Consider the following 72,089-nt stretch of genomic DNA (forward strand, 5'->3'; position numbering starts at 1 on the left):
CGACATGTAACGTCAAATGAGCAAGCGGGCTTACCACAGCTGCGGTCTTCTGCCAGTCTGAAAGCTTTGCGCACAAGCCGGATGCTAAGCGCCTTCCTTTGCCTTTTGGCAGTGCTCGTGCATTGCCAGCACTAGGCGGGAATGCTCACTATCCCACACACACGTTTCGTTGTCCCCGTTGCTAAGCACTCTGGAGCACTGTTTATGACGTAAGCGGAACACCACTTGCCGTTCCATTCTCAGAGCTCCTGAGTTAAGCAATCTGCAACTCTTGGTGCAAATGATAGAGGAAAACATTTCAAATGCGTCTGGCAGATAGAAACTGAACCTGGAGAACACCTTTGCCAGGAGCTTGCACCTGCACCTTAGACACACACAGATTTGCATCACATCTAAATGGCCAAGCTCTTTCTTAGGCAAGTTGAAAGCTGCTGTCAGAAGGCTGTGCTCCTTATCAGATGGAAGCAGCAGCACGCACATAGGAGTTTGGCAAGCACTAAAGAGCCACAGAAAAGCGTGGCCTAGGAAAATGAGGCAGGAAAAAGCATATCGCTACATGTGCCCTTGTTGTGGCCTAAGAACAGGTAGCAGCATAAACCAGATGCGGGTGAAGTTCTTGCAGGCGACATCTAACGTCAAATGAGCAAGCGGGCTTACCACTGCTGCGGTCCTCTGGCAGACTGAAAGCTTTGCACACAAGCCGGATGCTTGAGCACCTTCCTTTGCCTTTTGGCAGTGCTCGTGCATTGCCAGCACTAGGCGGGAATGGTCACTATCCCGCACACACGTTTCGTTGTGCCCGTTGCTAAGCGCTCTGGAGCACTGTTTATGACGTAAGCGGAACACCTCTTGCCGTTCCAATCTCAGAGCTCCTGAGTTAATCAATCTGCAATTCTTGGTGCGAATGATGGAGGAAAACATTTCAAATGCGTCTGGCAGATAGAAACTGAACCTGGAGAACACCTTTGTCAGGAGCTTGCACCTGCACCTTACACACACACAGATTTGCATCACATCTAAATGGCCAAGCTCTTTCTTAGACAAGTTGAAAGCTGCTGTCAGAAGGCTGTGCTCCTTGTCAGATGGAAGCAGCAGCACGCACATAGGAGTATGGCAAGCACTAAAGAGCCACAGAAGAGCGTGGTCTAGCAAAATGAGGCAGAAAAAAGCATATCGCTACATGTGCCCTTGTTGTCGCCTAACAACAGGTAGCAGCATAAACCAGATGCAGGTGAAGTTCTTGCAGGCGACATGTAACGTCAAATGAGCAAGCGGGCTTACCACAGCTGCGGTCTTCTGCCAGTCTGAAAGCTTTGCGCACAAGCCGGATGCTAAGCGCCTTCCTTTGCCTTTTGGCAGTGCTCGTGCATTGCCAGCACTAGGCGGGAATGCTCACTATCCCACACACACGTTTCGTTGTCCCCGTTGCTAAGCACTCTGGAGCACTGTTTATGACGTAAGCGGAACACCACTTGCCGTTCCATTCTCAGAGCTCCTGAGTTAAGCAATCTGCAACTCTTGGTGCAAATGATAGAGGAAAACATTTCAAATGCGTCTGGCAGATAGAAACTGAACCTGGAGAACACCTTTGCCAGGAGCTTGCACCTGCACCTTAGACACACACAGATTTGCATCACATCTAAATGGCCAAGCTCTTTCTTAGGCAAGTTGAAAGCTGCTGTCAGAAGGCTGTGCTCCTTATCAGATGGAAGCAGCAGCACGCACATAGGAGTTTGGCAAGCACTAAAGAGCCACAGAAAAGCGTGGCCTAGGAAAATGAGGCAGGAAAAAGCATATCGCTACATGTGCCCTTGTTGTCGCCTAACAACAGGTAGCAGCATAAACCAGATGCGGGTGAAGTTCTTGCAGGCGACATGTAACGTCAAATGAGCAAGCGGGCTTACCACAGCTGCGGTCCTCTGGCAGTCTGAATGCTTTGCACAGAAGCCGGATGCTAAGCGCCTTCCTTTGCCTTTTGGCAGTGCTCGCGCATTGCCAGCACTAGGCAGGAATGGTCACTATCCCACAGACACGTTTCGTTGTGCCCGTTGCTAAGCGCTCTGGAGCACTGTTTATGACGTAAGCGGAACACCTCTTGCCGTTCCATTCTCAGAGCTCCTGAGTTAATCAAACTGAGACTTTTGGTGCGAATGCCAGACGAAAACATTTCCAATGTGTCTGGCAAGGAGAAACTGAACCTGGAGAACACCTTTGTCAGGAGCTTGCACCTGCACCTTACACACACACAGATTTGCATCACATCTAAATGGCCAAGCTCTTTCTTCGGCAAGTTGAAAGCTGCTGTCAGAAGGCTGTGCTCCTTGTCAGGTGGAAGCAGCAGCACGCACATAGGAGATTAGCAAGCACTAAAGAGCCACAGAAGAGCGTGGCCTAGGAAAATGAGGCAGGAAAAAGCATATCGCTACATGTGCCCTTGTTGTCGCCTAACAACAGGTAGCAGCATAAACCAGATGCGGGTGAAGTTCTTGCAGGCGACATCTAACATCAAATGAGCAAGCGGGCTTACCACAGCTGCGGTCCTCTGGCAGACTGAAAGCTTTGCGCACAAGCCGGATGCTAAGCGCCTGTCATAAAGTTCCTTTACCTTTAAGAAAATTAAAGTTGCTGGGGTCTCCTGGGAGTCTTTTCTCTTGACCAATTATCGGTCATTGCTGAGAATTGACAGCAGTTTTAGCCATTGAAAAGTAGAATCAACTTGTGAACCCCACCTTAAAGTGTACACCCAGAAGTCTGTAGTTGTTCTTTGTTTCTTGGCTGTAAATGGTGGCGGAGCTCCAGGCCTCCTGTTCTCTGCCCAGGCCATGCGGCCTGGGTGGGGAGCCGGGCTGAGCCTGCCGTTCTCCCGGCCGGGAGATGGGGGCCGGCGGGGGCTTGCCCCGGGCTGAGCCGGGCCAGGCCGGTTCCTGGCTTAGCTGCAGGTTTTGCTGTAATAGAATTTACTAGGAAACTGCCGAGTAAAGAAGAAAAGCTCTGGACCTGCGGCAGGCTGAGACAGCAACTACACTGCAGAGCAGCCATGAAGAATCTTCTATCGAAGACAGCTTCAGCTGCTGCTCCGGCAGAGATCACAGAACCATCTACAAAAGCCTGGGCAAGATTTTAACTCTTTCTTATCCAGATGAAACTTGCAGATTAATCTTTTCATCCAGAGAGAGAAAAGGAAAGTAATCAACATGAAAAGAGACTTTATAAACTACTAGTGGCAAGAAAGAAAAGAGACTTCAAGAAAGGTAGAGAATTAAGGAGATGCTTTAATTAAGCTGAAATATCTTTCTGTTAAAACTATGGAAATAGACAATGAAGTCTTGAGAAAAACCCCTTTAATTCATAATAGAGTATGGAGAGGAATAAGGTGTTCAAAGTGTAAATTTGAGTAATAAGTGAAGTAATTGTGGTATAGTGAAGTGCTGAGAAATTTGAAGCCTTGAGAGGCAATGAGAAAAACTGTTTCTTAGTGAAGCTCACAGAAGCAGATGAAGAATACTTTTTTACCTTTGACTAACTTATCCTTAAAAATGCTATCTTCAAACTCATGACCCATAACACATTTTCAGAGTGATGTGGAATGGGAGGGGTGGGCTTTAATAACAGTAGCTCTGAGCAGCTGATATCAGAGAAACGAGAAACTATAACAAAAATAGTTTTCTTGTGACAAACTCCATAAATTAACAGAAAGGAACTTCTGTTTCTCTACAGAAACTGAGGAAAAGACTATAGAAAGAATTGGGACTGTTTAAACCATCAAAATTATACAGTTTTTGTCTCTGTTGTCATGTAAACAAAGGAATAGTGAGCAGTGAGAAATGAAAAGGTTTTTCTAAAAGTTTATTCTGGTGTTCTTATTCTTGTAGTTTGTCAATAAACTCTTCTTTATTCTTTTTAAGTTTTATGCCTGGTTTGCTCTTATTTTAATCCATATCTCACAGCAAGAAATAAATAATTCCTTTTTTTCCCCTTTCTGTTAATTACTGGTTTAAACCACGACAGCGCCTTCCTTTGCCTTTTGGCAGTGCTCATGCATTGCCAGCACTAGGCGGGAATGGTTACTATCCCACACACACGTTTCGTTGTGGCCGTTGCTAAGCGCTCTGGAGCACTGTTTATGACGTAAGCGGAACACCGCTTGCCGTTCCATTCTCAGAGCTCCTGAGTTAAGCAATCTGCAACTCTTGGTGCGAATGATAGAGGAAAACATTTCAAATGCGTCTGGCAGATAGAAACTGAACCTGGAGAACACCTTTGTCAGGAGCTTGCACCTGCACCTTAGAAACACACAGATTTGCATCACATCTAAATGGCCAAGCTCTTTCTTCGGCAAGTTGAAAGCTGCTGTCAGAAGGCTGTGCTCCTTGTCAGGTGGAAGCAGCAGCACGCACATAGGAGATTGGCAAGCACTAAAGAGCCACAGAAGAGCATGGCCTAGGAAAATGAGGCAGGAAAAAGCATATCGCTACATGTGCCCTTGTTGTCGCCTAAGAACAGGTAGCAGCATAAACCAGATGTGGGTGAAGTTCTTGCAGGCGACATCTAACGTCAAATGAGCAAGCGGGCTTACCACAGCTGCGGTCCTCTGGCAGTCTGAAAGCTTTGCACAGAAGCCGGATGCTAAGCGCCTTCCTTTGCCTTTTGGCAGTGCTCGTGCATTGCCAGCACTAGGCGGGAATGGTCACTATCCCACACACACGTTTCGTTGTGCCCGTTGCTAAGCGCGCTGGAGCACTGTTTATGACGTAAGTGGAACACCTCTTGCCGTTCCATTCTCAGAGCTCCTGAGTTAAGCAATCTGCAACTCTTGGTGCGAATGATAGAGGAAAACATTTCAAATGCGTCTGGCAGATAGAAACTGAACCTGGAGAACACCTTTGTCAGGAGCTTGCACCTGCACCTTAGACACACAGAGATTTGCATCACATCTAAATGGCCAAGCTCTTTCTTCGGCAAGTTGAAAGCTGCTGTCAGAAGGCTGTGCTCCTTGTCAGGTGGAAGCAGCAGCACGCACATAGGAGATTGGCAAGCACTAAAGAGCCACAGAAGAGCGTGGCCTAGGAAAATGAGGCAGGAAAAAGCATATCGCTACATGTGCCCTTGTTGTGGCCTAAGAACAGGTAGCAGCATAAACCAGATGCGGGTGAAGTTCTTGCAGGCGACATCTAACGTCAAATGAGCAAGCGGGCTTACCACAGCTGCGGTCCTCTGGCAGTCTGAAAGCTTTGCACAGAAGCCGGATGCTAAGCGCCTTCCTTTGCCTTTTGGCAGTGCTCGTGCATTGCCAGCACTAGGCGGGAATGGTCACTATCTCACAGACACGTTTCGTTGTGCCCGTTGCTAAGCGCGCTGGAGCACTGTTTATGACGTAAGTGGAACACCTCTTGCCATTCCATTCTCAGAGCTCCTGAGTTAAGCAATCTGCAACTCTTGGTGCGAATGATAGAGGAAAACATTTCAAATGCGTCTGGCAGATAGAAACTGAACCTGGAGAACACCTTTGTCAGGAGCTTGCACCTGCACCTTACACACACACAGATTTGCATCACATCTAAATGGCCAAGCTCTTTCTTAGACAAGTTGAAAGCTGCTGTCAGAAGGCTGTGCTCCTTGTCAGATGGAAGCAGCAGCACACACATAGGTGTTTGGCAAGACTAAAGAGCCACAGAAGAGCGTGGTCTAGCAAAATGAAACAGGAAAAAGCATTTGCTACATGTGCCCTTGTTGTCGCCTAACAACAGGTAGCAGCATAAACCAGACGCGGGTGAAGTTCTTGCAGGCGACATGTAACGTCAAATGAGCAAGCGGGCTTACCACAGCTGCGGTCCTCTGGCAGTCTGAAAGCTTTGCGCACAAGCCGGATGCTAAGCGCCTTCCTTTGCCTTTTGGCAGTGCTCGCGCATTGCCAGCACTAGGCGGGAAAGGTCACTATCCCACACACACGTTTCGTTGTCCCCGTTGCTAAGCACTCTGGAGCACTGTTTATGACGTAAGCGGAACACCACTTGCCGTTCCATTCTCAGAGCTCCTGAGTTAATCAATCTGCAACTCTTGGTGCGAATGATAGAGGAAAACATTTCAAATGCGTCTGGCAGATAGAAACTGAACCTGGAGAACACCTTTGTCAGGAGCTTGCACCTGCACCTTAGACACACACAGATTTGCATCACATCTAAATGGCCAAGCTCTTTCTTCGGCAAGTTGAAAGCTGCTGTCAGAAGGCTGTGCTCCTTGTCAGGTGGAAGCAGCAGCACGCACATAGGAGATTGGCAAGCACTAAAGAGCCACAGAAGAGCGTGGCCTAGGAAAATGAGGCAGGAAAAAGCATATCGCTACATGTGCCCTTGTTGTGGCCTAACAACAGGTAGCAGCATAAACCAGATGCGGGTGAAGTTCTTGCAGGTGACATCTAACGTCAAATGAGCAAGCGGGCTTACCACAGCTGCGGTCCTCTGCCAGTCTGAAAGCTTTGCACAGAAGCCGGATGCTAAGCGCCTTCCTTTGCCTTTTGGCAGTGCTCGCGCATTGCCAGCACTAGGCGGGAAAGGTCACTATCCCACACACACGTTTCGTTGTCCCCGTTGCTAAGCACTCTGGAGCACTGTTTATGACGTAAGCGGAACACCACTTGCCGTTCCATTCTCAGAGCTCCTGAGTTAAGCAATCTGCAACTCTTGGTGCGAATGATAGAGGAAAACATTTCAAATGCGTCTGGCAGATAGAAACTGAACCTGGAGAACACCTTTGTCAGGAGCTTGCACCTGCACCTTAGACACACACAGATTTGCATCACATCTAAATGGCCAAGCTCTTTCTTCGGCAAGTTGAAAGCTGCTGTCAGAAGGCTGTGCTCCTTGTCAGGTGGAAGCAGCAGCACGCACATAGGAGATTGGCAAGCACTAAAGAGCCACAGAAGAGCGTGGCCTAGGAAAATGAGGCAGGAAAAAGCATATCGCTACATGTGCCCTTGTTGTGGCCTAACAACAGGTAGCAGCATAAACCAGATGCGGGTGAAGTTCTTGCAGGTGACATCTAACGTCAAATGAGCAAGCGGGCTTACCACAGCTGCGGTCCTCTGGCAGTCTGAAAGCTTTGCACACAAGCCAGATGCTAAGCGCCTTCCTTTGCCTTTTGGCAGTGCTCGTGCATTGCCAGCACTAGGCGGGAATGGTCACTATCCCACAGACACGTTTCGTTGTGCCCGTTGCTAAGCGCTCTGGAGCACTGTTTATGACGTAAGCGGAACACCTCTTGCCGTTCCATTCTCAGAGCTCCTGAGTTAATCAAACTGAGACTTTTGGTGCGAATGCCAGACGAAAACATTTCCAATGTGTCTGGCAAGGAGAAACTGAACCTGGAGAACACCTTTGTCAGGAGCTTGCACCTGCACCTTACACACACACAGATTTGCATCACATCTAAATGGCCAAGCTCTTTCTTAGACAAGTTGAAAGCTGCTGTCAGAAGGCTGTGCTCCTTGTCAGATGGAAGCAGCAGCACACACATAGGTGTTTGGCAAGACTAAAGAGCCACAGAAGAGCGTGGTCTAGCAAAATGAAACAGGAAAAAGCATTTGCTACATGTGCCCTTGTTGTCGCCTAAGAACAGGTAGCAGCATAAACCAGATGCGGGTGAAGTTCTTGCAGGTGACATGTAACGTCAAATGAGCAAGCGGGCTTACCACAGCTGCGGTCCTCTGGCAGTCTGAAAGCTTTGCACAGAAGCCGGATGCTAAGCGCCTTCCTTTGCCTTTTGGCAGTGCTCGCGCATTGCCAGCACTAGGCGGGAAAGGTCACTATCCCACACACACGTTTCGTTGTGCCCGTTGCTAAGCGCTCTGGAGCACTATTTATGACGTAAGCGGAACACCACTTGCCGTTCCATTCTCAGAGCTCCTGAGTTAAGCAATCTGCAACTCTTGGTGCGAATGATAGAGGAAAACATTTCCAATGCGTCTGGCAGATAGAAACTGTACCTGGGGAACACCTTTGTCAGGAGCTTGCACGTGCACCTTACACACACACAGATTTGCATCACATCTAAATGGCCAAGCTCTTTCTTAGACAAGTTGAAAGCTGCTGTCAGAAGGCTGTGCTCCTTGTCAGATGGAAGCAGCAGCACACACATAGGTGTTTGGCAAGACTAAAGAGCCACAGAAGAGCGTGGTCTAGCAAAATGAAACAGGAAAAAGCATTTGCTACACGTGTCCTTGTTGTGGCCTAAGAACAGGTAGCAGCATAAACCAGATGCGGGTGAAGTTCTTGCAGGCGACATCTAACGTCAAATGAGCAAGCGGGCTTACCACAGCTGCGGTCCTCTGGCAGTCTGAAAGCTTTGCGCACAAGCCAGATGCTAAGCGCCTTCCTTTGCCTTTTGGCAGTGCTCGTGCATTGCCAGCACTAGGCGGGAATGCTCACTATCCCACACACACGTTTCGTTGTCCCCGTTGCTAAGCACTCTGGAGCACTGTTTATGACGTAAGCGGAACACCACTTGCCGTTCCATTCTCAGAGCTCCTGAGTTAAGCAATCTGCAACTCTTGGTGCGAATGATAGAGGAAAACATTTCCAATGCGTCTGGCAGATAGAAACTGAACCTGGAGAACACCTTTGTCAGGAGCTTGCACGTGCACCTTAGACACACACAGATTTGCATCACATCTAAATGGCCAAGCTCTTTCTTAGACAAGTTGAAAGCTGCTGTCAGAAGGCTGTGCTCCTTGTCAGATGGAAGCAGCAGCACACACATAGGTGTTTGGCAAGACTAAAGAGCCACAGAAGAGCGTGGTCTAGCAAAATGAAACAGGAAAAAGCATTTGCTACACGTGTCCCTGTTGTGGCCTAAGAACAGGTAGCAGCATAAACCAGATGCGGGTGAAGTTCTTGCAGGCGACATGTAACGTCAAATGAGCAAGCGGGCTTACCACAGCTGCGGTCCTCTGGCAGTCTGAAAGCTTTGCGCACAAGCCAGATGCTAAGCGCCTTCCTTTGCCTTTTGGCAGTGCTCGCGCATTGCCAGCACTAGGCGGGAATGGTCACTATCCCACACACACGTTTCGTTGTCCCCGTTGCTAAGCGCTCTGGAGCACTGTTTATGACGTAAGCGGAACACCACTTGCCGTTCCATTCTCAGAGCTCCTGAGTTAATCAATCTGCAACTCTTGGTGCGAATGATAGAGGAAAACATTTCCAATGCGTCTGGCAGATAGAAACTGAACCTGGAGAACACCTTTGTCAGGAGCTTGCACGTGCACCTTACACACACACAGATTTGCATCACATCTAAATGGCCATGCTCTTTCTTAGACAAGTTGAAAGCTGCTGTCAGAAGGCTGTGCTCCTTGTCAGGTGGAAGCAGCGTCACGCACATAGGAGTTTGGCAAGCACTAAAGAGCCACAGAAAAGCGTGGCCTAGGAAAATGAGGCAGGAAAAAGCATATCGCTACATGTGCCCTTGTTGTGGCCTAAGAACAGGTAGCAGCATAAACCAGATGCGGGTGAAGTTCTTGCAGGCGACATCTAACGTCAAATGAGCAAGCGGGCTTACCACTGCTGCGGTCCTCTGGCAGACTGAAAGCTTTGCACACAAGCCGGATGCTTGAGCACCTTCCTTTGCCTTTTGGCAGTGCTCGTGCATTGCCAGCACTAGGCGGGAATGGTCACTATCCCGCACACACGTTTCGTTGTGCCCGTTGCTAAGCGCTCTGGAGCACTGTTTATGACGTAAGCGGAACACCTCTTGCCGTTCCAATCTCAGAGCTCCTGAGTTAATCAATCTGCAATTCTTGGTGCGAATGATGGAGGAAAACATTTCAAATGCGTCTGGCAGATAGAAACTGAACCTGGAGAACACCTTTGTCAGGAGCTTGCACCTGCATCTTAGACACACACAGATTTGCATCACATCTAAATGGCCAAGCTCTTTCTTCGGCAAGTTGAAAGCTGCTGTCAGAAGGCTGTGCTCCTTGTCAGGTGGAAGCAGCAGCACGCACATAGGAGATTGGCAAGCACTAAAGAGCCACAGAAGAGCGTGGCCTAGGAAAATGAGGCAGGAAAAAGCATTTGCTACATGTGTCTTTGTTGTGGAAAAGAACAGGTAGCAGCATAAACCAGATGCGGGTGAAGTTCTTGCAGGCGACATCTAACGTCAAATGAGCAAGCGGGCTTACCACAGCTGCGGTCCTCTGGCAGTCTGAAAGCTTTGCGCACAAGCCGGATGCTAAGCGCCTTCCTTTGCCTTTTGGCAGTGCTCGCGCATTGCCAGCACTAGGCGGGAAAGGTCACTATCCCACACACACGTTTCGTTGTCCCCGTTGCTAAGCACTCTGGAGCACTGTTTATGACGTAAGCGGAACACCACTTGCCGTTCCATTCTCAGAGCTCCTGAGTTAAGCAATCTGCAACTCTTGGTGCGAATGATAGAGGAAAACATTTCCAATGCGTCTGGCAGATAGAAACTGAACCTGGAGAACACCTTTGTCAGGAGCTTGCACCTGCACCTTCGACACACAACGATTTGCATCACATCTAAATGGCCAAGCTCTTTCTTCGGCAAGTTGAAAGCTGCTGTCAGAAGGCTGTGCTCCTTGTCAGGTGGAAGCAGCAGCACGCACATAGGAGTTTGGCAAGCACTGAAGAGCCACAGAAGAGCGTGGCCTAGGAAAATGAGGCAGGAAAAAGCATATTGCTACATGTGCCCTTGTTGTGGCCTAACAACAGGTAGCAGCATAAACCAGATGCGGGTGAAGTTCTTGCAGGCGACATCTAACGTCCAATGAGCAAGCGGGCTTACCACAGCGGCGGTCCTCTGGCAGACTGAAAGCTTTGCGCACAAGTCGGATGCTAAGCACCTTCCTTTGCCTTTTGGCAGTGCTCGTGCATTGCCAGCACTAGGCGGGAATGGTCACTATCCCACACACACGTTTCGTTGTGCCCGTTGCTAAGCACTCTGGAGCACTATTTATGACGTAAGCGGAACACCTCTTGCCGTTCCATTCTCAGAGCTCCTGAGTTAATCAAACTGAGACTTTTGGTGCGAATGCCAGACGAAAACATTTCCAATGTGTCTGGCAAGGAGAAACTGAACCTGGAGAACACTTTTGTCAGGAGCTTGCACCTGCACCTTACACACACACAGATTTGCATCACATCTAAATGGCCAAGCTTTCTTAGACAAGTTGAAAGCTGCTGTCAGAAGGCTGTGCTCCTTGTCAGATGGAAGCAGCAGCACGCACATAGGTGTTTGGCAAGGCTAAAGAGCCACAGAAGAGCGTGGTCTAGCAAAATGAAACAGGAAAAAGCATTTGCTACATGTGCCCTTGTTGTCGCCTAACAACAGGTAGCAGCATAAACCAGATGCGGGTGAAGTTCTTGCAGGCGACATGTAACGTCAAATGAGCAAGCGGGCTTACCACAGCTGCGGTCCTCTGCCAGTCTGAAAGCTTTGCACAGAAGCCGGATGCTAAGCGCCTTCCTTTGCCTTTTGGCAGTGCTCGCGCATTGCCAGCACTAGGCGGGAATGGTCACTATCCCGCACACACGTTTCGTTGTGCCCGTTGCTAAGCGCTCTGGAGCACTGTTTATGACGTAAGCGGAACACCTCTTGCCGTTCCATTCTCAGAGCTCCTGAGTTAATAAAACTGAGACTTTTGGTGCGAATGCCAGACGAAAACATTTCCAATGTGTCTGGCAAGGAGAAACTGAACCTGGAGAACACCTTTGTCAGGAGCTTGCACGTGCACCTTACACACACACAGATTTGCATCACATCTAAATGGCCAAGCTCTTTCTTAGACAAGTTGAAAGCTGCTGTCAGAAGGCTGTGCTCCTTGTCAGATGGAAGCAGCAGCACGCACATAGGAGTTTGGCAAGACTAAAGAGCCACAGAAGAGCGTGGTCTAGCAAAATGAAACAGGAAAAAGCATTTGCTACATGTGCCCTTGATGTCGCCTAAGGACAGGTAGCAGCATAAACCAGATGCAGGTGAAGTTCTTGCAGGCGACATCTAACGTCAAATGAGCAAGCGGGCTTACCACAGCTGCGGTCCTCTGGCAGTCTGAAAGCTTTGCACACAAGCCGGATGCTAAGCGCCTTCCTTTGCCTTTTGGCAGTGCTCGTGCATTGCCAGCACTAGGCGGGAATGGTCACTATCCCACACACACGTTTCGTTGTCCCCGTTGCTAAGCACTCTGGAGCACTGTTTATGACGTAAGCGGAACACCACTTGCCGTTCCATTCTCAGAGCTCCTGAGTTAAGCAATCTGCAACTCTTGGTGCAAATGATAGAGGAAAACATTTCCAATGCGTCTGGCAGATAGAAAGTGAACCTGGAGAACACTTTTATCAGGAGCTTGCACGTGCACCTTAGACACACACAGATTTGCATCACATCTAAATGGCCAAGCTCTTTCTTAGACAAGTTGAAAGCTGCTGTCAGAAGGCTGTGCTCCTTCTCAGGTGGAAGCAGCAGCACGCACATAGGAGATTGGCAAGCACTAAAGAGCCACAGAAGAGCGTGGCCTAGGAAAATGAGGCAGGAAAAAGCATATCGCTACATGTGCCCTTGTTGTCGCCTAACAACAGGTAGCAGCATAAACCAGATGCGGGTGAAGTTCTTGCAGGCGACATGTAACGTCAAATGAGCAAGCGGGCTTACCACAGCTGCGGTCCTCTGCCAGTCTGAAAGCTTTGCGCACAAGCCAGATGCAAAGCGCCTTCCTTTGCCTTTTGGCAGTGCTCGTGCATTGCCAGCACTAGGCGGGAATGGTCACTATCCCACACACACGTTTCGTTGTGCCCGTTGCTAAGCACTCTGGAGCACTGTTTATGACGTAAGCGGAACACCTCTTGCCGTTCCATTTTCAGAGCTCCTGAGTTAATCAATCTGCAACTCTTGGTGCGAATGATAGAGGAAAACATTTCAAATGCGTCTGGCAGATAGAAACTGAACCTGGAGAACACCTTTGTCAGGAGCTTGCACCTGCACCTTACACACACACAGATTTGCATCACATCTAAATGGCCAAGCTCTTTCTTCGGCAAGTTGAAAGCTGCTGTCAGAAGGCTGTGCTGCTTGTCAGGTGGAAGCAGCAGCACACACATAAGAGATTGGCAAGCACTAAAGAGCCACAGAAGAGCATGGTCTAGCAAAATGAGGCAGGAAAAAGCATATCGCTACATGTGCCCTTGTTGTCGCCTAACAACAGGTAGCAGCATAAACCAGATGCGGGTGAAGTTCTTGCAGGCGACATGTAACGTCAAATGAGCAAGCGGGCTTACCACAGCTGCGGTCCTCTGGCAGTCTGAAAGCTTTGCGCACAAGCCAGATGCTAAGCGCCTTCCTTTGCCTTTTGGCAGTGCTCGTGCATTGCCAGCACTAGGCGGGAATGCTCACTATCCCACACACACGTTTCGTTGTCCCCGTTGCTAAGCACTCTGGAGCACTGTTTATGACGTAAGCGGAACACCACTTGCCGTTCCATTCTCAGAGCTCCTGAGTTAAGCAATCTGCAACTCTTGGTGCGAATGATAGAGGAAAACATTTCCAATGCGTCTGGCAGATAGAAACTGAACCTGGAGAACACCTTTGTCAGGAGCTTGCACGTGCACCTTACACACACACAGATTTGCATCACATCTAAATGGCCAAGCTCTTTCTTAGACAAGTTGAAAGCTGCTGTCAGAAGGCTGTGCTCCTTGTCAGATGGAAGCAGCAGCACACACATAGGAGTTTGGCAAGACTAAAGAGCCACAGAAGAGCGTGGTCTAGCAAAATGAAACAGGAAAAAGCATTTGCTACATGTGTCCTTGTTGTCGCCTAAGAACAGGTAGCAGCATAAACCAGATGCGGGTGAAGTTCTTGCAGGTGACATCTAACGTCAAATGAGCAAGCGGGCTTACCACAGCGGCGGTCCTCTGGCAGACTGAAAGCTTTGCGCACTAGCCGGATGCTAAGCGCCTTCCTTTGCCTTTTGGCAGTGCTCGTGCATTGCCAGCACTAGGCGGGAATGCTCACTATCCCACACACACGTTTCGTTGTGCCCGTTGCTAAGCGCTCTGGAGCACTGTTTATGACGTAAGCGGAACACCATTTGCCGTTCCATTCTCAGAGCTCCTGAGTTAAGCAATCTGCAACTCTTGGTGCGAATGATAGAGGAAAACATTTCCAATGCGTCTGGCAGATAGAAACTGAACCTGGAGAACACCTTTGTCAGGAGCTTGCACCTGCATCTTAGACACACACAGATTTGCATCACATCTAAATGGCCAAGCTCTTTCTTAGACAAGTTGAAAGCTGCTGTCAGAAGGCTGTGCTCCTTGTCAGATGGAAGCAGCAGCACGCACATAGGAGTATGGCAAGCACTAAAGAGCCACAGAAGAGCGTGGTCTAGCAAAATGAGGCAGAAAAAAGCATATCGCTACATGTGCCCTTGTTGTCGCCTAACAACAGGTAGCAGCATAAACCAGATGCAGGTGAAGTTCTTGCAGGCGACATGTAACGTCAAATGAGCAAGCGGGCTTACCACAGCTGCGGTCCTCTGCCAGTCTGAAAGCTTTGCGCACAAGCCAGATGCTAAGCGCCTTAGTTTGCCTTTTGGCAGTGCTCGTGCATTGCCAGCACTAGGCGGGAATGGTCACTATCCCACACACACGTTTCGTTGTGCCCGTTGCTAAGCGCTCTGGAGCACTGTTTATGACATAAACGGAACACCTCTTGCCGTTCCATTCTCAGAGCTCCTGAGTTAAGCAATCTGCAACTCTTGGTGCGAATGATAGAGGAAAACATTTCCAATGCGTCTGGCAGATAGAAACTGAACCTGGAGAACACCTTTGTCAGGAGCTTGCACGTGCACCTTACACACACACAGATTTGCATCACATCTAAATGGCCAAGCTCTTTCTTAGACAAGTTGAAAGCTGCTGTCAGAAGGCTGTGCTCCTTGTCAGATGGAAGCAGCAGCACGCACATAGGAGATTGGCAAGCACTAAAGAGCCACAGAAGAGCGTGGCCTAGGAAAATGAGGCAGGAAAAAGCATATCGCTACATGTGCCCTTGTTGTGGCCTAAGAACAGGTAGCAGCATAAACCAGATGCGGGTGAAGTTCTTGCAGGCGACATGTAACGTCAAATGAGCAAGCGGGCTTACCACAGCTGCGGTCCTCTGGCAGACTGAAAGCTTTGCACACAAGCCGGATGCTAGAGCACCTTCCTTTGCCTTTTGGCAGTGCTCGTGCATTGCCAGCACTAGGCGGGAATGGTCACTATCCCGCACACACGTTTCGTTGTGCCCGTTGCTAAGCACTCTGGAGCACTGTTTATGACGAAAGCGGAACACCTCTTGCCGTTCCATTCTCAGAGCTCCTGAGTTAATCAATCTGCAACTCTTGGTGCGAATGATAGAGGAAAACATTTCAAATGCGTCTGGCAGATAGAAACTGAACCTGGAGAACACCTTTGTCAGGAGCTTGCACCTGCACCTTACACACACACAGATTTGCATCACATCTAAATGGCCAAGCTCTTTCTTCGGCAAGTTGAAAGCTGCTGTCAGAAGGCTGTGCTCCTTGTCAGGTGGAAGCAGCAGCACGCACATAGGAGATTAGCAAGCACTAAAGAGCCACAGAAGAGCGTGGCCTAGGAAAATGAGGCAGGAAAAAGCATATCGCTACATGTGCCCTTGTTGTCGCCTAACAACAGGTAGCAGCATAAACCAGATGCGGGTGAAGTTCTTGCAGGCGACATCTAACATCAAATGAGCAAGCGGGCTTACCACAGCTGCGGTCCTCTGGCAGACTGAAAGCTTTGCGCACAAGCCGGATGCTAAGCGCCTGTCATAAAGTTCCTTTACCTTTAAGAAAATTAAAGTTGCTGGGGTCTCCTGGGAGTCTTTTCTCTTGACCAATTATCGGTCATTGCTGAGAATTGACAGCAGTTTTAGCCATTGAAAAGTAGAATCAACTTGTGAACCCCACCTTAAAGTGTACACCCAGAAGTCTGTAGTTGTTCTTTGTTTCTTGGCTGTAAATGGTGGCGGAGCTCCAGGCCTCCTGTTCTCTGCCCAGGCCATGCGGCCTGGGTGGGGAGCCGGGCTGAGCCTGCCGTTCTCCCGGCCGGGAGATGGGGGCCGGCGGGGGCTTGCCCCGGGCTGAGCCGGGCCAGGCCGGTTCCTGGCTTAGCTGCAGGTTTTGCTGTAATAGAATTTACTAGGAAACTGCCGAGTAAAGAAGAAAAGCTCTGGACCTGCGGCAGGCTGAGACAGCAACTACACTGCAGAGCAGCCATGAAGAATCTTCTATCGAAGACAGCTTCAGCTGCTGCTCCGGCAGAGATCACAGAACCATCTACAAAAGCCTGGGCAAGATTTTAACTCTTTCTTATCCAGATGAAACTTGCAGATTAATCTTTTCATCCAGAGAGAGAAAAGGAAAGTAATCAACATGAAAAGAGACTTTATAAACTACTAGTGGCAAGAAAGAAAAGAGACTTCAAGAAAGGTAGAGAATTAAGGAGATGCTTTAATTAAGCTGAAATATCTTTCTGTTAAAACTATGGAAATAGACAATGAAGTCTTGAGAAAAACCCCTTTAATTCATAATAGAGTATGGAGAGGAATAAGGTGTTCAAAGTGTAAATTTGAGTAATAAGTGAAGTAATTGTGGTATAGTGAAGTGCTGAGAAATTTGAAGCCTTGAGAGGCAATGAGAAAAACTGTTTCTTAGTGAAGCTCACAGAAGCAGATGAAGAATACTTTTTTACCTTTGACTAACTTATCCTTAAAAATGCTATCTTCAAACTCATGACCCATAACACATTTTCAGAGTGATGTGGAATGGGAGGGGTGGGCTTTAATAACAGTAGCTCTGAGCAGCTGATATCAGAGAAACGAGAAACTATAACAAAAATAGTTTTCTTGTGACAAACTCCATAAATTAACAGAAAGGAACTTCTGTTTCTCTACAGAAACTGAGGAAAAGACTATAGAAAGAATTAGAACTGTTTAAACCATCAAAATTATACAGTTTTTGTCTCTGTTGTCATGTAAACAAAGGAATAGTGAGCAGTGAGAAATGAAAAGGTTTTTCTAAAAGTTTATTCTGGTGTTCTTATTCTTGTAGTTTGTCAATAAACTCTTCTTTATTCCTTTTAAGTTTTATGCCTGGTTTGCTCTTATTTTAATCCATATCTCACAGCAAGAAATAAATAATTCCTTTTTTTCCCCTTTCTGTTAATTACTGGTTTAAATCCACGACAGCGCCTTCCTTTGCCTTTTGGCAGTGCTCATGCATTGCCAGCACTAGGCGGCAATGGTCACTATCCCACAGACACGTTTCGTTGTGCCAGTTGCTAAGCGCTCTGGAGCACTGTTTATGACGTAAGCGGAACACCTCTTGCCGTTCCATTCTCAGAGCTCCTGAGTTAAGCAATCTGCAACTCTTGGTGCGAATGATAGAGGAAAACATTTCAAATGCGTCTGGCAGATAGAAACTGAACCTGGAGAACACCTTTGTCAGGAGCTTGCACCTGCACCTTAGAAACACACAGATTTGCATCACATCTAAATGGCCAAGCTCTTTCTTCGGCAAGTTGAAAGCTGCTGTCAGAAGGCTGTGCTCCTTGTCAGGTGGAAGCAGCAGCACGCACATAGGAGATTGGCAAGCACTAAAGAGCCACAGAAGAGCATGGCCTAGGAAAATGAGGCAGGAAAAAGCATATCGCTACATGTTCCCTTGTTGTCGCCTAAGAACAGGTAGCAGCATAAACCAGATGTGGGTGAAGTTCTTGCAGGCGACATCTAACGTCAAATGAGCAAGCGGGCTTACCACAGCTGCGGTCCTCTGGCAGTCTGAAAGCTTTGCGCACAAGCCGGATGCTAAGCGCCTTCCTTTGCCTTTTGGCAGTGCTCGCGCATTGCCAGCACTAGGCGGGAAAGGTCACTATCCCACACACACGTTTCGTTGTCCCCGTTGCTAAGCACTCTGGAGCACTGTTTATGACGTAAGCGGAACACCACTTGCCGTTCCATTCTCAGAGCTCCTGAGTTAAGCAATCTGCAACTCTTGGTGCGAATGATAGAGGAAAACATTTCAAATGCGTCTGGCAGATAGAAACTGAACCTGGAGAACACCTTTGTCAGGAGCTTGCACCTGCACCTTAGACACACACAGATTTGCATCACATCTAAATGGCCAAGCTCTTTCTTCGGCAAGTTGAAAGCTGCTGTCAGAAGGCTGTGCTCCTTGTCAGGTGGAAGCAGCAGCACGCACATAGGAGATTGGCAAGCACTAAAGAGCCACAGAAGAGCGTGGCCTAGGAAAATGAGGCAGGAAAAAGCATATCGCTACATGTGCCCTTGTTGTGGCCTAACAACAGGTAGCAGCATAAACCAGATGCGGGTGAAGTTCTTGCAGGTGACATCTAACGTCAAATGAGCAAGCGGGCTTACCACAGCTGCGGTCCTCTGCCAGTCTGAAAGCTTTGCACAGAAGCCGGATGCTAAGCGCCTTCCTTTGCCTTTTGGCAGTGCTCGCGCATTGCCAGCACTAGGCGGGAATGGTCACTATCCCACAGACACGTTTCGTTGTGCCCGTTGCTAAGCGCTCTGGAGCACTGTTTATGACGTAAGCGGAACACCTCTTGCCGTTCCATTCTCAGAGCTCCTGAGTTAATCAAACTGAGACTTTTGGTGCGAATGCCAGACGAAAACATTTCCAATGTGTCTGGCAGGCTGAAACTGAACCTGGAGAACACCTTTGTCAGGAGCTTGCACCTGCACCTTACACACACACAGATTTGCATCACATCTAAATGGCCAAGCTCTTTCTTCGGCAAGTTGAAAGCTGCTGTCAGAAGGCTGTGCTCCTTGTCAGGTGGAAGCAGCAGCACGCACATAGGAGATTGGCAAGCACTAAAGAGCCACAGAAGAGCATGGCCTAGGAAAATGAGGCAGGAAAAAGCATATCGCTACATGTGCCCTTGTTGTCGCCTAAGAACAGGTAGCAGCATAAACCAGATGTGGGTGAAGTTCTTGCAGGCGACATCTAACGTCAAATGAGCAAGCGGGCTTACCACAGCTGCGGTCCTCTGGCAGTCTGAAAGCTTTGCGCACAAGCCGGATGCTAAGCGCCTTCCTTTGCCTTTTGGCAGTGCTCGCGCATTGCCAGCACTAGGCGGGAAAGGTCACTATCCCACACACACGTTTCGTTGTCCCCGTTGCTAAGCACTCTGGAGCACTGTTTATGACGTAAGCGGAACACCACTTGCCGTTCCATTCTCAGAGCTCCTGAGTTAAGCAATCTGCAACTCTTGGTGCGAATGATAGAGGAAAACATTTCAAATGCGTCTGGCAGATAGAAACTGAACCTGGAGAACACCTTTGTCAGGAGCTTGCACCTGCACCTTACACACACACAGATTTGCATCACATCTAAATGGCCAAGCTCTTTCTTCGGCAAGTTGAAAGCTGCTGTCAGAAGGCTGTGCTCCTTGTCAGGTGGAAGCAGCAGCACGCACATAGGAGATTGGCAAGCACTAAAGAGCCACAGAAGAGCGTGGCCTAGGAAAATGAGGCAGGAAAAAGCATATCGCTACATGTGCCCTTGTTGTGGCCTAACAACAGGTAGCAGCATAAACCAGATGCGGGTGAAGTTCTTGCAGGTGACATCTAACGTCAAATGAGCAAGCGGGCTTACCACAGCTGCGGTCCTCTGCCAGTCTGAAAGCTTTGCACAGAAGCCGGATGCTAAGCGCCTTCCTTTGCCTTTTGGCAGTGCTCGCGCATTGCCAGCACTAGGCGGGAATGGTCACTATCCCACAGACACGTTTCCTTGTGCCCGTTGCTAAGCGCTCTGGAGCACTGTTTATGACGTAAGCGGAACACCTCTTGCCGTTCCATTCTCAGAGCTCCTGAGTTAATCAAACTGAGACTTTTGGTGCGAATGCCAGACGAAAACATTTCCAATGTGTCTGGCAGGCTGAAACTGAACCTGGAGAACACCTTTGTCAGGAGCTTGCACCTGCACCTTACACACACACAGATTTGCATCACATCTAAATGGCCAAGCTCTTTCTTAGACAAGTTGAAAGCTGCTGTCAGAAGGCTGTGCTCCTTGTCAGATGGAAGCAGCAGCACACACATAGGTGTTTGGCAAGACTAAAGAGCCACAGAAGAGCGTGGTCTAGCAAAATGAAACAGGAAAAAGCATTTGCTACATGTGCCCTTGTTGTCGCCTAACAACAGGTAGCAGCATAAACCAGACGCGGGTGAAGTTCTTGCAGGCGACATGTAACGTCAAATGAGCAAGCGGGCTTACCACAGCTGCAGTCCTCTGGCAGTCTGAAAGCTTTGCGCACAAGCCGGATGCTAAGCGCCTTCCTTTGCCTTTTGGCAGTGCTCGCGCATTGCCAGCACTAGGCGGGAAAGGTCACTATCCCACACACACGTTTCGTTGTCCCCGTTGCTAAGCACTCTGGAGCACTGTTTATGACGTAAGCGGAACACCACTTGCCGTTCCATTCTCAGAGCTCCTGAGTTAAGCAATCTGCAACTCTTGGTGCGAATGATAGAGGAAAACATTTCAAATGCGTCTGGCAGATAGAAACTGAACCTGGAGAACACCTTTGTCAGGAGCTTGCACCTGCACCTTAGACACACACAGATTTGCATCACATCTAAATGGCCAAGCTCTTTCTTCGGCAAGTTGAAAGCTGCTGTCAGAAGGCTGTGCTCCTTGTCAGGTGGAAGCAGCAGCACGCACATAGGAGATTGGCAAGCACTAAAGAGCCACAGAAGAGCGTGGCCTAGGAAAATGAGGCAGGAAAAAGCATATCGCTACATGTGCCCTTGTTGTGGCCTAACAACAGGTAGCAGCATAAACCAGATGCGGGTGAAGTTCTTGCAGGTGACATCTAACGTCAAATGAGCAAGCGGGCTTACCACAGCTGCGGTCCTCTGCCAGTCTGAAAGCTTTGCACAGAAGCCGGATGCTAAGCGCCTTCCTTTGCCTTTTGGCAGTGCTCGCGCATTGCCAGCACTAGGCGGGAATGGTCACTATCCCACACACACGTTTCGTTGTGCCCGTTGCTAAGCGCTCTGGAGCACTGTTTATGACGTAAGCGGAACACCTCTTGCCGTTCCATTCTCAGAGCTCCTGAGTTAATCAAACTGAGACTTTTGGTGCGAATGCCAGACGAAAACATTTCCAATGTGTCTGGCAGGCTGAAACTGAACCTGGAGAACACCTTTGTCAGGAGCTTGCACCTGCACCTTACACACACACAGATTTGCATCACATCTAAATGGCCAAGCTCTTTCTTAGACAAGTTGAAAGCTGCTGTCAGAAGGCTGTGCTCCTTGTCAGATGGAAGCAGCAGCACACACATAGGTGTTTGGCAAGACTAAAGAGCCACAGAAGAGCGTGGTCTAGCAAAATGAAACAGGAAAAAGCATTTGCTACATGTGCCCTTGTTGTCGCCTAACAACAGGTAGCAGCATAAACCAGATGCGGGTGAAGTTCTTGCAGGCGACATGTAACGTCAAATGAGCAAGCGGGCTTACCACAGCTGCGGTCCTCTGCCAGTCTGAAAGCTTTGCGCACAAGCCGGATGCTAAGCGCCTTCCTTTGCCTTTTGGCAGTGCTCGCGCATTGCCAGCACTAGGCGGGAAAGGTCACTATCCCACACACACGTTTCGTTGTCCCCGTTGCTAAGCACTCTGGAGCACTGTTTATGACGTAAGCGGAACACCACTTGCCGTTCCATTCTCAGAGCTCCTGAGTTAAGCAATCTGCAACTCTTGGTGCGAATGATAGAGGAAAACATTTCCAATGCGTCTGGCAGATAGAAACTGAACCTGGAGAACACCTTTGTCAGGAGCTTGCACCTGCACCTTAGACACACACAGATTTGCATCACATCTAAATGGCCAAGCTCTTTCTTCGGCAAGTTGAAAGCTGCTGTCAGAAGGCTGTGCTCCTTGTCAGATGGAAGCAGCAGCACGCACATAGGAGTTTGGCAAGACTAAAGAGCCACAGAAGAGCGTGGTCTAGCAAAATGAAACAGGAAAAAGCATTTGCTACATGTGCCCTTGATGTCGCCTAAGAACAGGTAGCAGCATAAACCAGATGCAGGTGAAGTTCTTGCAGGTGACATCTAACGTCAAATGAGCAAGCGGGCTTACCACAGCGGCGGTCCTCTGGCAGACTGAAAGCTTTGCGCACTAGCCGGATGCTAAGCGCCTTCCTTTGCCTTTTGGCAGTGCTCGTGCATTGCCAGCACTAGGCGGGAATGGTCACTATCCCACACACACGTTTCGTTGTGCCCGTTGCTAAGCGCTCTGGAGCACTGTTTATGACATAAACGGAACACCTCTTGCCGTTCCATTCTCAGAGCTCCTGAGTTAAGCAATCTGCAACTCTTGGTGCGAATGATAGAGGAAAACATTTCCAATGCGTCTGGCAGATAGAAACTGAACCTGGAGAACACCTTTGTCAGGAGCTTGCACCTGCACCTTACACACACACAGATTTGCATCACATCTAAATGGCCATGCTCTTTCTTAGACAAGTTGAAAGCTGCTGTCAGAAGGCTGTGCTCCTTGTCAGGTGGAAGCAGCGTCACGCACATAGGAGTTTGGCAAGCACTAAAGAGCCACAGAAAAGCGTGGCCTAGGAAAATGAGGCAGGAAAAAGCATATCTCTACATGTGCCCTTGTTGTGGCCTAAGAACAGGTAGCAGCATAAACCAGATGCGGGTGAAGTTCTTGCAGGTGACATCTAACGTCAAATGAGCAAGCGGGCTTACCACTGCTGCGGTCCTCTGGCAGACTGAAAGCTTTGCACACAAGCCGGATGCTAGAGCGCCTTCCTTTGCCTTTTGGCAGTGCTCGTGCATTGCCAGCACTAGGCGGGAATGGTCACTATCCCGCACACACGTTTCGTTGTGCCCGTTGCTAAGCGCTCTGGAGCACTGTTTATGACGTAAGCGGAACACCTCTTGCCGTTCCAATCTCAGAGCTCCTGAGTTAATCAATCTGCAATTCTTGGTGCGAATGATGGAGGAAAACATTTCAAATGCGTCTGGCAGATAGAAACTGAACCTGGAGAACACCTTTGTCAGGAGCTTGCACCTGCACCTTAGACACACACAGATTTGCATCACATCTAAATGGCCAAGCTCTTTCTTCGGCAAGTTGAAAGCTGCTGTCAGAAGGCTGTGCTCCTTGTCAGGTGGAAACAGCAGCACGCACATAGGAGATTGGCAAGCACTAAAGAGCCACAGAAGAGCGTGGCCTAGGAAAATGAGGCAGGAAAAAGCATTTGCTACATGTGCCCTTGTTGTCGCCTAACAACAGGTAGCAGCATAAACCAGATGCGGGTGAAGTTCTTGCAGGTGACATCTAACGTCAAATGAGCAAGCGGGCTTACCACAGCTGCGGTCCTCTGCCAGTCTGAAGGCTTTGCACACAAGCCAGATGCTAAGCGCCTTCCTTTGCCTTTTGGCAGTGCTCGTGCATTGCCAGCACTAGGCGGGAATGGTCACTATCCCACACACACGTTTCGTTGTGCCCGTTGCTAAGCGCTCTGGAGCACTGTTTATGACGTAAGCGGAACACCTCTTGCCGTTCCATTCTCAGAGCTCCTGAGTTCATCAAACTGAGACTTTTGGTGCGAATGCCAGACGAAAACATTTCCAATGTGTCTGGCAAGGAGAAACTGAACCTGGAGAACACCTTTGTCAGGAGCTTGCACCTGCACCTTACACACACACAGATTTGCATCACATCTAAATGGCCAAGCTCTTTCTTAGACAAGTTGAAAGCTGCTGTCAGAAGGCTGTGCTCCTTGTCAGATGGAAGCAGCAGCACACACATAGGTGTTTGGCAAGACTAAAGAGCCACAGAAGAGCGTGGTCTAGCAAAATGAAACAGGAAAAAGCATTTGCTACATGTGCCCTTGTTGTCGCCTAACAACAGGTAGCAGCATAAACCAGATGCGGGTGAAGTTCTTGCAGGCGACATGTAACGTCAAATGAGCAAGCGGGCTTACCACAGCTGCGGTCCTCTGCCAGTCTGAAAGCTTTGCGCACAAGCCGGATGCTAAGCGCCTTCCTTTGCCTTTTGGCAGTGCTCGCGCATTGCCAGCACTAGGCGGGAAAGGTCACTATCCCACACACACGTTTCGTTGTCCCCGTTGCTAAGCACTCTGGAGCACTGTTTATGACGTAAGCGGAACACCACTTGCCGTTCCATTCTCAGAGCTCCTGAGTTAAGCAATCTGCAACTCTTGGTGCGAATGATAGAGGAAAACATTTCCAATGCGTCTGGCAGATAGAAACTGAACCTGGAGAACACCTTTGTCAGGAGCTTGCACCTGCACCTTAGACACACACAGATTTGCATCACATCTAAATGGCCAAGCTCTTTCTTCGGCAAGTTGAAAGCTGCTGTCAGAAGGCTGTGCTCCTTGTCAGATGGAAGCAGCAGCACGCACATAGGAGTTTGGCAAGACTAAAGAGCCACAGAAGAGCGTGGTCTAGCAAAATGAAACAGGAAAAAGCATTTGCTACATGTGCCCTTGATGTCGCCTAAGAACAGGTAGCAGCATAAACCAGATGCAGGTGAAGTTCTTGCAGGTGACATCTAACGTCAAATGAGCAAGCGGGCTTACCACAGCGGCGGTCCTCTGGCAGACTGAAAGCTTTGCGCACTAGCCGGATGCTAAGCGCCTTCCTTTGCCTTTTGGCAGTGCTCGTGCATTGCCAGCACTAGGCGGGAATGGTCACTATCCCACACACACGTTTCGTTGTGCCCGTTGCTAAGCGCTCTGGAGCACTGTTTATGACATAAACGGAACACCTCTTGCCGTTCCATTCTCAGAGCTCCTGAGTTAAGCAATCTGCAACTCTTGGTGCGAATGATAGAGGAAAACATTTCCAATGCGTCTGGCAGATAGAAACTGAACCTGGAGAACACCTTTGTCAGGAGCTTGCACCTGCACCTTACACACACACAGATTTGCATCACATCTAAATGGCCATGCTCTTTCTTAGACAAGTTGAAAGCTGCTGTCAGAAGGCTGTGCTCCTTGTCAGGTGGAAGCAGCGTCACGCACATAGGAGTTTGGCAAGCACTAAAGAGCCACAGAAAAGCGTGGCCTAGGAAAATGAGGCAGGAAAAAGCATATCTCTACATGTGCCCTTGTTGTGGCCTAAGAACAGGTAGCAGCATAAACCAGATGCGGGTGAAGTTCTTGCAGGTGACATCTAACGTCAAATGAGCAAGCGGGCTTACCACTGCTGCGGTCCTCTGGCAGACTGAAAGCTTTGCACACAAGCCGGATGCTAGAGCGCCTTCCTTTGCCTTTTGGCAGTGCTCGTGCATTGCCAGCACTAGGCGGGAATGGTCACTATCCCGCACACACGTTTCGTTGTGCCCGTTGCTAAGCGCTCTGGAGCACTGTTTATGACGTAAGCGGAACACCTCTTGCCGTTCCAATCTCAGAGCTCCTGAGTTAATCAATCTGCAATTCTTGGTGCGAATGATGGAGGAAAACATTTCAAATGCGTCTGGCAGATAGAAACTGAACCTGGAGAACACCTTTGTCAGGAGCTTGCACCTGCACCTTAGACACACACAGATTTGCATCACATCTAAATGGCCAAGCTCTTTCTTCGGCAAGTTGAAAGCTGCTGTCAGAAGGCTGTGCTCCTTGTCAGGTGGAAACAGCAGCACGCACATAGGAGATTGGCAAGCACTAAAGAGCCACAGAAGAGCGTGGCCTAGGAAAATGAGGCAGGAAAAAGCATTTGCTACATGTGCCCTTGTTGTCGCCTAACAACAGGTAGCAGCATAAACCAGATGCGGGTGAAGTTCTTGCAGGTGACATCTAACGTCAAATGAGCAAGCGGGCTTACCACAGCTGCGGTCCTCTGCCAGTCTGAAGGCTTTGCACACAAGCCAGATGCTAAGCGCCTTCCTTTGCCTTTTGGCAGTGCTCGTGCATTGCCAGCACTAGGCGGGAATGGTCACTATCCCACACACACGTTTCGTTGTGCCCGTTGCTAAGCGCTCTGGAGCACTGTTTATGACGTAAGCGGAACACCTCTTGCCGTTCCATTCTCAGAGCTCCTGAGTTAATCAAACTGAGACTTTTGGTGCGAATGCCAGACGAAAACATTTCCAATGTGTCTGGCAAGGAGAAACTGAACCTGGAGAACACCTTTGTCAGGAGCTTGCACCTGCACCTTACACACACACAGATTTGCATCACATCTAAATGGCCAAGCTCTTTCTTAGACAAGTTGAAAGCTGCTGTCAGAAGGCTGTGCTCCTTGTCAGATGGAAGCAGCAGCACACACATAGGTGTTTGGCAAGACTAAAGAGCCACAGAAGAGCGTGGTCTAGCAAAATGAAACAGGAAAAAGCATTTGCTACATGTGCCCTTGATGTCGCCTAAGAACAGGTAGCAGCATAAACCAGATGCGGGTGAAGTTCTTGCAGGCGACATGTAACGTCAAATGAGCAAGCGGGCTTACCACAGCTGCGGTCCTCTGGCAGTCTGAAAGCTTTGCGCACAAGCCAGATGCTAAGCGCCTTCCTTTGCCTTTTGGCAGTGCTCGTGCATTGCCAGCACTAGGCGGGAATGCTCACTATCCCACACACACGTTTCGTTGTCCCCGTTGCTAAGCACTCTGGAGCACTGTTTATGACGTAAGCGGAACACCACTTGCCGTTCCATTCTCAGAGCTCCTGAGTTAAGCAATCTGCAACTCTTGGTGCGAATGATAGAGGAAAACATTTCCAATGCGTCTGGCAGATAGAAACTGAACCTGGAGAACACCTTTGTCAGGAGCTTGCACCTGCACCTTACACACACACAGATTTGCATCACATCTAAATGGCCAAGCTCTTTCTTAGACAAGTTGAAAGCTGCTGTCAGAAGGCTGTGCTCCTTGTCAGATGGAAGCAGCAGCACACACATAGGTGTTTGGCAAGACTAAAGAGCCACAGAAGAGCGTGGTCTAGCAAAATGAAACAGGAAAAAGCATTTGCTACACGTGTCCTTGTTGTGGCCTAAGAACAGGTAGCAGCATAAACCAGATGCGGGTGAAGTTCTTGCAGGCGACATCTAACGTCAAATGAGCAAGCGGGCTTACCACAGCTGCGGTCCTCTGGCAGTCTGAAAGCTTTGCGCACAAGCCAGATGCTAAGCGCCTTCCTTTGCCTTTTGGCAGTGCTCGTGCATTGCCAGCACTAGGCGGGAATGGTCACTATCCCACACACACGTTTCGTTGTGCCCGTTGCTAAGCACTCTGGAGCACTGTTTATGACGTAAGCGGAACACCTCTTGCCGTTCCATTCTCAGAGCTCCTGAGTTAATCAAACTGAGACTTTTGGTGCGAATGCCAGACGAAAACATTTCCAATGTGTCTGGCAAGGAGAAACTGAACCTGGAGAACACCTTTGTCAGGAGCTTGCACCTGCACCTTACACACACACAGATTTGCATCACATCTAAATGGCCAAGCTCTTTCTTAGACAAGTTGAAAGCTGCTGTCAGAAGGCTGTGCTCCTTGTCAGATGGAAGCAGCAGCACACACATAGGTGTTTGGCAAGACTAAAGAGCCACAGAAGAGCGTGGTCTAGCAAAATGAAACAGGAAAAAGTATTTGCTACATGTGCCCTTGATGTCGCCTAAGAACAGGTAGCAGCATAAACCAGATGCGGGTGAAGTTCTTGCAGGCGACATGTAACGTCAAATGAGCAAGCGGGCTTACCACAGCTGCGGTCCTCTGGCAGTCTGAAAGCTTTGCGCACAAGCCAGATGCTAAGCGCCTTCCTTTGCCTTTTGGCAGTGCTCGTGCATTGCCAGCACTAGGCGGGAATGCTCACTATCCCACACACACGTTTCGTTGTCCCCGTTGCTAAGCACTCTGGAGCACTGTTTATGACGTAAGCGGAACACCACTTGCCGTTCCATTCTCAGAGCTCCTGAGTTAAGCAATCTGCAACTCTTGGTGCGAATGATAGAGGAAAACATTTCCAATGCGTCTGGCAGATAGAAACTGTACCTGGGGAACACCTTTGTCAGGAGCTTGCACGTGCACCTTAGACACACACAGATTTGCATCACATCTAAATGGCCAAGCTCTTTCTTAGACAAGTTGAAAGCTGCTGTCAGAAGGCTGTGCTCCTTGTCAGATGGAAGCAGCAGCACACACATAGGTGTTTGGCAAGACTAAAGAGCCACAGAAGAGCGTGGTCTAGCAAAATGAAACAGGAAAAAGCATTTGCTACACGTGTCCTTGTTGTGGCCTAAGAACAGGTAGCAGCATAAACCAGATGCGGGTGAAGTTCTTGCAGGCGACATGTAACGTCAAATGAGCAAGCGGGCTTACCACAGCTGCGGTCCTCTGCCAGTCTGAAAGCTTTGCGCACAAGCCAGATGCTAAGCGCCTTCCTTTGCCTTTTGGCAGTGCTCGTGCATTGCCAGCACTAGGCGGGAATGCTCACTATCCCACACACACGTTTCGTTGTCCCCGTTGCTAAGCACTCTGGAGCACTGTTTATGACGTAAGCGGAACACCACTTGCCGTTCCATTCTCAGAGCTCCTGAGTTAAGCAATCTGCAACTCTTGGTGCGAATGATAGAGGAAAACATTTCCAATGCGTCTGGCAGATAGAAACTGAACCTGGAGAACACCTTTGTCAGGAGCTTGCACGTGCACCTTAGACACACACAGATTTGCATCACATCTAAATGGCCAAGCTCTTTCTTCGACAAGTTGAAAGCTGCTGTCAGAAGGTTGTGCTCCTTGTCAGATGGAAGCAGCAGCACACACATAGGTGTTTGGCAAGACTAAAGAGCCACAGAAGAGCGTGGTCTAGCAAAATGAAACAGGAAAAAGCATTTGCTACACGTGTCCTTGTTGTGGCCTAAGAACAGGTAGCAGCATAAACCAGATGCGGGTGAAGTTCTTGCAGGTGACATCTAACGTCAAATGAGCAAGCGGGCTTACCACAGCTGCGGTCCTCTGGCAGTCTGAAAGCTTTGCGCACAAGCCAGATGCTAAGCGCCTTCCTTTGCCTTTTGGCAGTGCTCGTGCATTGCCAGCACTAGGCGGGAATGGTCACTATCCCACACACACGTTTCGTTGTGCCCGTTGCTAAGCACTCTGGAGCACTGTTTATGACGTAAGCGGAACACCTCTTGCCGTTCCATTCTCAGAGCTCCTGAGTTAATCAAACTGAGACTTTTGGTGCGAATGCCAGACGAAAACATTTCCAATGTGTCTGGCAAGGAGAAACTGAACCTGGAGAACACCTTTGTCAGGAGCTTGCACCTGCACCTTACACACACACAGATTTGCATCACATCTAAATGGCCAAGCTCTTTCTTAGACAAGTTGAAAGCTGCTGTCAGAAGGCTGTGCTCCTTGTCAGATGGAAGCAGCAGCACTCACATAGGTGTTTGGCAAGACTAAAGAGCCACAGAAGAGCGTGGTCTAGCAAAATGAAACAGGAAAAAGCATTTGCTACATGTGCCCTTGTTGTCGCCTAACAACAGGTAGCAGCATAAACCAGACGCGGGTGAAGTTCTTGCAGGCGACATGTAACGTCAAATGAGCAAGCGGGCTTACCACAGCTGCCGTCCTCTGGCAGTCTGAAAGCTTTGCGCACAAGCCGGATGCTAAGCGCCTTCCTTTGCCTTTTGGCAGTGCTCGCGCATTGCCAGCACTAGGCGGGAAAGGTCACTATCCCACACACACGTTTCGTTGTCCCCGTTGCTAAGCACTCTGGAGCACTGTTTATGACGTAAGCGGAACACCACTTGCCGTTCCATTCTCAGAGCTCCTGAGTTAAGCAATCTGCAACTCTTGGTGCGAATGATAGAGGAAAACATTTCAAATGCGTCTGGCAGATAGAAACTGAACCTGGAGAACACCTTTGTCAGGAGCTTGCACCTGCACCTTAGACACACACAGATTTGCATCACATCTAAATGGCCAAGCTCTTTCTTCGGCAAGTTGAAAGCTGCTGTCAGAAGGCTGTGCTCCTTGTCAGGTGGAAGCAGCAGCACGCACATAGGAGATTGGCAAGCACTAAAGAGCCACAGAAGAGCGTGGCCTAGGAAAATGAGGCAGGAAAAAGCATATCGCTACATGTGCCCTTGTTGTGGCCTAACAACAGGTAGCAGCATAAACCAGATGCGGGTGAAGTTCTTGCAGGTGACATCTAACGTCAAATGAGCAAGCGGGCTTACCACAGCTGCGGTCCTCTGCCAGTCTGAAAGCTTTGCACAGAAGCCGGATGCTAAGCGCCTTCCTTTGCCTTTTGGCAGTGCTCGCGCATTGCCAGCACTAGGCGGGAAAGGTCACTATCCCACACACACGTTTCGTTGTCCCCGTTGCTAAGCACTCTGGAGCACTGTTTATGACGTAAGCGGAACACCACTTGCCGTTCCATTCTCAGAGCTCCTGAGTTAAGCAATCTGCAACTCTTGGTGCGAATGATAGAGGAAAACATTTCAAATGCGTCTGGCAGATAGAAACTGAACCTGGAGAACACCTTTGTCAGAAGCTTGCACCTGCACCTTACACACACACAGATTTGCATCACATCTAAATGGCCAAGCTCTTTCTTAGACAAGTTGAAAGCTGCTGTCAGAAGGCTGTGCTCCTTGTCAGATGGAAGCAGCAGCACACACATAGGTGTTTGGCAAGACTAAAGAGCCACAGAAGAGCGTGGTCTAGCAAAATGAAACAGGAAAAAGCATTTGCTACATGTGCCCTTGTTGTGGCCTAAGAACAGGTAGCAGCATAAACCAGATGCGGGTGAAGTTCTTGCAGGCGACATGTAACGTCAAATGAGCAAGCGGGCTTACCACAGCTGCGGTCCTCAGGCAGTCTGAAAGCTTTGCACAGAAGCCGGATGCTAAGCGCCTTCCTTTGCCTTTTGGCAGTGCTCGCGCATTGCCAGCACTAGGCGGGAAAGGTCACTATCCCACACACACGTTTCGTTGTGCCCGTTGCTAAGCGCTCTGGAGCACTATTTATGACGTAAGTGGAACACCTCTTGCCGTTCCATTCTCAGAGCTCCTGAGTTAATCAAACTGAGACTTTTGGTGCGAATGCCAGACGAAAACATTTCCAATGTGTCTGGCAAGGAGAAACTGAATCTGGAGAACACTTTTGTCACGAGCTTGCACCTGCACCTTAGACACACACAGATTTGCATCACATCTAAATGGCCAAGCTCTTTCTTCGACAAGTTGAAAGCTGCTGTCAGAAGGCTGTGCTCCTTGTCAGATGGAAGCAGCAGCACGCACATAGGTGTTCGGCAAAACTAAAGAGCCACAGAAGAGCGTGGTCTAGCAAAATGAAACAGGAAAAAGCATTTGCTACATGTGCCCTTGTTGTCGCCTAAGAACAGGTAGCAGCATAAACCAGATGCGGGTGAAGTTCTTGCAGGCGACATGTAACGTCAAATGAGCAAGCGGGCTTACCACAGCTGCGGTCCTCTGGCAGTCTGAAAGCTTTGCGCACAAGCCGGATGCTAAGCGCCTTCCTTTGCCTTTTGGCAGTGCTCGCGCACTGCCAGCACTAGGCGGGAAAGGTCACTATCCCACACACACGTTTCGTTGTCCCCGTTGCTAAGCACTCTGGAGCACTGTTTATGACGTAAGCGGAACACCACTTGCCGTTCCATTCTCAGAGCTCCTGAGTTAAGCAATCTGCAACTCTTGGTGCGAATGATAGAGGAAAACATTTCCAATGCGTCTGGCAGATAGAAACTGTACCTGGGGAACACCTTTGTCAGGAGCTTGCACGTGCACCTTAGACACACACAGATTTGCATCACATCTAAATGGCCAAGCTCTTTCTTAGACAAGTTGAAAGCTGCTGTCAGAAGGCTGTGCTCCTTGTCAGATGGAAGCAGCAGCACACACATAGGTGTTTGGCAAGACTAAAGAGCCACAGAAGAGCGTGGTCTAGCAAAATGAAACAGGAAAAAGCATTTGCTACACGTGTCCCTGTTGTGGCCTAAGAACAGGTAGCAGCATAAACCAGATGCGGGTGAAGTTCTTGCAGGCGACATGTAACGTCAAATGAGCAAGCGGGCTTACCACAGCTGCGGTCCTCTGGCAGTCTGAAAGCTTTGCGCACAAGCCAGATGCTAAGCGCCTTCCTTTGCCTTTTGGCAGTGCTCGTGCATTGCCAGCACTAGGCGGGAATGCTCACTATCCCACACACACGTTTCGTTGTCCCCGTTGCTAAGCACTCTGGAGCACTGTTTATGACGTAAGCGGAACACCACTTGCCGTTCCATTCTCAGAGCTCCTGAGTTAAGCAATCTGCAACTCTTGGTGCGAATGATAGAGGAAAACATTTCCAATGCGTCTGGCAGATAGAAACTGAACCTGGAGAACACCTTTGTCAGGAGCTTGCACGTGCACCTTAGACACACACAGATTTGCATCACATCTAAATGGCCAAGCTCTTTCTTAGACAAGTTGAAAGCTGCTGTCAGAAGGCTGTGCTCCTTGTCAGATGGAAGCAGCAGCACACACATAGGTGTTTGGCAAGACTAAAGAGCCACAGAAGAGCGTGGTCTAGCAAAATGAAACAGGAAAAAGCATTTGCTACACGTGTCCCTGTTGTGGCCTAAGAACAGGTAGCAGCATAAACCAGATGCGGGTGAAGTTCTTGCAGGCGACATGTAACGTCAAATGAGCAAGCGGGCTTACCACAGCTGCGGTCCTCTGGCAGTCTGAAAGCTTTGCGCACAAGCCAGATGCTAAGCGCCTTCCTTTGCCTTTTGGCAGTGCTCGTGCATTGCCAGCACTAGGCGGGAATGGTCACTATCCCACACACACGTTTCGTTGTCCCCGTTGCTAAGCGCTCTGGAGCACTGTTTATGACGTAAGCGGAACACCACTTGCCGTTCCATTCTCAGAGCTCCTGAGTTAAGCAATCTGCAACTCTTGGTGCGAATGATAGAGGAAAACATTTCCAATGCGTCTGGCAGATAGAAACTGAACCTGGAGAACACCTTTGTCAGGAGCTTGCACGTGCACCTTACACACACACAGATTTGCATCACATCTAAATGGCCATGCTCTTTCTTAGACAAGTTGAAAGCTGCTGTCAGAAGGCTGTGCTCCTTGTCAGGTGGAAGCAGCGTCACGCACATAGGAGTTTGGCAAGCACTAAAGAGCCACAGAAAAGCGTGGCCTAGGAAAATGAGGCAGGAAAAAGCATATCGCTACATGTGCCCTTGTTGTGGCCTAAGAACAGGTAGCAGCATAAACCAGATGCGGGTGAAGTTCTTGCAGGCGACATCTAACGTCAAATGAGCAAGCGGGCTTACCACTGCTGCGGTCCTCTGGCAGACTGAAAGCTTTGCACACAAGCCGGATGCTTGAGCACCTTCCTTTGCCTTTTGGCAGTGCTCGTGCATTGCCAGCACTAGGCGGGAATGGTCACTATCCCGCACACACGTTTCGTTGTGCCCGTTGCTAAGCGCTCTGGAGCACTGTTTATGACGTAAGCGGAACACCTCTTGCCGTTCCAATCTCAGAGCTCCTGAGTTAATCAATCTGCAATTCTTGGTGCGAATGATGGAGGAAAACATTTCAAATGCGTCTGGCAGATAGAAACTGAACCTGGAGAACACCTTTGTCAGGAGCTTGCACCTGCATCTTAGACACACACAGATTTGCATCACATCTAAATGGCCAAGCTCTTTCTTCGGCAAGTTGAAAGCTGCTGTCAGAAGGCTGTGCTCCTTGTCAGGTGGAAGCAGCAGCACGCACATAGGAGATTGGCAAGCACTAAAGAGCCACAGAAGAGCGTGGCCTAGGAAAATGAGGCAGGAAAAAGCATTTGCTACATGTGTCCTTGTTGTGGAAAAGAACAGGTAGCAGCATAAACCAGATGCGGGTGAAGTTCTTGCAGGTGACATCTAACGTCAAATGAGCAAGCGGGCTTACCACAGCTGCGGTCCTCTGCCAGTCTGAAGGCTTTGCACACAAGCCAGATGCTAAGCGCCTTCCTTTGCCTTTTGGCAGTGCTCGTGCATTGCCAGCACTAGGCGGGAATGGTCACTATCCCACACACACGTTTCCTTGTGCCCGTTGCTAAGCGCTCTGGAGCACTGTTTATGACGTAAGCGGAACACCTCTTGCCGTTCCATTCTCAGAGCTCCTGAGTTAATCAAACTGAGACTTTTGGTGCGAATGCCAGACGAAAACATTTCCAATGTGTCTGGCAAGGAGAAACTGAACCTGGAGAACACCTTTGTCAGGAGCTTGCACCTGCACCTTACACACACACAGATTTGCATCACATCTAAATGGCCAAGCTCTTTCTTAGACAAGTTGAAAGCTGCTGTCAGAAGGCTGTGCTCCTTGTCAGATGGAAGCAGCAGCACACACATAGGTGTTTGGCAAGACTAAAGAGCCACAGAAGAGCGTGGTCTAGCAAAATGAAACAGGAAAAAGCATTTGCTACATGTGCCCTTGTTGTCGCCTAACAACAGGTAGCAGCATAAACCAGATGCGGGTGAAGTTCTTGCAGGCGACATCTAACGTCAAATGAGCAAGCGGGCTTACCACAGCTGCGGTCCTCTGGCAGTCTGAAAGCTTTGCGCACAAGCCGCATGCTAAGCGCCTTCCTTTGCCTTTTGGCAGTGCTCGCGCATTGCCAGCACTAGGCGGGAATGCTCACTATCCCACACACACGTTTCGTTGTCCCCGTTGCTAAGCACTCTGGAGCACTGTTTATGACGTAAGCGGAACACCACTTGCCGTTCCATTCTCAGAGCTCCTGAGTTAAGCAATCTGCAACTCTTGGTGCGAATGATAGAGGAAAACATTTCCAATGCGTCTGGCAGATAGAAACTGAACCTGGAGAACACCTTTGTCAGGAGCTTGCACGTGCACCTTACACACACACAGATTTGCATCACATCTAAATGGCCAAGCTCTTTCTTAGACAAGTTGAAAGCTGCTGTCAGAAGGCTGTGCTCCTTGTCAGATGGAAGCAGCAGCACGCACATAGGTGTTTGGCAAGACTAAAGAGCCACAGAAGAGCGTGGTCTAGCAAAATGAAACAGGAAAAAGCATTTGCTACACGTGTCCTTGTTGTGGCCTAAGAACAGGTAGCAGCATAAACCAGATGCGGGTGAAGTTCTTGCAGGCGACATCTAACGTCAAATGAGCAAGCGGGCTTACCACAGCTGCGGTCCTCTGCCAGTCTGAAAGCTTTGCGCACAAGCCAGATGCTAAGCGCCTTCCTTTGCCTTTTGGCAGTGCTCGTGCATTGCCAGCACTAGGCGGGAATGGTCACTATCCCACAGACACGTTTCGTTGTCCCCGTTGCTAAGCACTCTGGAGCACTGTTTATGACGTAAGCGGAACACCACTTGCCGTTCCATTCTCAGAGCTCCTGAGTTAAGCAATCTGCAACTCTTGGTGCGAATGATAGAGGAAAACATTTCCAATGCGTCTGGCAGATAGAAACTGAACCTGGAGAACACCTTTGTCAGGAGCTTGCACCTGCACCTTAGACACACACAGATTTGCATCACATCTAAATGGCCAAGCTCTTTCTTCGGCAAGTTGAAAGCTGCTGTCAGAAGGCTGTGCTCCTTGTCAGGTGGAAGCAGCAGCACGCACATAGGAGTTTGGCAAGCACTGAAGAGCCACAGAAGAGCGTGGCCTAGGAAAATGAGGCAGGAAAAAGCATATTGCTACATGTGCCCTTGTTGTGGCCTAACAACAGGTAGCAGCATAAACCAGATGCGGGTGAAGTTCTTGCAGGCGACATCTAACGTCCAATGAGCAAGCGGGCTTACCACAGCGGCGGTCCTCTGGCAGACTGAAAGCTTTGCGCACAAGTCGGATGCTAAGCACCTTCCTTTGCCTTTTGGCAGTGCTCGTGCATTGCCAGCACTAGGCGGGAATGCTCACTATCCCACACACACGTTTCGTTGTGCCCGTTGCTAAGCACTCTGGAGCACTATTTATGACGTAAGCGGAACACCTCTTGCCGTTCCATTCTCAGAGCTCCTGAGTTAATCAAACTGAGACTTTTGGTGCGAATGCCAGACGAAAACATTTCCAATGTGTCTGGCAAGGAGAAACTGAACCTGGAGAACACTTTTGTCAGGAGCTTGCACCTGCACCTTACACACACACAGATTTGCATCACATCTAAATGGCCAAGCTTTCTTAGACAAGTTGAAAGCTGCTGTCAGAAGGCTGTGCTCCTTGTCAGATGGAAGCAGCAGCACGCACATAGGTGTTTGGCAAGGCTAAAGAGCCACAGAAGAGCGTGGTCTAGCAAAATGAAACAGGAAAAAGCATTTGCTACATGTGCCCTTGTTGTCGCCTAACAACAGGTAGCAGCATAAACCAGATGCGGGTGAAGTTCTTGCAGGCGACATCTAACGTCAAATGAGCAAGCGGGCTTACCACAGCTGCGGTCCTCTGGCAGTCTGAAAGCTTTGCACACAAGCCGGATGCTAAGCGCCTTCCTTTGCCTTTTGGCAGTGCTCGTGCATTGCCAGCACTAGGCGGGAATGGTCACTATCCCACACACACGTTTCGTTGTCCCCGTTGCTAAGCACTCTGGAGCACTGTTTATGACGTAAGCGGAACACCACTTGCCGTTCCATTCTCAGAGCTCCTGAGTTAAGCAATCTGCAACTCTTGGTGCAAATGATAGAGGAAAACATTTCCAATGCGTCTGGCAGATAGAAACTGAACCTGGAGAACACCTTTGTCAGGAGCTTGCACCTGCACCTTAGACACACACAGATTTGCATCACATCTAAATGGCCAAGCTCTTTCTTCGGCAAGTTGAAAGCTGCTGTCAGAAGGCTGTGCTGCTTGTCAGGTGGAAGCAGCAGCACACACATAGGAGATTGGCAAGCACTAAAGAGCCACAGAAGAGCATGGTCTAGCAAAATGAGGCAGGAAAAAGCATATCGCTACATGTGCCCTTGTTGTCGCCTAACAACAGGTAGCAGCATAAACCAGATGCGGGTGAAGTTCTTGCAGGCGACATGTAACGTCAAATGAGCAGGCGGGCTTACCACAGCTGCGGTCCTCTGCCAGTCTGAAAGCTTTGCGCACAAGCCAGATGCTAAGCGCCTTCCTTTGCCTTTTGGCAGTGCTCGTGCATTGCCAGCACTAGGCGGGAATGCTCACTATCCCACACACACGTTTCGTTGTCCCCGTTGCTAAGCACTCTGGAGCACTGTTTATGACGTAAGCGGAACACCACTTGCCGTTCCATTCTCAGAGCTCCTGAGTTAAGCAATCTGCAACTCTTGGTGCGAATGATAGAGGAAAACATTTCCAATGCGTCTGGCAGATAGAAAGTGAACCTGGAGAACACCTTTGTCAGGAGCTTGCACGTGCACCTTACACACACACAGATTTGCATCACATCTAAATGGCCAAGCTCTTTCTTAGACAAGTTGAAAGCTGCTGTCAGAAGGCTGTGCTCCTTGTCAGATGGAAGCAGCAGCACACACATAGGAGTTTGGCAAGACTAAAGAGCCACAGAAGAGCGTGGTCTAGCAAAATGAAACAGGAAAAAGCATTTGCTACACGTGTCCTTGTTGTGGCCTAAGAACAGGTAGCAGCATAAACCAGATGCGGGTGAAGTTCTTGCAGGCGACATCTAACGTCAAATGAGCAAACGGGCTTACCACAGCTGCGGTCCTCTGGCAGTCTGAAAGCTTTGCACAGAAGCCGGATGCTAAGCGCCTTCCTTTGCCTTTTGGCAGTGCTCGCGCATTGCCAGCACTAGGCGGGAATGGTCACTATCCCACAGACACGTTTCCTTGTGCCCGTTGCTAAGCGCTCTGGAGCACTGTTTATGACGTAAGCGGAACACCTCTTGCCGTTCCATTCTCAGAGCTCCTGAGTTAATCAAACTGAGACTTTTGGTGCGAATGCCAGACGAAAACATTTCCAATGTGTCTGGCAAGGAGAAACTGAACCTGGAGAACACCTTTGTCAGGAGCTTGCACCTGCACCTTAGACACACACAGATTTGCATCACATCTAAATGGCCAAGCTCTTTCTTAGACAAGATGAAAGCTGCTGTCAGAAGGCTGTGCTCCTTGTCAGATGGAAGCAGCAGCACGCACATAGGTGTTTGGCAAGACTAAAGAGCCACAGAAGAGCATGGTCTAGCAAAATGAAACAGGAAAAAGCATTTGCTACATGTGTCCTTGTTGTCGCCTAAGAACAGGTAGCAGCATAAACCAGATGCGGGTGAAGTTCTTGCAGGTGACATCTAACGTCAAATGAGCAAGCGGGCTTACCACAGCGGCGGTCCTCTGGCAGACTGAAAGCTTTGCGCACTAGCCGGATGCTAAGCGCCTTCCTTTGCCTTTTGGCAGTGCTCGTGCATTGCCAGCACTAGGCGGGAATGCTCACTATCCCACACACACGTTTCGTTGTGCCCGTTGCTAAGCGCTCTGGAGCACTGTTTATGACGTAAGCGGAACACCATTTGCCGTTCCATTCTCAGAGCTCCTGAGTTAAGCAATCTGCAACTCTTGGTGCGAATGATAGAGGAAAACATTTCCAATGCGTCTGGCAGATAGAAACTGAACCTGGAGAACACCTTTGTCAGGAGCTTGCACCTGCATCTTAGACACACACAGATTTGCATCACATCTAAATGGCCAAGCTCTTTCTTAGACAAGTTGAAAGCTGCTGTCAGAAGGCTGTGCTCCTTGTCAGATGGAAGCAGCAGCACGCACATAGGAGTATGGCAAGCACTAAAGAGCCACAGAAGAGCGTGGTCTAGCAAAATGAGGCAGAAAAAAGCATATCGCTACATGTGCCCTTGTTGTCGCCTAACAACAGGTAGCAGCATAAACCAGATGCAGGTGAAGTTCTTGCAGGCGACATGTAACGTCAAATGAGCAAGCGGGCTTACCACAGCTGCGGTCCTCTGCCAGTCTGAAAGCTTTGCGCACAAGCCAGATGCTAAGCGCCTTAGTTTGCCTTTTGACAGTGCTCGTGCATTGCCAGCACTAGGCGGGAATGCTCACTATCCCACACACACGTTTCGTTGTCCCCGTTGCTAAGCGCTCTGGAGCACTGTTTATGACATAAACGGAACACCTCTTGCCGTTCCATTCTCAGAGCTCCTGAGTTAAGCAATCTGCAACTCTTGGTGCGAATGATAGAGGAAAACATTTCCAATGCGTCTGGCAGATAGAAACTGAACCTGGAGAACACCTTTGTCAGGAGCTTGCACCTGCACCTTACACACACACAGATTTGCATCACATCTAAATGGCCATGCTCTTTCTTAGACAAGTTGAAAGCTGCTGTCAGAAGGCTGTGCTCCTTGTCAGGTGGAAGCAGCGTCACGCACATAGGAGATTGGCAAGCACTAAAGAGCCACAGAAGAGCGTGGCCTAGGAAAATGAGGCAGGAAAAAGCATATCGCTACATGTGTCCTTGTTGTGGCCTAAGAACAGGTAGCAGCATAAACCAGATGCGGGTGAAGTTCTTGCAGGCGACATCTAACGTCAAATGAGCAAGCGGGCTTACCACAGCTGCGGTCCTCTGGCAGACTGAAAGCTTTGCACACAAGCCGGATGCTAGAGCACCTTCCTTTGCCTTTTGGCAGTGCTCGTGCATTGCCAGCACTAGGCGGGAATGGTCACTATCCCGCACACACGTTTCGTTGTGCCCGTTGCTAAGCACTCTGGAGCACTGTTTATGACGAAAGCGGAACACCTCTTGCCGTTCCATTCTCAGAGCTCCTGAGTTAATCAATCTGCAACTCTTGGTGCGAATGATAGAGGAAAACATTTCAAATGCGTCTGGCAGATAGAAACTGAACCTGGAGAACACCTTTGTCAGGAGCTTGCACCTGCACCTTACACACACACAGATTTGCATCACATCTAAATGGCCAAGCTCTTTCTTCGGCAAGTTGAAAGCTGCTGTCAGAAGGCTGTGCTCCTTGTCAGGTGGAAGCAGCAGCACGCACATAGGAGATTGGCAAGCACTAAAGAGCCACAGAAGAGCGTGGCCTAGGAAAATGAGGCAGGAAAAAGCATATCGCTACATGTGCCCTTGTTGTCGCCTAACAACAGGTAGCAGCATAAACCAGATGCGGGTGAAGTTCTTGCAGGCGACATCTAACATCAAATGAGCAAGCGGGCTTACCACAGCTGCGGTCCTCTGGCAGACTGAAAGCTTTGCGCACAAGCCGGATGCTAAGCGCCTGTCATAAAGTTCCTTTACCTTTAAGAAAATTAAAGTTGCTGGGGTCTCCTGGGAGTCTTTTCTCTTGACCAATTATCGGTCATTGCTGAGAATTGACAGCAGTTTTAGCCATTGAAAAGTAGAATCAACTTGTGAACCCCACCTTAAAGTGTACACCCAGAAGTCTGTAGTTGTTCTTTGTTTCTTGGCTGTAAATGGTGGCGGAGCTCCAGGCCTCCTGTTCTCTGCCCAGGCCATGCGGCCTGGGTGGGGAGCCGGGCTGAGCCTGCCGTTCTCCCGGCCGGGAGATGGGGGCCGGCGGGGGCTTGCCCCGGGCTGAGCCGGGCCAGGCCGGTTCCTGGCTTAGCTGCAGGTTTTGCTGTAATAGAATTTACTAGGAAACTGCCGAGTAAAGAAGAAAAGCTCTGGACCTGCGGCAGGCTGAGACAGCAACTACACTGCAGAGCAGCCATGAAGAATCTTCTATCGAAGACAGCTTCAGCTGCTGCTCCGGCAGAGATCACAGAACCATCTACAAAAGCCTGGGCAAGATTTTAACTCTTTCTTATCCAGATGAAACTTGCAGATTAATCTTTTCATCCAGAGAGAGAAAAGGAAAGTAATCAACATGAAAAGAGACTTTATAAACTACTAGTGGCAAGAAAGAAAAGAGACTTCAAGAAAGGTAGAGAATTAAGGAGATGCTTTAATTAAGCTGAAATATCTTTCTGTTAAAACTATGGAAATAGACAATGAAGTCTTGAGAAAAACCCCTTTAATTCATAATAGAGTATGGAGAGGAATAAGGTGTTCAAAGTGTAAATTTGAGTAATAAGTGAAGTAATTGTGGTATAGTGAAGTGCTGAGAAATTTGAAGCCTTGAGAGGCAATGAGAAAAACTGTTTCTTAGTGAAGCTCACAGAAGCAGATGAAGAATACTTTTTTACCTTTGACTAACTTATCCTTAAAAATGCTATCTTCAAACTCATGACCCATAACACATTTTCAGAGTGATGTGGAATGGGAGGGGTGGGCTTTAATAACAGTAGCTCTGAGCAGCTGATATCAGAGAAACGAGAAACTATAACAAAAATAGTTTTCTTGTGACAAACTCCATAAATTAACAGAAAGGAACTTCTGTTTCTCTACAGAAACTGAGGAAAAGACTATAGAAAGAATTAGAACTGTTTAAACCATCAAAATTATACAGTTTTTGTCTCTGTTGTCATGTAAACAAAGGAATAGTGAGCAGTGAGAAATGAAAAGGTTTTTCTAAAAGTTTATTCTGGTGTTCTTATTCTTGTAGTTTGTCAATAAACTCTTCTTTATTCCTTTTAAGTTTTATGCCTGGTTTGCTCTTATTTTAATCCATATCTCACAGCAAGAAATAAATAATTCCTTTTTTTCCCCTTTCTGTTAATTACTGGTTTAAACCACGACAGCGCCTTCCTTTGCCTTTTGGCAGTGCTCATGCATTGCCAGCACTAGGCGGCAATGGTCACTATCCCACAGACACGTTTCGTTGTGCCAGTTGCTAAGCGCTCTGGAGCACTGTTTATGACGTAAGCGGAACACCTCTTGCCGTTCCATTCTCGGAGCTCCTGAGTTAAGCAATCTGCAACTCTTGGTGCGAATGATAGAGGAAAACATTTCAAATGCGTCTGGCAGATAGAAACTGAACCTGGAGAACACCTTTGTCAGGAGCTTGCACCTGCACCTTAGAAACACACAGATTTGCATCACATCTAAATGGCCAAGCTCTTTCTTCGGCAAGTTGAAAGCTGCTGTCAGAAGGCTGTGCTCCTTGTCAGGTGGAAGCAGCAGCACGCACATAGGAGATTGGCAAGCACTAAAGAGCCACAGAAGAGCATGGCCTAGGAAAATGAGGCAGGAAAAAGCATATCGCTACATGTGCCCTTGTTGTCGCCTAAGAACAGGTAGCAGCATAAACCAGATGTGGGTGAAGTTCTTGCAGGCAACATCTAACGTCAAATGAGCAAGCGGGCTTACCACAGCTGCGGTCCTCTGGCAGTCTGAAAGCTTTGCACAGAAGCCGGATGCTAAGCGCCTTCCTTTGCCTTTTGGCAGTGCTCGTGCATTGCCAGCACTAGGCGGGAATGGTCACTATCTCACAGACACGTTTCGTTGTGCCCGTTGCTAAGCGCTCTGGAGCACTGTTTATGACGTAAGTGGAACACCTCTTGCCGTTCCATTCTCAGAGCTCCTGAGTTAAGCAATCTGCAACTCTTGGTGCGAATGATAGAGGAAAACATTTCAAATGCGTCTGGCAGATAGAAACTGAACCTGGAGAACACCTTTGTCAGGAGCTTGCACCTGCACCTTACACACACACAGATTTGCATCACATCTAAATGGCCAAGCTCTTTCTTAGACAAGTTGAAAGCTGCTGTCAGAAGGCTGTGCTCCTTGTCAGATGGAAGCAGCAGCACACACATAGGTGTTTGGCAAGACTAAAGAGCCACAGAAGAGCGTGGTCTAGCAAAATGAAACAGGAAAAAGCATTTGCTACATGTGCCCTTGTTGTCGCCTAACAACAGGTAGCAGCATAAACCAGATGCGGGTGAAGTTCTTGCAGGCGACATCTAACGTCAAATGAGCAAGCGGGCTTACCACAGCTGCGGTCCTCTGGCAGTCTGAAAGCTTTGCGCACAAGCCAGATGCTAAGCGCCTTCCTTTGCCTTTTGGCAGTGCTCGCGCATTGCCAGCACTAGGCGGGAATGGTCACTATCCCACACACACGTTTCGTTGTCCCCGTTGCTAAGCACTCTGGAGCACTGTTTATGACGTAAGCGGAACACCACTTGCCGTTCTATTCTCAGAGCTCCTGAGTTAAGCAATCTGCAACTCTTGGTGCGAATGATAGAGGAAAACATTTCAAATGCGTCTGGCAGATAGAAACTGAACCTGGAGAACACCTTTGTCAGGAGCTTGCACCTGCACCTTAGACACACACAGATTTGCATCACATCTAAATGGCCAAGCTCTTTCTTCGGCAAGTTGAAAGCTGCTGTCAGAAGGCTGTGCTCCTTGTCAGGTGGAAGCAGCGTCACGCACATAGGAGTTTGGCAAGCACTAAAGAGCCACAGAAAAGCGTGGCCTAGGAAAATGAGGCAGGAAAAAGCATATCTCTACATGTGCCCTTGTTGTGGCCTAAGAACAGGTAGCAGCATAAACCAGATGCGGGTGAAGTTCTTGCAGGTGACATCTAACGTCAAATGAGCAAGCGGGCTTACCACTGCTGCGGTCCTCTGGCAGACTGAAAGCTTTGCGCACAAGCCGGATGCTAGAGCGCCTTCCTTTGCCTTTTGGCAGTGCTCGTGCATTGCCAGCACTAGGCGGGAATGGTCACTATCCCGCACACACGTTTCGTTGTGCCCGTTGCTAAGCGCTCTGGAGCACTGTTTATGACGTAAGCGGAACACCTCTTGCCGTTCCAATCTCAGAGCTCCTGAGTTAATCAATCTGCAATTCTTGGTGCGAATGATGGAGGAAAACATTTCAAATGCGTCTGGCAGATAGAAACTGAACCTGGAGAACACCTTTGTCAGGAGCTTGCACCTGCACCTTAGACACACACAGATTTGCATCACATCTAAATGGCCAAGCTCTTTCTTCGGCAAGTTGAAAGCTGCTGTCAGAAGGCTGTGCTCCTTGTCAGGTGGAAACAGCAGCACGCACATAGGAGATTGGCAAGCACTAAAGAGCCACAGAAGAGCGTGGCCTAGGAAAATGAGGCAGGAAAAAGCATTTGCTACATGTGCCCTTGTTGTCGCCTAACAACAGGTAGCAGCATAAACCAGATGCGGGTGAAGTTCTTGCAGGTGACATCTAACGTCAAATGAGCAAGCGGGCTTACCACAGCTGCGGTCCTCTGCCAGTCTGAAAGCTTTGCGCACAAGCCAGATGCTAAGCGCCTTCCTTTGCCTTTTGGCAGTGCTCGCGCATTGCCAGCACTAGGCGGGAATGGTCACTATCCCACACACACGTTTCGTTGTCCCCGTTGCTAAGCACTCTGGAGCACTGTTTATGACGTAAGCGGAACACCACTTGCCGTTCTATTCTCAGAGCTCCTGAGTTAAGCAATCTGCAACTCTTGGTGCGAATGATAGAGGAAAACATTTCAAATGCGTCTGGCAGATAGAAACTGAACCTGGAGAACACCTTTGTCAGGAGCTTGCACCTGCACCTTAGACACACACAGATTTGCATCACATCTAAATGGCCAAGCTCTTTCTTCGGCAAGTTGAAAGCTGCTGTCAGAAGGCTGTGCTCCTTGTCAGGTGGAAGCAGCGTCACGCACATAGGAGTTTGGCAAGCACTAAAGAGCCACAGAAAAGCGTGGCCTAGGAAAATGAGGCAGGAAAAAGCATATCTCTACATGTGCCCTTGTTGTGGCCTAAGAACAGGTAGCAGCATAAACCAGATGCGGGTGAAGTTCTTGCAGGTGACATCTAACGTCAAATGAGCAAGCGGGCTTACCACTGCTGCGGTCCTCTGGCAGACTGAAAGCTTTGCGCACAAGCCGGATGCTAGAGCGCCTTCCTTTGCCTTTTGGCAGTGCTCGTGCATTGCCAGCACTAGGCGGGAATGGTCACTATCCCGCACACACGTTTCGTTGTGCCCGTTGCTAAGCGCTCTGGAGCACTGTTTATGACGTAAGCGGAACACCTCTTGCCGTTCCAATCTCAGAGCTCCTGAGTTAATCAATCTGCAATTCTTGGTGCGAATGATGGAGGAAAACATTTCAAATGCGTCTGGCAGATAGAAACTGAACCTGGAGAACACCTTTGTCAGGAGCTTGCACCTGCACCTTAGACACACACAGATTTGCATCACATCTAAATGGCCAAGCTCTTTCTTCGGCAAGTTGAAAGCTGCTGTCAGAAGGCTGTGCTCCTTGTCAGGTGGAAACAGCAGCACGCACATAGGAGATTGGCAAGCACTAAAGAGCCACAGAAGAGCGTGGCCTAGGAAAATGAGGCAGGAAAAAGCATTTGCTACATGTGCCCTTGTTGTCGCCTAACAACAGGTAGCAGCATAAACCAGATGCGGGTGAAGTTCTTGCAGGTGACATCTAACGTCAAATGAGCAAGCGGGCTTACCACAGCTGCGGTCCTCTGCCAGTCTGAAAGCTTTGCGCACAAGCCAGATGCTAAGCGCCTTCCTTTGCCTTTTGGCAGTGCTCGCGCATTGCCAGCACTAGGCGGGAATGGTCACTATCCCACACACACGTTTCGTTGTCCCCGTTGCTAAGCACTCTGGAGCACTGTTTATGACGTAAGCGGAACACCACTTGCCGTTCTATTCTCAGAGCTCCTGAGTTAAGCAATCTGCAACTCTTGGTGCGAATGATAGAGGAAAACATTTCAAATGCGTCTGGCAGATAGAAACTGAACCTGGAGAACACCTTTGTCAGGAGCTTGCACCTGCACCTTAGACACACACAGATTTGCATCACATCTAAATGGCCAAGCTCTTTCTTCGGCAAGTTGAAAGCTGCTGTCAGAAGGCTGTGCTCCTTGTCAGATGGAAGCAGCAGCACACACATAGGTGTTTGGCAAGACTAAAGAGCCACAGAAGAGCGTGGTCTAGCAAAATGAAACAGGAAAAAGCATTTGCTACATGTGCCCTTGTTGTGGCCTAAGAACAGGTAGCAGCATAAACCAGATGCGGGTGAAGTTCTTGCAGGCGACATGTAACGTCAAATGAGCAAGCGGGCTTACCACAGCTGCGGTCCTCTGCCAGTCTGAAAGCTTTGCACAGAAGCCGGATGCTAAGCGCCTTCCTTTGCCTTTTGGCAGTGCTCGCGCATTGCCAGCACTAGGCGGGAAAGGTCACTATCCCACACACACGTTTCGTTGTGCCCGTTGCTAAGCGCTCTGGAGCACTATTTATGACGTAAGTGGAACACCTCTTGCCGTTCCATTCTCAGAGCTCCTGAGTTAATCAAACTGAGACTTTTGGTGCGAATGCCAGACGAAAACATTTCCAATGTGTCTGGCAAGGAGAAACTGAATCTGGAGAACACTTTTGTCACGAGCTTGCACCTGCACCTTAGACACACACAGATTTGCATCACATCTAAATGGCCAAGCTCTTTCTTCGACAAGTTGAAAGCTGCTGTCAGAAGGCTGTGCTCCTTGTCAGATGGAAGCAGCAGCACGCACATAGGTGTTCGGCAAAACTAAAGAGCCACAGAAGAGCGTGGTCTAGCAAAATGAAACAGGAAAAAGCATTTGCTACATGTGCCCTTGTTGTCGCCTAAGAACAGGTAGCAGCATAAACCAGATGCGGGTGAAGTTCTTGCAGGCGACATGTAACGTCAAATGAGCAAGCGGGCTTACCACAGCTGCGGTCCTCTGGCAGTCTGAAAGCTTTGCGCACAAGCCGGATGCTAAGCGCCTTCCTTTGCCTTTTGGCAGTGCTCGCGCACTGCCAGCACTAGGCGGGAAAGGTCACTATCCCACACACACGTTTCGTTGTCCCCGTTGCTAAGCACTCTGGAGCACTGTTTATGACGTAAGCGGAACACCACTTGCCGTTCCATTCTCAGAGCTCCTGAGTTAAGCAATCTGCAACTCTTGGTGCGAATGATAGAGGAAAACATTTCCAATGCGTCTGGCAGATAGAAACTGTACCTGGGGAACACCTTTGTCAGGAGCTTGCACGTGCACCTTAGACACACACAGATTTGCATCACATCTAAATGGCCAAGCTCTTTCTTAGACAAGTTGAAAGCTGCTGTCAGAAGGCTGTGCTCCTTGTCAGATGGAAGCAGCAGCACACACATAGGTGTTTGGCAAGACTAAAGAGCCACAGAAGAGCGTGGTCTAGCAAAATGAAACAGGAAAAAGCATTTGCTACACGTGTCCCTGTTGTGGCCTAAGAACAGGTAGCAGCATAAACCAGATGCGGGTGAAGTTCTTGCAGGCGACATGTAACGTCAAATGAGCAAGCGGGCTTACCACAGCTGCGGTCCTCTGGCAGTCTGAAAGCTTTGCGCACAAGCCAGATGCTAAGCGCCTTCCTTTGCCTTTTGGCAGTGCTCGTGCATTGCCAGCACTAGGCGGGAATGCTCACTATCCCACACACACGTTTCGTTGTCCCCGTTGCTAAGCACTCTGGAGCACTGTTTATGACGTAAGCGGAACACCACTTGCCGTTCCATTCTCAGAGCTCCTGAGTTAAGCAATCTGCAACTCTTGGTGCGAATGATAGAGGAAAACATTTCCAATGCGTCTGGCAGATAGAAACTGAACCTGGAGAACACCTTTGTCAGGAGCTTGCACGTGCACCTTAGACACACACAGATTTGCATCACATCTAAATGGCCAAGCTCTTTCTTAGACAAGTTGAAAGCTGCTGTCAGAAGGCTGTGCTCCTTGTCAGATGGAAGCAGCAGCACACACATAGGTGTTTGGCAAGACTAAAGAGCCACAGAAGAGCGTGGTCTAGCAAAATGAAACAGGAAAAAGCATTTGCTACACGTGTCCCTGTTGTGGCCTAAGAACAGGTAGCAGCATAAACCAGATGCGGGTGAAGTTCTTGCAGGCGACATGTAACGTCAAATGAGCAAGCGGGCTTACCACAGCTGCGGTCCTCTGGCAGTCTGAAAGCTTTGCGCACAAGCCAGATGCTAAGCGCCTTCCTTTGCCTTTTGGCAGTGCTCGTGCATTGCCAGCACTAGGCGGGAATGGTCACTATCCCACACACACGTTTCGTTGTCCCCGTTGCTAAGCGCTCTGGAGCACTGTTTATGACGTAAGCGGAACACCACTTGCCGTTCCATTCTCAGAGCTCCTGAGTTAAGCAATCTGCAACTCTTGGTGCGAATGATAGAGGAAAACATTTCCAATGCGTCTGGCAGATAGAAACTGAACCTGGAGAACACCTTTGTCAGGAGCTTGCACGTGCACCTTACACACACACAGATTTGCATCACATCTAAATGGCCATGCTCTTTCTTAGACAAGTTGAAAGCTGCTGTCAGAAGGCTGTGCTCCTTGTCAGGTGGAAGCAGCGTCACGCACATAGGAGTTTGGCAAGCACTAAAGAGCCACAGAAAAGCGTGGCCTAGGAAAATGAGGCAGGAAAAAGCATATCGCTACATGTGCCCTTGTTGTGGCCTAAGAACAGGTAGCAGCATAAACCAGATGCGGGTGAAGTTCTTGCAGGCGACATCTAACGTCAAATGAGCAAGCGGGCTTACCACTGCTGCGGTCCTCTGGCAGACTGAAAGCTTTGCACACAAGCCGGATGCTTGAGCACCTTCCTTTGCCTTTTGGCAGTGCTCGTGCATTGCCAGCACTAGGCGGGAATGGTCACTATCCCGCACACACGTTTCGTTGTGCCCGTTGCTAAGCGCTCTGGAGCACTGTTTATGACGTAAGCGGAACACCTCTTGCCGTTCCAATCTCAGAGCTCCTGAGTTAATCAATCTGCAATTCTTGGTGCGAATGATGGAGGAAAACATTTCAAATGCGTCTGGCAGATAGAAACTGAACCTGGAGAACACCTTTGTCAGGAGCTTGCACCTGCATCTTAGACACACACAGATTTGCATCACATCTAAATGGCCAAGCTCTTTCTTCGGCAAGTTGAAAGCTGCTGTCAGAAGGCTGTGCTCCTTGTCAGGTGGAAGCAGCAGCACGCACATAGGAGATTGGCAAGCACTAAAGAGCCACAGAAGAGCGTGGCCTAGGAAAATGAGGCAGGAAAAAGCATTTGCTACATGTGTCCTTGTTGTGGAAAAGAACAGGTAGCAGCATAAACCAGATGCGGGTGAAGTTCTTGCAGGTGACATCTAACGTCAAATGAGCAAGCGGGCTTACCACAGCTGCGGTCCTCTGCCAGTCTGAAGGCTTTGCACACAAGCCAGATGCTAAGCGCCTTCCTTTGCCTTTTGGCAGTGCTCGTGCATTGCCAGCACTAGGCGGGAATGGTCACTATCCCACACACACGTTTCCTTGTGCCCGTTGCTAAGCGCTCTGGAGCACTGTTTATGACGTAAGCGGAACACCTCTTGCCGTTCCATTCTCAGAGCTCCTGAGTTAATCAAACTGAGACTTTTGGTGCGAATGCCAGACGAAAACATTTCCAATGTGTCTGGCAAGGAGAAACTGAACCTGGAGAACACCTTTGTCAGGAGCTTGCACCTGCACCTTACACACACACAGATTTGCATCACATCTAAATGGCCAAGCTCTTTCTTAGACAAGTTGAAAGCTGCTGTCAGAAGGCTGTGCTCCTTGTCAGATGGAAGCAGCAGCACACACATAGGTGTTTGGCAAGACTAAAGAGCCACAGAAGAGCGTGGTCTAGCAAAATGAAACAGGAAAAAGCATTTGCTACATGTGCCCTTGTTGTCGCCTAACAACAGGTAGCAGCATAAACCAGATGCGGGTGAAGTTCTTGCAGGCGACATCTAACGTCAAATGAGCAAGCGGGCTTACCACAGCTGCGGTCCTCTGGCAGTCTGAAAGCTTTGCGCACAAGCCGCATGCTAAGCGCCTTCCTTTGCCTTTTGGCAGTGCTCGCGCATTGCCAGCACTAGGCGGGAATGCTCACTATCCCACACACACGTTTCGTTGTCCCCGTTGCTAAGCACTCTGGAGCACTGTTTATGACGTAAGCGGAACACCACTTGCCGTTCCATTCTCAGAGCTCCTGAGTTAAGCAATCTGCAACTCTTGGTGCGAATGATAGAGGAAAACATTTCCAATGCGTCTGGCAGATAGAAACTGAACCTGGAGAACACCTTTGTCAGGAGCTTGCACGTGCACCTTACACACACACAGATTTGCATCACATCTAAATGGCCAAGCTCTTTCTTAGACAAGTTGAAAGCTGCTGTCAGAAGGCTGTGCTCCTTGTCAGATGGAAGCAGCAGCACGCACATAGGTGTTTGGCAAGACTAAAGAGCCACAGAAGAGCGTGGTCTAGCAAAATGAAACAGGAAAAAGCATTTGCTACACGTGTCCTTGTTGTGGCCTAAGAACAGGTAGCAGCATAAACCAGATGCGGGTGAAGTTCTTGCAGGCGACATCTAACGTCAAATGAGCAAGCGGGCTTACCACAGCTGCGGTCCTCTGCCAGTCTGAAAGCTTTGCGCACAAGCCAGATGCTAAGCGCCTTCCTTTGCCTTTTGGCAGTGCTCGTGCATTGCCAGCACTAGGCGGGAATGGTCACTATCCCACAGACACGTTTCGTTGTCCCCGTTGCTAAGCACTCTGGAGCACTGTTTATGACGTAAGCGGAACACCACTTGCCGTTCCATTCTCAGAGCTCCTGAGTTAAGCAATCTGCAACTCTTGGTGCGAATGATAGAGGAAAACATTTCCAATGCGTCTGGCAGATAGAAACTGAACCTGGAGAACACCTTTGTCAGGAGCTTGCACCTGCACCTTAGACACACACAGATTTGCATCACATCTAAATGGCCAAGCTCTTTCTTCGGCAAGTTGAAAGCTGCTGTCAGAAGGCTGTGCTCCTTGTCAGGTGGAAGCAGCAGCACGCACATAGGAGTTTGGCAAGCACTGAAGAGCCACAGAAGAGCGTGGCCTAGGAAAATGAGGCAGGAAAAAGCATATTGCTACATGTGCCCTTGTTGTGGCCTAACAACAGGTAGCAGCATAAACCAGATGCGGGTGAAGTTCTTGCAGGCGACATCTAACGTCCAATGAGCAAGCGGGCTTACCACAGCGGCGGTCCTCTGGCAGACTGAAAGCTTTGCGCACAAGTCGGATGCTAAGCACCTTCCTTTGCCTTTTGGCAGTGCTCGTGCATTGCCAGCACTAGGCGGGAATGCTCACTATCCCACACACACGTTTCGTTGTGCCCGTTGCTAAGCACTCTGGAGCACTATTTATGACGTAAGCGGAACACCTCTTGCCGTTCCATTCTCAGAGCTCCTGAGTTAATCAAACTGAGACTTTTGGTGCGAATGCCAGACGAAAACATTTCCAATGTGTCTGGCAAGGAGAAACTGAACCTGGAGAACACTTTTGTCAGGAGCTTGCACCTGCACCTTACACACACACAGATTTGCATCACATCTAAATGGCCAAGCTTTCTTAGACAAGTTGAAAGCTGCTGTCAGAAGGCTGTGCTCCTTGTCAGATGGAAGCAGCAGCACGCACATAGGTGTTTGGCAAGGCTAAAGAGCCACAGAAGAGCGTGGTCTAGCAAAATGAAACAGGAAAAAGCATTTGCTACATGTGCCCTTGTTGTCGCCTAACAACAGGTAGCAGCATAAACCAGATGCGGGTGAAGTTCTTGCAGGCGACATCTAACGTCAAATGAGCAAGCGGGCTTACCACAGCTGCGGTCCTCTGGCAGTCTGAAAGCTTTGCACACAAGCCGGATGCTAAGCGCCTTCCTTTGCCTTTTGGCAGTGCTCGTGCATTGCCAGCACTAGGCGGGAATGGTCACTATCCCACACACACGTTTCGTTGTCCCCGTTGCTAAGCACTCTGGAGCACTGTTTATGACGTAAGCGGAACACCACTTGCCGTTCCATTCTCAGAGCTCCTGAGTTAAGCAATCTGCAACTCTTGGTGCAAATGATAGAGGAAAACATTTCCAATGCGTCTGGCAGATAGAAACTGAACCTGGAGAACACCTTTGTCAGGAGCTTGCACCTGCACCTTAGACACACACAGATTTGCATCACATCTAAATGGCCAAGCTCTTTCTTCGGCAAGTTGAAAGCTGCTGTCAGAAGGCTGTGCTGCTTGTCAGGTGGAAGCAGCAGCACACACATAGGAGATTGGCAAGCACTAAAGAGCCACAGAAGAGCATGGTCTAGCAAAATGAGGCAGGAAAAAGCATATCGCTACATGTGCCCTTGTTGTCGCCTAACAACAGGTAGCAGCATAAACCAGATGCGGGTGAAGTTCTTGCAGGCGACATGTAACGTCAAATGAGCAGGCGGGCTTACCACAGCTGCGGTCCTCTGCCAGTCTGAAAGCTTTGCGCACAAGCCAGATGCTAAGCGCCTTCCTTTGCCTTTTGGCAGTGCTCGTGCATTGCCAGCACTAGGCGGGAATGCTCACTATCCCACACACACGTTTCGTTGTCCCCGTTGCTAAGCACTCTGGAGCACTGTTTATGACGTAAGCGGAACACCACTTGCCGTTCCATTCTCAGAGCTCCTGAGTTAAGCAATCTGCAACTCTTGGTGCGAATGATAGAGGAAAACATTTCCAATGCGTCTGGCAGATAGAAAGTGAACCTGGAGAACACCTTTGTCAGGAGCTTGCACGTGCACCTTACACACACACAGATTTGCATCACATCTAAATGGCCAAGCTCTTTCTTAGACAAGTTGAAAGCTGCTGTCAGAAGGCTGTGCTCCTTGTCAGATGGAAGCAGCAGCACACACATAGGAGTTTGGCAAGACTAAAGAGCCACAGAAGAGCGTGGTCTAGCAAAATGAAACAGGAAAAAGCATTTGCTACACGTGTCCTTGTTGTGGCCTAAGAACAGGTAGCAGCATAAACCAGATGCGGGTGAAGTTCTTGCAGGCGACATCTAACGTCAAATGAGCAAACGGGCTTACCACAGCTGCGGTCCTCTGGCAGTCTGAAAGCTTTGCACAGAAGCCGGATGCTAAGCGCCTTCCTTTGCCTTTTGGCAGTGCTCGCGCATTGCCAGCACTAGGCGGGAATGGTCACTATCCCACAGACACGTTTCCTTGTGCCCGTTGCTAAGCGCTCTGGAGCACTGTTTATGACGTAAGCGGAACACCTCTTGCCGTTCCATTCTCAGAGCTCCTGAGTTAATCAAACTGAGACTTTTGGTGCGAATGCCAGACGAAAACATTTCCAATGTGTCTGGCAAGGAGAAACTGAACCTGGAGAACACCTTTGTCAGGAGCTTGCACCTGCACCTTAGACACACACAGATTTGCATCACATCTAAATGGCCAAGCTCTTTCTTAGACAAGATGAAAGCTGCTGTCAGAAGGCTGTGCTCCTTGTCAGATGGAAGCAGCAGCACGCACATAGGTGTTTGGCAAGACTAAAGAGCCACAGAAGAGCATGGTCTAGCAAAATGAAACAGGAAAAAGCATTTGCTACATGTGTCCTTGTTGTCGCCTAAGAACAGGTAGCAGCATAAACCAGATGCGGGTGAAGTTCTTGCAGGTGACATCTAACGTCAAATGAGCAAGCGGGCTTACCACAGCGGCGGTCCTCTGGCAGACTGAAAGCTTTGCGCACTAGCCGGATGCTAAGCGCCTTCCTTTGCCTTTTGGCAGTGCTCGTGCATTGCCAGCACTAGGCGGGAATGCTCACTATCCCACACACACGTTTCGTTGTGCCCGTTGCTAAGCGCTCTGGAGCACTGTTTATGACGTAAGCGGAACACCATTTGCCGTTCCATTCTCAGAGCTCCTGAGTTAAGCAATCTGCAACTCTTGGTGCGAATGATAGAGGAAAACATTTCCAATGCGTCTGGCAGATAGAAACTGAACCTGGAGAACACCTTTGTCAGGAGCTTGCACCTGCATCTTAGACACACACAGATTTGCATCACATCTAAATGGCCAAGCTCTTTCTTAGACAAGTTGAAAGCTGCTGTCAGAAGGCTGTGCTCCTTGTCAGATGGAAGCAGCAGCACGCACATAGGAGTATGGCAAGCACTAAAGAGCCACAGAAGAGCGTGGTCTAGCAAAATGAGGCAGAAAAAAGCATATCGCTACATGTGCCCTTGTTGTCGCCTAACAACAGGTAGCAGCATAAACCAGATGCAGGTGAAGTTCTTGCAGGCGACATGTAACGTCAAATGAGCAAGCGGGCTTACCACAGCTGCGGTCCTCTGCCAGTCTGAAAGCTTTGCGCACAAGCCAGATGCTAAGCGCCTTAGTTTGCCTTTTGACAGTGCTCGTGCATTGCCAGCACTAGGCGGGAATGCTCACTATCCCACACACACGTTTCGTTGTCCCCGTTGCTAAGCGCTCTGGAGCACTGTTTATGACATAAACGGAACACCTCTTGCCGTTCCATTCTCAGAGCTCCTGAGTTAAGCAATCTGCAACTCTTGGTGCGAATGATAGAGGAAAACATTTCCAATGCGTCTGGCAGATAGAAACTGAACCTGGAGAACACCTTTGTCAGGAGCTTGCACCTGCACCTTACACACACACAGATTTGCATCACATCTAAATGGCCATGCTCTTTCTTAGACAAGTTGAAAGCTGCTGTCAGAAGGCTGTGCTCCTTGTCAGGTGGAAGCAGCGTCACGCACATAGGAGATTGGCAAGCACTAAAGAGCCACAGAAGAGCGTGGCCTAGGAAAATGAGGCAGGAAAAAGCATATCGCTACATGTGTCCTTGTTGTGGCCTAAGAACAGGTAGCAGCATAAACCAGATGCGGGTGAAGTTCTTGCAGGCGACATCTAACGTCAAATGAGCAAGCGGGCTTACCACAGCTGCGGTCCTCTGGCAGACTGAAAGCTTTGCACACAAGCCGGATGCTAGAGCACCTTCCTTTGCCTTTTGGCAGTGCTCGTGCATTGCCAGCACTAGGCGGGAATGGTCACTATCCCGCACACACGTTTCGTTGTGCCCGTTGCTAAGCACTCTGGAGCACTGTTTATGACGAAAGCGGAACACCTCTTGCCGTTCCATTCTCAGAGCTCCTGAGTTAATCAATCTGCAACTCTTGGTGCGAATGATAGAGGAAAACATTTCAAATGCGTCTGGCAGATAGAAACTGAACCTGGAGAACACCTTTGTCAGGAGCTTGCACCTGCACCTTACACACACACAGATTTGCATCACATCTAAATGGCCAAGCTCTTTCTTCGGCAAGTTGAAAGCTGCTGTCAGAAGGCTGTGCTCCTTGTCAGGTGGAAGCAGCAGCACGCACATAGGAGATTGGCAAGCACTAAAGAGCCACAGAAGAGCGTGGCCTAGGAAAATGAGGCAGGAAAAAGCATATCGCTACATGTGCCCTTGTTGTCGCCTAACAACAGGTAGCAGCATAAACCAGATGCGGGTGAAGTTCTTGCAGGCGACATCTAACATCAAATGAGCAAGCGGGCTTACCACAGCTGCGGTCCTCTGGCAGACTGAAAGCTTTGCGCACAAGCCGGATGCTAAGCGCCTGTCATAAAGTTCCTTTACCTTTAAGAAAATTAAAGTTGCTGGGGTCTCCTGGGAGTCTTTTCTCTTGACCAATTATCGGTCATTGCTGAGAATTGACAGCAGTTTTAGCCATTGAAAAGTAGAATCAACTTGTGAACCCCACCTTAAAGTGTACACCCAGAAGTCTGTAGTTGTTCTTTGTTTCTTGGCTGTAAATGGTGGCGGAGCTCCAGGCCTCCTGTTCTCTGCCCAGGCCATGCGGCCTGGGTGGGGAGCCGGGCTGAGCCTGCCGTTCTCCCGGCCGGGAGATGGGGGCCGGCGGGGGCTTGCCCCGGGCTGAGCCGGGCCAGGCCGGTTCCTGGCTTAGCTGCAGGTTTTGCTGTAATAGAATTTACTAGGAAACTGCCGAGTAAAGAAGAAAAGCTCTGGACCTGCGGCAGGCTGAGACAGCAACTACACTGCAGAGCAGCCATGAAGAATCTTCTATCGAAGACAGCTTCAGCTGCTGCTCCGGCAGAGATCACAGAACCATCTACAAAAGCCTGGGCAAGATTTTAACTCTTTCTTATCCAGATGAAACTTGCAGATTAATCTTTTCATCCAGAGAGAGAAAAGGAAAGTAATCAACATGAAAAGAGACTTTATAAACTACTAGTGGCAAGAAAGAAAAGAGACTTCAAGAAAGGTAGAGAATTAAGGAGATGCTTTAATTAAGCTGAAATATCTTTCTGTTAAAACTATGGAAATAGACAATGAAGTCTTGAGAAAAACCCCTTTAATTCATAATAGAGTATGGAGAGGAATAAGGTGTTCAAAGTGTAAATTTGAGTAATAAGTGAAGTAATTGTGGTATAGTGAAGTGCTGAGAAATTTGAAGCCTTGAGAGGCAATGAGAAAAACTGTTTCTTAGTGAAGCTCACAGAAGCAGATGAAGAATACTTTTTTACCTTTGACTAACTTATCCTTAAAAATGCTATCTTCAAACTCATGACCCATAACACATTTTCAGAGTGATGTGGAATGGGAGGGGTGGGCTTTAATAACAGTAGCTCTGAGCAGCTGATATCAGAGAAACGAGAAACTATAACAAAAATAGTTTTCTTGTGACAAACTCCATAAATTAACAGAAAGGAACTTCTGTTTCTCTACAGAAACTGAGGAAAAGACTATAGAAAGAATTAGAACTGTTTAAACCATCAAAATTATACAGTTTTTGTCTCTGTTGTCATGTAAACAAAGGAATAGTGAGCAGTGAGAAATGAAAAGGTTTTTCTAAAAGTTTATTCTGGTGTTCTTATTCTTGTAGTTTGTCAATAAACTCTTCTTTATTCCTTTTAAGTTTTATGCCTGGTTTGCTCTTATTTTAATCCATATCTCACAGCAAGAAATAAATAATTCCTTTTTTTCCCCTTTCTGTTAATTACTGGTTTAAACCACGACAGCGCCTTCCTTTGCCTTTTGGCAGTGCTCATGCATTGCCAGCACTAGGCGGCAATGGTCACTATCCCACAGACACGTTTCGTTGTGCCAGTTGCTAAGCGCTCTGGAGCACTGTTTATGACGTAAGCGGAACACCTCTTGCCGTTCCATTCTCGGAGCTCCTGAGTTAAGCAATCTGCAACTCTTGGTGCGAATGATAGAGGAAAACATTTCAAATGCGTCTGGCAGATAGAAACTGAACCTGGAGAACACCTTTGTCAGGAGCTTGCACCTGCACCTTAGAAACACACAGATTTGCATCACATCTAAATGGCCAAGCTCTTTCTTCGGCAAGTTGAAAGCTGCTGTCAGAAGGCTGTGCTCCTTGTCAGGTGGAAGCAGCAGCACGCACATAGGAGATTGGCAAGCACTAAAGAGCCACAGAAGAGCATGGCCTAGGAAAATGAGGCAGGAAAAAGCATATCGCTACATGTGCCCTTGTTGTCGCCTAAGAACAGGTAGCAGCATAAACCAGATGTGGGTGAAGTTCTTGCAGGCAACATCTAACGTCAAATGAGCAAGCGGGCTTACCACAGCTGCGGTCCTCTGGCAGTCTGAAAGCTTTGCACAGAAGCCGGATGCTAAGCGCCTTCCTTTGCCTTTTGGCAGTGCTCGTGCATTGCCAGCACTAGGCGGGAATGGTCACTATCTCACAGACACGTTTCGTTGTGCCCGTTGCTAAGCGCTCTGGAGCACTGTTTATGACGTAAGTGGAACACCTCTTGCCGTTCCATTCTCAGAGCTCCTGAGTTAAGCAATCTGCAACTCTTGGTGCGAATGATAGAGGAAAACATTTCAAATGCGTCTGGCAGATAGAAACTGAACCTGGAGAACACCTTTGTCAGGAGCTTGCACCTGCACCTTACACACACACAGATTTGCATCACATCTAAATGGCCAAGCTCTTTCTTAGACAAGTTGAAAGCTGCTGTCAGAAGGCTGTGCTCCTTGTCAGATGGAAGCAGCAGCACACACATAGGTGTTTGGCAAGACTAAAGAGCCACAGAAGAGCGTGGTCTAGCAAAATGAAACAGGAAAAAGCATTTGCTACATGTGCCCTTGTTGTCGCCTAACAACAGGTAGCAGCATAAACCAGATGCGGGTGAAGTTCTTGCAGGCGACATCTAACGTCAAATGAGCAAGCGGGCTTACCACAGCTGCGGTCCTCTGGCAGTCTGAAAGCTTTGCGCACAAGCCAGATGCTAAGCGCCTTCCTTTGCCTTTTGGCAGTGCTCGCGCATTGCCAGCACTAGGCGGGAATGGTCACTATCCCACACACACGTTTCGTTGTCCCCGTTGCTAAGCACTCTGGAGCACTGTTTATGACGTAAGCGGAACACCACTTGCCGTTCTATTCTCAGAGCTCCTGAGTTAAGCAATCTGCAACTCTTGGTGCGAATGATAGAGGAAAACATTTCAAATGCGTCTGGCAGATAGAAACTGAACCTGGAGAACACCTTTGTCAGGAGCTTGCACCTGCACCTTAGACACACACAGATTTGCATCACATCTAAATGGCCAAGCTCTTTCTTCGGCAAGTTGAAAGCTGCTGTCAGAAGGCTGTGCTCCTTGTCAGGTGGAAGCAGCGTCACGCACATAGGAGTTTGGCAAGCACTAAAGAGCCACAGAAAAGCGTGGCCTAGGAAAATGAGGCAGGAAAAAGCATATCTCTACATGTGCCCTTGTTGTGGCCTAAGAACAGGTAGCAGCATAAACCAGATGCGGGTGAAGTTCTTGCAGGTGACATCTAACGTCAAATGAGCAAGCGGGCTTACCACTGCTGCGGTCCTCTGGCAGACTGAAAGCTTTGCGCACAAGCCGGATGCTAGAGCGCCTTCCTTTGCCTTTTGGCAGTGCTCGTGCATTGCCAGCACTAGGCGGGAATGGTCACTATCCCGCACACACGTTTCGTTGTGCCCGTTGCTAAGCGCTCTGGAGCACTGTTTATGACGTAAGCGGAACACCTCTTGCCGTTCCAATCTCAGAGCTCCTGAGTTAATCAATCTGCAATTCTTGGTGCGAATGATGGAGGAAAACATTTCAAATGCGTCTGGCAGATAGAAACTGAACCTGGAGAACACCTTTGTCAGGAGCTTGCACCTGCACCTTAGACACACACAGATTTGCATCACATCTAAATGGCCAAGCTCTTTCTTCGGCAAGTTGAAAGCTGCTGTCAGAAGGCTGTGCTCCTTGTCAGGTGGAAACAGCAGCACGCACATAGGAGATTGGCAAGCACTAAAGAGCCACAGAAGAGCGTGGCCTAGGAAAATGAGGCAGGAAAAAGCATTTGCTACATGTGCCCTTGTTGTCGCCTAACAACAGGTAGCAGCATAAACCAGATGCGGGTGAAGTTCTTGCAGGTGACATCTAACGTCAAATGAGCAAGCGGGCTTACCACAGCTGCGGTCCTCTGCCAGTCTGAAAGCTTTGCGCACAAACCAGATGCTAAGCGCCTTCCTTTGCCTTTTGGCAGTGCTCGCGCATTGCCAGCACTAGGCGGGAATGGTCACTATCCCACACACACGTTTCGTTGTCCCCGTTGCTAAGCACTCTGGAGCACTGTTTATGACGTAAGCGGAACACCACTTGCCGTTCTATTCTCAGAGCTCCTGAGTTAAGCAATCTGCAACTCTTGGTGCGAATGATAGAGGAAAACATTTCAAATGCGTCTGGCAGATAGAAACTGAACCTGGAGAACACCTTTGTCAGGAGCTTGCACCTGCACCTTAGACACACACAGATTTGCATCACATCTAAATGGCCAAGCTCTTTCTTCGGCAAGTTGAAAGCTGCTGTCAGAAGGCTGTGCTCCTTGTCAGGTGGAAGCAGCGTCACGCACATAGGAGTTTGGCAAGCACTAAAGAGCCACAGAAAAGCGTGGCCTAGGAAAATGAGGCAGGAAAAAGCATATCTCTACATGTGCCCTTGTTGTGGCCTAAGAACAGGTAGCAGCATAAACCAGATGCGGGTGAAGTTCTTGCAGGTGACATCTAACGTCAAATGAGCAAGCGGGCTTACCACTGCTGCGGTCCTCTGGCAGACTGAAAGCTTTGCGCACAAGCCGGATGCTAGAGCGCCTTCCTTTGCCTTTTGGCAGTGCTCGTGCATTGCCAGCACTAGGCGGGAATGGTCACTATCCCGCACACACGTTTCGTTGTGCCCGTTGCTAAGCGCTCTGGAGCACTGTTTATGACGTAAGCGGAACACCTCTTGCCGTTCCAATCTCAGAGCTCCTGAGTTAATCAATCTGCAATTCTTGGTGCGAATGATGGAGGAAAACATTTCAAATGCGTCTGGCAGATAGAAACTGAACCTGGAGAACACCTTTGTCAGGAGCTTGCACCTGCACCTTAGACACACACAGATTTGCATCACATCTAAATGGCCAAGCTCTTTCTTCGGCAAGTTGAAAGCTGCTGTCAGAAGGCTGTGCTCCTTGTCAGGTGGAAACAGCAGCACGCACATAGGAGATTGGCAAGCACTAAAGAGCCACAGAAGAGCGTGGCCTAGGAAAATGAGGCAGGAAAAAGCATTTGCTACATGTGCCCTTGTTGTCGCCTAACAACAGGTAGCAGCATAAACCAGATGCGGGTGAAGTTCTTGCAGGTGACATCTAACGTCAAATGAGCAAGCGGGCTTACCACAGCTGCGGTCCTCTGCCAGTCTGAAGGCTTTGCACACAAGCCAGATGCTAAGCGCCTTCCTTTGCCTTTTGGCAGTGCTCGTGCATTGCCAGCACTAGGCGGGAATGGTCACTATCCCACACACACGTTTCGTTGTGCCCGTTGCTAAGCGCTCTGGAGCACTGTTTATGACGTAAGCGGAACACCTCTTGCCGTTCCATTCTCAGAGCTCCTGAGTTAATCAAACTGAGACTTTTGGTGCGAATGCCAGACGAAAACATTTCCAATGTGTCTGGCAAGGAGAAACTGAACCTGGAGAACACCTTTGTCAGGAGCTTGCACCTGCACCTTACACACACACAGATTTGCATCACATCTAAATGGCCAAGCTCTTTCTTAGACAAGTTGAAAGCTGCTGTCAGAAGGCTGTGCTCCTTGTCAGATGGAAGCAGCAGCACGCACATAGGAGTTTGGCAAGCACTAAAGAGCCACAGAAGAGCGTGGCCTAGCAAAATGAGGCAGGAAAAAGCATATCGCTACATGTGCCCTTGTTGTCGCCTAACAACAGGTAGCAGCATAAACCAGATGCAGGTGAAGTTCTTGCAGGCGACATGTAACGTCAAATGAGCAAGCGGGCTTACCACAGCTGCGGTCCTCTGGCAGTCTGAAAGCTTTGCGCACAAGCCGGATGCTAAGCGCCTTCCTTTGCCTTTTGGCAGTGCTCGCGCATTGCCAGCACTAGGCGGGAAAGGTCACTATCCCACACACACGTTTCATTGTCCCCGTTGCTAAGCACTCTGGAGCACTGTTTATGACGTAAGCGGAACACCACTTGCCGTTCCATTCTCAGAGCTCCTGAGTTAAGCAATCTGCAACTCTTGGTGCGAATGATAGAGGAAAACATTTCCAATGCGTCTGGCAGATAGAAACTGAACCTGGAGAACACCTTTGTCAGGAGCTTGCACCTGCACCTTAGACACACACAGATTTGCATCACATCTAAATGGCCAAGCTCTTTCTTCGGCAAGTTGAAAGCTGCTGTCAGAAGGCTGTGCTCCTTGTCAGGTGGAAGCAGCAGCACGCACATAGGAGATTGGCAAGCACTAAAGAGCCACAGAAGAGCGTGGCCTAGGAAAATGAGGCAGGAAAAAGCATATCGCTACATGTGCCCTTGTTGTCGCCTAACAACAGGTAGCAGCATAAACCAGATGCGGGTGAAGTTCTTGCAGGTGACATCTAACGTCAAATGAGCAAGCGGGCTTACCACAGCTGCGGTCCTCTGCCAGTCTGAAAGCTTTGCACACAAGCCGGATGCTAAGCGCCTTTTTTTGCCTTTTGGCAGTGCTCGTGCATTGCCAGCACTAGGCGGGAATGCTCACTATCCCACACACACGTTTCGTTGTGCCCGTTGCTAAGCGCTCTGGAGCACTGTTTATGACGTAAGCGGAACACCTCTTGCCGTTCCATTCTCAGAGCTCCTGAGTTAATCAAACTGAGACTTTTGGTGCGAATGCCAGACGAAAACATTTCCAATGTGTCTGGCAAGGAGAAACTGAACCTGGAGAACACCTTTGTCAGGAGCTTGCACCTGCACCTTACACACACACAGATTTGCATCACATCTAAATGGCCAAGCTCTTTCTTAGACAAGTTGAAAGCTGCTGTCAGAAGGCTGTGCTCCTTGTCAGATGGAAGCAGCAGCACACACATAGGTGTTTGGCAAGACTAAAGAGCCACAGAAGAGCGTGGTCTAGCAAAATGAAACAGGAAAAAGCATTTGCTACATGTGCCCTTGATGTCGCCTAAGAACAGGTAGCAGCATAAACCAGATGCGGGTGAAGTTCTTGCAGGCGACATGTAACGTCAAATGAGCAAGCGGGCTTACCACAGCTGCGGTCCTCTGGCAGTCTGAAAGCTTTGCGCACAAGCCAGATGCTAAGCGCCTTCCTTTGCCTTTTGGCAGTGCTCGTGCATTGCCAGCACTAGGCGGGAATGCTCACTATCCCACACACACGTTTCGTTGTCCCCGTTGCTAAACACTCTGGAGCACTGTTTATGACGTAAGCGGAACACCACTTGCCGTTCCATTCTCAGAGCTCCTGAGTTAAGCAATCTGCAACTCTTGGTGCGAATGATAGAGGAAAACATTTCCAATGCGTCTGGCAGATAGAAACTGAACCTGGAGAACACCTTTGTCAGGAGCTTGCACCTGCACCTTACACACACACAGATTTGCATCACATCTAAATGGCCAAGCTCTTTCTTAGACAAGTTGAAAGCTGCTGTCAGAAGGCTGTGCTCCTTGTCAGATGGAAGCAGCAGCACACACATAGGTGTTTGGCAAGACTAAAGAGCCACAGAAGAGCGTGGTCTAGCAAAATGAAACAGGAAAAAGCATTTGCTACACGTGTCCTTGTTGTGGCCTAAGAACAGGTAGCAGCATAAACCAGATGCGGGTGAAGTTCTTGCAGGCGACATCTAACGTCAAATGAGCAAGCGGGCTTACCACAGCTGCGGTCCTCTGGCAGTCTGAAAGCTTTGCGCACAAGCCAGATGCTAAGCGCCTTCCTTTGCCTTTTGGCAGTGCTCGTGCATTGCCAGCACTAGGCGGGAATGCTCACTATCCCACACACACGTTTCGTTGTCCCCGTTGCTAAGCACTCTGGAGCACTGTTTATGACGTAAGCGGAACACCACTTGCCGTTCCATTCTCAGAGCTCCTGAGTTAAGCAATCTGCAACTCTTGGTGCGAATGATAGAGGAAAACATTTCCAATGCGTCTGGCAGATAGAAACTGAACCTGGAGAACACCTTTGTCAGGAGCTTGCACCTGCACCTTACACACACACAGATTTGCATCACATCTAAATGGCCAAGCTCTTTCTTAGACAAGTTGAAAGCTGCTGTCAGAAGGCTGTGCTCCTTGTCAGATGGAAGCAGCAGCACACACATAGGTGTTTGGCAAGACTAAAGAGCCACAGAAGAGCGTGGTCTAGCAAAATGAAACAGGAAAAAGCATTTGCTACACGTGTCCTTGTTGTGGCCTAAGAACAGGTAGCAGCATAAACCAGATGCGGGTGAAGTTCTTGCAGGCGACATCTAACGTCAAATGAGCAAGCGGGCTTACCACAGCTGCGGTCCTCTGGCAGTCTGAAAGCTTTGCGCACAAGCCAGATGCTAAGCGCCTTCCTTTGCCTTTTGGCAGTGCTCGTGCATTGCCAGCACTAGGCGGGAATGGTCACTATCCCACACACACGTTTCGTTGTGCCCGTTGCTAAGCACTCTGGAGCACTGTTTATGACGTAAGCGGAACACCTCTTGCCGTTCCATTCTCAGAGCTCCTGAGTTAATCAAACTGAGACTTTTGGTGCGAATGCCAGACGAAAACATTTCCAATGTGTCTGGCAAGGAGAAACTGAACCTGGAGAACACCTTTGTCAGGAGCTTGCACCTGCACCTTACACACACACAGATTTGCATCACATCTAAATGGCCAAGCTCTTTCTTAGACAAGTTGAAAGCTGCTGTCAGAAGGCTGTGCTCCTTGTCAGATGGAAGCAGCAGCACACACATAGGTGTTTGGCAAGACTAAAGAGCCACAGAAGAGCGTGGTCTAGCAAAATGAAACAGGAAAAAGCATTTGCTACATGTGCCCTTGTTGTCGCCTAACAACAGGTAGCAGCATAAACCAGATGCGGGTGAAGTTCTTGCAGGCGACATCTAACGTCAAATGAGCAAGCGGGCTTACCACAGCTGCGGTCCTCTGGCAGTCTGAAAGCTTTGCGCACAAGCCGGATGCTAAGCGCCTTCCTTTGCCTTTTGGCAGTGCTCGCGCATTGCCAGCACTAGGCGGGAAAGGTCACTATCCCACACACACGTTTCGTTGTCCCCGTTGCTAAGCACTCTGGAGCACTGTTTATGACGTAAGCGGAACACCACTTGCCGTTCCATTCTCAGAGCTCCTGAGTTAAGCAATCTGCAACTCTTGGTGCGAATGATAGAGGAAAACATTTCCAATGCGTCTGGCAGATAGAAAGTGAACCTGGAGAACACCTTTGTCAGGAGCTTGCACCTGCACCTTAGACACACACAGATTTGCATCACATCTAAATGGCCAAGCTCTTTCTTCGGCAAGTTGAAAGCTGCTGTCAGAAGGCTGTGCTCCTTGTCAGGTGGAAGCAGCAGCACGCACATAGGAGATTGGCAAGCACTAAAGAGCCACAGAAGAGCGTGGCCTAGGAAAATGAGGCAGGAAAAAGCATATCGCTACATGTGCCCTTGTTGTCGCCTAACAACAGGTAGCAGCATAAACCAGATGCGGGTGAAGTTCTTGCAGGCGACATCTAACGTCAAATGAGCAAGCGGGCTTACCACAGCTGCGGTCCTCTGGCAGTCTGAAAGCTTTGCGCACAAGCCAGATGCTAAGCGCCTTCCTTTGCCTTTTGGCAGTGCTCGTGCATTGCCAGCACTAGGCGGGAATGGTCACTATCCCACACACACGTTTCGTTGTGCCCGTTGCTAAGCACTCTGGAGCACTGTTTATGACGTAAGCGGAACACCTCTTGCCGTTCCATTCTCAGAGCTCCTGAGTTAATCAAACTGAGACTTTTGGTGCGAATGCCAGACGAAAACATTTCCAATGTGTCTGGCAAGGAGAAACTGAACCTGGAGAACACCTTTGTCAGGAGCTTGCACCTGCACCTTACACACACACAGATTTGCATCACATCTAAATGGCCAAGCTCTTTCTTAGACAAGTTGAAAGCTGCTGTCAGAAGGCTGTGCTCCTTGTCAGATGGAAGCAGCAGCACACACATAGGTGTTTGGCAAGACTAAAGAGCCACAGAAGAGCGTGGTCTAGCAAAATGAAACAGGAAAAAGTATTTGCTACATGTGCCCTTGATGTCGCCTAAGAACAGGTAGCAGCATAAACCAGATGCGGGTGAAGTTCTTGCAGGCGACATGTAACGTCAAATGAGCAAGCGGGCTTACCACAGCTGCGGTCCTCTGCCAGTCTGAAAGCTTTGCGCACAAGCCAGATGCTAAGCGCCTTCCTTTGCCTTTTGGCAGTGCTCGTGCATTGCCAGCACTAGGCGGGAATGCTCACTATCCCACACACACGTTTCGTTGTCCCCGTTGCTAAGCACTCTGGAGCACTGTTTATGACGTAAGCGGAACACCACTTGCCGTTCCATTCTCAGAGCTCCTGAGTTAAGCAATCTGCAACTCTTGGTGCGAATGATAGAGGAAAACATTTCCAATGCGTCTGGCAGATAGAAACTGTACCTGGGGAACACCTTTGTCAGGAGCTTGCACGTGCACCTTAGACACACACAGATTTGCATCACATCTAAATGGCCAAGCTCTTTCTTAGACAAGTTGAAAGCTGCTGTCAGAAGGCTGTGCTCCTTGTCAGATGGAAGCAGCAGCACACACATAGGTGTTTGGCAAGACTAAAGAGCCACAGAAGAGCGTGGTCTAGCAAAATGAAACAGGAAAAAGCATTTGCTACACGTGTCCTTGTTGTGGCCTAAGAACAGGTAGCAGCATAAACCAGATGCGGGTGAAGTTCTTGCAGGCGACATGTAACGTCAAATGAGCAAGCGGGCTTACCACAGCTGCGGTCCTCTGGCAGTCTGAAAGCTTTGCGCACAAGCCAGATGCTAAGCGCCTTCCTTTGCCTTTTGGCAGTGCTCGTGCATTGCCAGCAATAGGCGGGAATGCTCACTATCCCACACACACGTTTCGTTGTCCCCGTTGCTAAGCACTCTGGAGCACTGTTTATGACGTAAGCGGAACACCACTTGCCGTTCCATTCTCAGAGCTCCTGAGTTAAGCAATCTGCAACTCTTGGTGCGAATGATAGAGGAAAACATTTCCAATGCGTCTGGCAGATAGAAACTGAACCTGGAGAACACCTTTGTCAGGAGCTTGCACGTGCACCTTAGACACACACAGATTTGCATCACATCTAAATGGCCAAGCTCTTTCTTAGACAAGTTGAAAGCTGCTGTCAGAAGGCTGTGCTCCTTGTCAGATGGAAGCAGCAGCACACACATAGGTGTTTGGCAAGACTAAAGAGCCACAGAAGAGCGTGGTCTAGCAAAATGAAACAGGAAAAAGCATTTGCTACACGTGTCCTTGTTGTGGCCTAAGAACAGGTAGCAGCATAAACCAGATGCGGGTGAAGTTCTTGCAGGCGACATCTAACGTCAAATGAGCAAGCGGGCTTACCACAGCTGCGGTCCTCTGGCAGTCTGAAAGCTTTGCGCACAAGCCAGATGCTAAGCGCCTTCCTTTGCCTTTTGGCAGTGCTCGTGCATTGCCAGCACTAGGCGGGAATGGTCACTATCCCACACACACGTTTCGTTGTGCCCGTTGCTAAGCACTCTGGAGCACTGTTTATGACGTAAGCGGAACACCTCTTGCCGTTCCATTCTCAGAGCTCCTGAGTTAATCAAACTGAGACTTTTGGTGCGAATGCCAGACGAAAACATTTCCAATGTGTCTGGCAAGGAGAAACTGAACCTGGAGAACACCTTTGTCAGGAGCTTGCACCTGCACCTTACACACACACAGATTTGCATCACATCTAAATGGCCAAGCTCTTTCTTAGACAAGTTGAAAGCTGCTGTCAGAAGGCTGTGCTCCTTGTCAGATGGAAGCAGCAGCACACACATAGGTGTTTGGCAAGACTAAAGAGCCACAGAAGAGCGTGGTCTAGCAAAATGAAACAGGAAAAAGCATTTGCTACATGTGCCCTTGTTTTCGCCTAACAACAGGTAGCAGCATAAACCAGATGCGGGTGAAGTTCTTGCAGGCGACATCTAACGTCAAATGAGCAAGCGGGCTTACCACAGCTGCGGTCCTCTGGCAGTCTGAAAGCTTTGCGCACAAGCCAGATGCTAAGCGCCTTCCTTTGCCTTTTGGCAGTGCTCGCGCATTGCCAGCACTAGGCGGGAAAGGTCACTATCCCACACACACGTTTCGTTGTCCCCGTTGCTAAGCACTCTGGAGCACTGTTTATGACGTAAGCGGAACACCACTTGCCGTTCCATTCTCAGAGCTCCTGAGTTAAGCAATCTGCAACTCTTGGTGCGAATGATAGAGGAAAACATTTCCAATGCGTCTGGCAGATAGAAACTGAACCTGGAGAACACCTTTGTCAGGAGCTTGCACCTGCACCTTAGACACACACAGATTTGCATCACATCTAAATGGCCAAGCTCTTTCTTCGGCAAGTTGAAAGCTGCTGTCAGAAGGCTGTGCTCCTTGTCAGGTGGAAGCAGCAGCACGCACATAGGAGATTGGCAAGCACTAAAGAGCCACAGAAGAGCGTGGCCTAGGAAAATGAGGCAGGAAAAAGCATATCGCTACATGTGCCCTTGTTGTCGCCTAACAACAGGTAGCAGCATAAACCAGATGCGGGTGAAGTTCTTGCAGGTGACATCTAACGTCAAATGAGCAAGCGGGCTTACCACAGCTGCGGTCCTCTGCCAGTCTGAAAGCTTTGCACACAAGCCGGATGCTAAGCGCCTTCCTTTGCCTTTTGGCAGTGCTCGTGCATTGCCAGCACTAGGCGGGAATGGTCACTATCCCACAGACACGTTTCCTTGTGCCCGTTGCTAAGCGCTCTGGAGCACTGTTTATGACGTAAGCGGAACACCTCTTGCCGTTCCATTCTCAGAGCTCCTGAGTTAATCAAACTGAGACTTTTGGTGCGAATGCCAGACGAAAATATTTCCAATGTGTCTGGCAAGGAGAAACTGAACCTGGAGAACACCTTTGTCAGGAGCTTGCACCTGCACCTTACACAGACACAGATTTGCATCACATCTAAATGGCCAAGCTCTTTCTTAGACAAGTTGAAAGCTGCTGTCAGAAGGCTGTGCTCCTTGTCAGATGGAAGCAGCAGCACACACATAGGTGTTTGGCAAGACTAAAGAGCCACAGAAGAGCGTGGTCTAGCAAAATGAAACAGGAAAAAGCATTTGCTACACGTGTCCTTGTTGTGGCCTAAGAACAGGTAGCAGCATAAACCAGATGCGGGTGAAGTTCTTGCAGGCGACATCTAACGTCAAATGAGCAAGCGGGCTTACCACAGCTGCGGTCCTCTGCCAGTCTGAAAGCTTTGCGCACAAGCCAGATGCTAAGCGCCTTCCTTTGCCTTTTGGCAGTGCTCGTGCATTGCCAGCACTAGGCGGGAATGGTCACTATCCCACACACACGTTTCGTTGTCCCCGTTGCTAAGCACTCTGGAGCACTGTTTATGACGTAAGCGGAACACCACTTGCCGTTCCATTCTCAGAGCTCCTGAGTTAAGCAATCTGCAACTCTTGGTGCGAATGATAGAGGAAAACATTTCCAATGCGTCTGGCAGATAGAAACTGAACCTGGAGAACACCTTTGTCAGGAGCTTGCACCTGCACCTTAGACACACACAGATTTGCATCACATCTAAATGGCCAAGCTCTTTCTTCGGCAAGTTGAAAGCTGCTGTCAGAAGGCTGTGCTCCTTGTCAGGTGGAAGCAGCAGCACGCACATAGGAGTTTGGCAAGCACTGAAGAGCCACAGAAGAGCGTGGCCTAGGAAAATGAGGCAGGAAAAAGCATATCGCTACATGTGCCCTTGTTGTCGCCTAACAACAGGTAGCAGCATAAACCAGATGCGGGTGAAGTTCTTGCAGGCGACATCTAACGTCCAATGAGCAAGCGGGCTTACCACAGCGGCGGTCCTCTGGCAGACTGAAAGCTTTGCGCACAAGTCGGATGCTAAGCACCTTCCTTTGCCTTTTGGCAGTGCTCGTGCATTGCCAGCACTAGGCGGGAATGGTCACTATCCCACACACACGTTTCGTTGTGCCCGTTGCTAAGCACTCTGGAGCACCATTTATGACGTAAGCGGAACACCTCTTGCCGTTCCATTCTCAGAGCTCCTGAGTTAATCAAACTGAGACTTTTGGTGCGAATGCCAGACGAAAACATTTCCAATGTGTCTGGCAAGGAGAAACTGAACCTGGAGAACACCTTTGTCAGGAGCTTGCACCTGCACCTTAGACACACACAGATTTGCATCACATCTAAATGGCCAAGCTCTTTCTTAGACAAGTTGAAAGCTGCTGTCAGAAGGCTGTGCTCCTTGTCAGATGGAAGCAGCAGCACGCACATAGGAGTTTGGCAAGGCTAAAGAGCCACAGAAGAGCGTGGTCTAGCAAAATGAAACAGGAAAAAGCATTTGCTACATGTGCCCTTGATGTCGCCTAAGGACAGGTAGCAGCATAAACCAGATGCAGGTGAAGTTCTTGCAGGCGACATCTAACGTCAAATGAGCAAGCGGGCTTACCACAGCTGCGGTCCTCTGGCAGTCTGAAAGCTTTGCACACAAGCCGGATGCTAAGCGCCTTCCTTTGCCTTTTGGCAGTGCTCGCGCATTGCCAGCACTAGGCGGGAATGGTCACTATCCCACACACACGTTTCGTTGTCCCCGTTGCTAAGCACTCTGGAGCACTGTTTATGACGTAAGCGGAACACCACTTGCCGTTCCATTCTCAGAGCTCCTGAGTTAAGCAATCTGCAACTCTTGGTGCAAATGATAGAGGAAAACATTTCAAATGCGTCTGGCAGATAGAAAGTGAACCTGGAGAACACTTTTATCAGGAGCTTGCACCTGCACCTTAGACACACACAGATTTGCATCACATCTAAATGGCTAAGCTCTTTCTTAGACAAGTTGAAAGCTGCTGTCAGAAGGCTGTGCTCCTTGTCAGGTGGAAGCAGCAGCACGCACATAGAAGATTGGCAAGCACTAAAGAGCCACAGAAGAGCGTGGCCTAGGAAAATGAGGCAGGAGAAAGCATATCGCTACATGTGCCCTTGTTGTCGCCTAACAACAGGTAGCAGCATAAACCAGATGCAGGTGAAGTTCTTGCAGGCGACATCTAACGTCAAATGAGCAAGCGGGCTTACCACAGCTGCGGTCCTCTGGCAGTCTGAAAGCTTTGCGCACAAGCCAGATGCAAAGCGCCTTCCTTTGCCTTTTGGCAGTGCTCGCGCATTGCCAGCACTAGGCGGGAATGGTCACTATCCCACACACACGTTTCGTTGTCCCCGTTGCTAAGCACTCTGGAGCACTGTTTATGACGTAAGCGGAACACCTCTTGCCGTTCCATTCTCAGAGCTCCTGAGTTAATCAATCTGCAACTCTTGGTGCGAATGATAGAGGAAAACATTTCCAATGCGTCTGGCAGATTGAAACTGAAGCTGGAGAACACCTTTGTCAGGAGCTTGCACCTGCACCTTACACACACACAGATTTGCATCACATCTAAATGGCCAAGCTCTTTCTTCGGCAAGTTGAAAGCTGCTGTCAGAAGGTTGTGCTCCTTGTCAGATGGAAGCAGCAGCACGCACATAGGTGTTTGGCAAGACTAAAGAGCCACAGAAGAGCGTGGTCTAGCAAAATGAAACAGGAAGAAGCATTTGCTACATGTGCCCTTGTTGTCGCCTAAGAACAGGTAGCAGCATAAACCAGATGCGGGTGAAGTTCTTGCAGGCGACATGTAACGTCAAATGAGCAAGCGGGCTTACCACAGCTGCGGTCCTCTGGCAGTCTGAAAGCTTTGCGCACAAGCCAGATGCTAAGCGCCTTCCTTTGCCTTTTGGCAGTGCTCGCGCATTGCCAGCACTAGGCGGGAATGGTCACTATCCCGCACACACGTTTCCTTGTCCCCGTTGCTAAGCATTCTGGAGCACTGTTTATGACGTAAGCGGAACACCTCTTGCCGTTCCATTCTCAGAGCTCCTGAGTTAATCAAACTGAGACTTTTGGTGCGAATGCCAGACGAAAATATTTCCAATGTGTCTGGCAAGGAGAAACTGAACCTGGAGAACACCTTTGTCAGGAGCTTGCACCTGCACCTTACACAGACACAGATTTGCATCACATCTAAATGGCCAAGCTCTTTCTTCGGCAAGATGAAAGCTGCTGTCAGAAGGCTGTGCTCCTTGTCAGGTGGAAGCAGCAGCACGCACATAGGAGTTTGGCAAGACTAAAGAGCCACAGAAGAGCGTGGTCTAGCAAAATGAAACAGGAAAAAGCATTTGCTACACGTGTCCTTGTTGTGGCCTAAGAACAGGTAGCAGCATAAACCAGATGCGGGTGAAGTTCTTGCAGGCGACATGTAACGTCAAATGAGCAAGCGGGCTTACCACAGCTGCGGTCCTCTGCCAGTCTGAAAGCTTTGCGCACAAGCCAGATGCTAAGCGCCTTCCTTTGCCTTTTGGCAGTGCTCGTGCATTGCCAGCACTAGGCGGGAATGGTCACTATCCCACACACACGTTTCGTTGTCCCCGTTGCTAAGCACTCTGGAGCACTGTTTATGACGTAAGCGGAACACCACTTGCCGTTCCATTCTCAGAGCTCCTGAGTTAAGCAATCTGCAACTCTTGGTGCGAATGATAGAGGAAAACATTTCCAATGCGTCTGGCAGATAGAAACTGAACCTGGAGAACACCTTTGTCAGGAGCTTGCACGTGCACCTTAGACACACACAGATTTGCATCACATCTAAATGGCCAAGCTCTTTCTTAGACAAGTTGAAAGCTGCTGTCAGAAGGCTGTGCTCC

The sequence above is a fragment of the Poecile atricapillus genome, chromosome 4 (genome assembly GCF_030490865.1).
Source record: "Poecile atricapillus isolate bPoeAtr1 chromosome 4, bPoeAtr1.hap1, whole genome shotgun sequence".
NCBI classification, from domain to species: domain Eukaryota; kingdom Metazoa; phylum Chordata; class Aves; order Passeriformes; family Paridae; genus Poecile; species Poecile atricapillus.